This window comes from Thalassophryne amazonica, chromosome 1, assembly GCF_902500255.1.
Source record: "Thalassophryne amazonica chromosome 1, fThaAma1.1, whole genome shotgun sequence".
In the NCBI taxonomy this organism is placed as follows: Eukaryota; Metazoa; Chordata; class Actinopteri; order Batrachoidiformes; family Batrachoididae; genus Thalassophryne; species Thalassophryne amazonica.
In genome coordinates, this window is record NC_047103.1 from 113292107 (window position 1) to 113364195 (window position 72089).

The 72089-nt window shown below is 44.2% G+C and overlaps 1 long non-coding RNA gene across 1 annotated transcript; it reads left to right on the forward strand.

Moving 5' to 3' along the window:
• Nucleotides 1–28482: 28482 nt before the first annotated feature.
• On the forward strand, nt 28483–50558 carry LOC117520179. Its single transcript, XR_004563560.1, has 4 exons — nt 28483–28492; nt 35602–35606; nt 45520–45524; nt 50432–50558. It is a non-coding gene; the product is annotated as an uncharacterized LOC117520179 (long non-coding RNA).
• Nucleotides 50559–72089: the final 21531 nt, after the last annotated feature.

Consider the following 72089-nt stretch of genomic DNA (forward strand, 5'->3'; position numbering starts at 1 on the left):
GCAGACAGTTGACCAGAAACATGGGTGGGGGTGGGGGGTTTCAAAGCTGCTCTAAGTTTGACTGATTCTCAACTGAAATTTTATGGTAATGCAATTTTCCACAGGCTTAGTGTGCAAACCAGTAGGGTAGCCAGCTCTGCTTCTTCTTAAATTTGCAGTTTTACACAGTACATGCAAAGTGCACTCCTGTGTGCAGAATAAATAGCTACTGTAGTTAACTGGGAAAATTTAGTCACTCAGCTCTTCATCTATCTGACAAACTGCTGACTGTCTTCTTTTTAAACACAAGGTAGACTGCTTTAGCCCTCCATCCCTCCATTCATATATCCTGTTGTCCTTGGGGAAATTGAAAATAAAAGACCAGGTTGATCTTGAGAAGTGGCCAGACTCATCCAAACACATAAATAAATGTCTGACCCCACAAACAGTTTGCAACTGAAAACCCCATTTGGACACAGAAAGATGTATTTTGTCTCTGAGTCCCAGTGTTATTATGTTTGTCAGTGCGGTGACCTCAGAGTCATGTCAGTTTACTCTCTCTGAAGTATTATGAGGATGCCTGAGATGTGATGCCACATAAATCGCCTATGATGACTCTCCATAACCACATGACAGGAGCAAAATGACTGTGAAATGGAGTCATTTAGACAAAAGGAAAACATCCTGCTGTAGATTCAGAGAAACATTAGAGATACTGTAACATCACCATGGTCAGTTTGTACTCATACTGGTAAATTTGCATTTTGTCCTGGTCATTTTTCATTTGTACATACAACCCCAAATCCAATGAAGTTGGAAGTTGTGTGAAATGCAAATAAAATCAGAATACAATGATTTGCAAATCCTCAACGATATTCAATTTTATTATATGGTATGTGATTTTGCCAACTTCGGATTGGCCCATTCGCCACTTTCTGAGATGTACCACATGCCAAGTTGACCGCTGGTGGAGCCGAGTACACCTTGTGTGCAGCACTGCGCTATTCAATTGGGCGACGCCTTCCATCGATAACGACCAATCAGATAACACGATACAATGCCGACTTTGGCTGTCAGTTTGTTGACAAGATTCTACATGATGCCTGTGCATTATTTCACAAAGAATATTCCTTATTAAGCCCCTTTCACATGGGCCCGCTTCGAGTTGCGTCGTGCGTCATCATGATGATGCCGTGTACACAATGCAGTAAAAACTAAGAGCACAGAAAAAAAAAAAAAAAAAAAAACGCTGCTGGCCGCAGTTGCTGCAGCATCTCCTCGGTCTTCTCTCACAAATGTGTTTAAATACAGTCCATAAAAGTCCTGCTCACAGACTGATTGCCAGAGACAGGACATCTCCACGTTCAGTAAAAAGTCCAGACATCTCCAGTCCACTCACGGACGATTCATTTGTGTGCACACATGCGAACAATTAAAAGAAAAAAAAAAGGCTGCCTGCGCTCCTCGCTCTCCGCAAACTCTCTCATCATTGTGTTAAAGAAAGGACATAAATCCTGCTCACAGACTGATTGCCAGAGACAGGACATGTCCACATCAAGTATAACTCCAGACATCTCCACATTTACTCACAGACGGTTCATTTGCGTGCGCACACACGCATCTCGCGCACACATCTCGCGCACGCATCTCACGGTCAAAAGTAGGAAAGATAAACTATAACAGAACTCAGAGCACAGACCTGCAGCTCAGCACAAGAACAAATAGAAACTAGAAGATAAATCAGAGTGCGCAGTCTGTCTGCAGTGCGCACCTGACGCAGACATTCCTGCGTCGTCATGACACCACAGGAAGCTCGAGGCAGCCCCGGTGTGAAAGGGGTTTAGAGATAGTGCTCATTAAGTGTTTTGGACCTGTTGGTGCAGTATGACAGTAATAATAAAGAGTTGAAACTTGAGATTGATTCGTCAGTTTTAGTATGTTTGACAAATTCAAATTTTCTTGTTTACCATATAATAAAACAGTTATAGACTTTTGTTTTCGGTGTACCCGTGATTATGCGGACCTGTGCAGGATGAGGTTCACCTCATCAAAAGTCTATAATTGTATAGAATACACCACAAAGACAAGCTATTTTATGTTCAAAGTGATAAACTTCATTGTTTTTGTGCAAATATTTGCTTATTTTTAAATGGATGCCTGCAACACGTTTCAAAAAAGTTGGGACAGTGGTATGTTTACCACTGTGTTCCATCATCTTTCCTTCTAACAACACTCTAAGTGTTTGGGAACTGAGGACACTCATGATTAGGTATAAAAGGAGCATCCCCAAAAGTCTCAGCCATTCACAAGCAAAGATGGGATGTGGAACACGACTTTGTGAACAACTGCATGAAAAAAATAGTCATCCATTTCAAAATGAGCAAATATTTGCACAAAAACAAAAAAGTTTATCAGTTTGAACATTAAATATCTTGTCTTTGTGGTGTATTCACTTGAATATAGGTTGAAGAGGATTTACAAATCATTGTATTCAGTTTTTATTTGCATTTTACACAACGTCCCAACTTCATTGGAATTGGGGTCGTAATATTTTTGGAGAAATTATGGATATTACGTAAAAAACAGTGAACAATGGATATTGATAATTACATTCAGGACTCACACACCATTCCAAACCATTAGAGAAACTTTACGCAATTTATTACCATGCCTGAAAAATGTTAGCTTCCTATTTTTTAAGCACCACCCAATCTAGACCCCATGGATCCCCATGGGCAACATGCTAGTTTGTTGTATTTACACTGGCATTGATATTCTGGTCATAATCTGATTAAAACCATTTTCTGAATAAGACTGTGTCATTTGTGGCCATGCAAAAGAGGGGATGAACCTGCCTCACACCTGCTGGGATAGGCTACAGGCCCCTGTGACCCTAAATTGGATTGAGTGGTTGAAGATGAGTGAGTGAGTGACTGTGTCAGGTAAAAGCATTTTCTGATTTTCTTAATCCGAATAAGGTCATAATCAAAGTCATCAGTAATCCAATTACGACATGGATTATTCCATGCGGTATTGTATCACTTCCTGTTCCGGAGCACAGCGGTGTTTTTCTGTATCTGTTAGCCGTTTAATCTGCGCAGTTAGATTGATCTAGTTATCTAGATTACGATTTGTTTCCCACTGTAATCTTTACGTGCCTTAACTAAAGCACTCCTTCTGCTGAATCACCTCTAAATTATTTACACATTATTCACTTTGCGTGTTTTTAGGAATCCGCTAGCTTAGCATAGCTACTAGCTCTTAGCCGATTTAGCATGGCAGCTTCTCCTGTCTCTCCCGCACTTTTCTGCTCTGGGTGTGAAATGTTTAGTTATTCCTCGGCCTCCTTTAGCAGTAATGGTACTTGTAATAAGTGTAGCTTATTCGTAGCTTTGGAGGCCAGGCTGGGCGAATTGGAGACTCGGCTCCGCACCATGGAAAATTCTACAGCTAGCCAGGCCCCTGTAGTCGGTGCGGACCAAGGTAGCTTAGCCGCCGTTAGTTACCCCCTGGCAGATCCCGAGCAGCCGGGAAAGCAGGCCGACTGGGTGACTGTGAGGAGGAAGCGTAGCCCTAAACAGAAGCCCCGTGTACACCGCCAACCCATTCACATCTCTAACCGTTTTTCCCCACTCGACGACACACCCGCCGAGGATCAAACTCTGGTTATTGGCGACTCTGTTTTGCGAAATGTGAAGTTAGCGACACCAGCAACCATAGTCAATTGTCTTCCGGGGGCCAGAGCAGGCGACATTGAAGGAAATTTGAAACTGCTGGCTAAGGCTAAGCGTAAATTTGGTAAGATTGTAATTCACGTCGGCAGTAATGACACCCGGTTACGCCAATCGGAGGTCACTAAAATTAACATTAAATCGGTGTGTAACTTTGCAAAAACAATGTCGGACTCTGTAGTTTTCTCTGGGCCCCTCCCCAATCAGACCGGGAGTGACATGTTTAGCCGCATGTTCTCCTTGAATTGCTGGCTGTCTGAGTGGTGTCCAAAAAATGAGGTGGGCTTCATAGATAATTGGCAAAGCTTCTGGGGAAAACCTGGTCTTGTTAGGAGAGACGGCATCCATCCCACTTTGGATGGAGCAGCTCTCATTTCTAGAAATCTGGCCAATTTTCTTAAATCCTCCAAACCGTGACTATCCAGGGTTGGGACCAGGAAGCAGAGTTGTAGTCTTACACACCTCTCTGCAGCTTCTCTCCCCCTGCCATCCGCTCATTACCCCATCCCCGTAGAGACGGTGCCTGCTCCCAGACTACCAATAACCAGCAAAAATCTATTTAAGCATAAAAATTCAAAAAGAAAAAATAATATAGCACCTTCAACTGCACCACAGACTAAAACAGTTAAATGTGGTCTATTAAACATTAGGTCTCTCTCTTCTAAGTCCCTGTTGGTAAATTATATAATAATTGATCAACATATTGATTTATTCTGCCTTACAGAAACCTGGTTACAGCAGGATGAATATGTTAGTTTAAATGAGTCAACACCCCCGAGTCACACTAACTGTCAGAATGCTCGTAGCACGGGCCGGGGCGGAGGATTAGCAGCAATCTTCCATTCCAGCTTATTAATTAATCAAAAACCCAGACAGAGCTTTAATTCATTTGAAAGCTTGACTCTTAGTCTTGTCCATCCAAATTGGAAGTCCCAAAAACCAGTTTTATTTGTTATTATCTATCGTCCACCTGGTCGTTACTGTGAGTTTCTCTGTGAATTTTCAGACCTTTTGTCTGACTTAGTGCTTAGCTCAGATAAGATAATTATAGTGGGCGATTTTAACATCCACACAGATGCTGAGAATGACAGCCTCAACACTGCATTTAATCTATTATAGACTCTATTGGCTTTGCTCAAAAAGTAAATGAGTCCACCCACCACTTTAATCATATCTTAGATCTTGTTCTGACTTATGGTATGGAAATAGAAGACTTAACAGTATTCCCTGAAAACTCCCTTCTGTCTGATCATTTCTTAATAACATTTACATTTACTCTGATGGACTACCCAGCAGTGGGGAATAAGTTTCATTACACTAGAAGTCTTTCAGAAAGCTCTGTAACTAGGTTTAAGGATATGATTCCTTCTTTATGTTCTCTAATGCCATATACCAACACAGTGCAGAGTAGCTACCTAAACTCTGTAAGTGAGATAGAGTATCTCGTCAATAGTTTTACATCCTCATTGAAGACAACTTTGGATGCTGTAGCTCCTCTAAAAAAAGAGAGCTTTAAATCAGAAGTGCCTGACTCCGTGGTATAACTCACAAACTCGTAGCTTAAAGCAGATAACCCGTAAGTTGGAGAGGAAATGGCGTCTCACTAATTTAGAAGATCTTCACTTAGCCTGGAAAAAGAGTCTGTTGCTCTATAAAAAAGCCCTCCGTAAAGCTAGGACATCTTTCTACTCATCACTAATTGAAGAAAATAAGAACAACCCCAGGTTTCTTTTCAGCACTGTAGCCAGGCTGACAAAGAGTCAGAGCTCTATTGAGCTGAGTATTCCATTAACTTTAACTAGTAATGACTTCATGACTTTCTTTGCTAACAAAATTTTAACTATTAGAGAAAAAATTACTCATAACCATCCCAAAGACGTATCGTTATCTTTGGCTGCTTTCAGTGATGCCGGTATTTGGTTAGACTCTTTCTCTCCAATTGTTCTTTCTGAGTTATTTTCATTAGTTACTTCATCCAAACCATCAACATGTTTATTAGACCCCATTCCTACCAGGCTGCTCAAGGAAGCCCTACCATTATTTAATGTCCACAAGGTTCTGTGCTAGGACCAATTTTATTCACTTTATACATGCTTCCCTTAGGCAGTATTATTAGACGGTATTGCTTAAATTTTCATTGTTACGCAGATGATACCCAGCTTTATCTATCCATGAAGCCAGAGGATACACACCAATTAGCTAAACTGCAGGATTGTCTTACAGACATAAAGACATGGATGACCTCTAATTTCCTGCTTTTAAACTCAGATAAAACTGAAGTTATTGTACTTGGCCCCACAAATGCTAGAAACATGGTGTCTAACCAGATTCTTACTCTGGATGGCATTACCCTGACCTCTAGTAATACTGTGAGAAATCTTGGAGTCATTTTTGATCAGGATATGTCATTCAAAGCGCATATTAAACAAATATGTAGGACTGCTTTTTTGCATTTACGCATATCTCTAAAATCAGAAACGTCTTGTCTCAGAGTGATGCTGAAAAACTAATTCATGCATTTATTTCCTCTAGGCTGGACTATTGTAATTCATTATTATCAGGTTGTCCTAAAAGTTCCCTAAAAAGCCTTCAATTCATTCAAAATGCTGCAGCTAGAGTACTGACGGGGACTAGAAGGAGAGAGCATATCTCACCCATATTGGCCTCTCTTCATTGGCTTCCTGTTAATTCTAGAATAGAATTTAAAATTCTTCTTCTTACTTATAAGGTTTTGAATAATCAGGTCCCATCTTATCTTAGGGACCTCGTAGTACCATATCACCCCAATAGAGCGCTTCGCTCTCAGACTGCAGGCTTACTTGTAGTTCCTAGGGTTTGTAAGAGTAGAATGGGAGGCAGAGCCTTCAGCTTTCAGGCTCCTCTCCTGTGGAACCAGCTCCCAATTCAGATCAGGGAGACAGACACCCTCTCTCCTTTTAAGATTAGGCTTAAAACTTTCCTTTTTGCTAAAGCTTATAGTTAGGGCTGGATCAGGTGACCCTGAACCATCCCTTAGTTATGCTGCTATCGACGTAGACTGCTGGGGGGTTCCCATGATGCACTGTTTCTTTCTCTTTTTGCTTTGTATGCACCACTCTGCATTTAATCATTAGTGATCGATCTCTGCTCCCCTCCACAGCATGTCTTTTTCCTGGTTCTCTCCCTCAGCCCCAACCAGTCCCAGCAGAAGACTGCCCCTCCCTGAGCCTGGTTCAGCTGGAGGTTTCTTTCTGTTAAAAGGGAGTTTTTCCTTCCCACTGTAGCCAAGTGCTTGCTCACAGGGGGTCGTTTTGACCGTTGGGGTTTTACATAATTATTGTATGGCCTTGCCTTGCAATATAAAGCGCCTTGGGGCAACTGTTTGTTGTGATTTGGCGCTATATAAAAAAATTGATTGATTGATTCCAATTTGAATCTGATTATTGAAGTGTGTTGCAGGCATGTAAACACCTTATTCAGACTATGACCTCCTATTGGAAATTTAACCGGATTAGTAACACATTAAGGCTTGGTCACATGGCACTTAACGAAAGGCAAAGAAGCCCAAACGAAACAAGAAAGCTTGACTTTCGTTGGCATCATTTAACCTTTGTGCAGCTTCGTTACTGCAGCTGGCGCTTCATCAGGATTTTTAAACTGAAAAACCTCAATTCGTCTGTATTTTGTTTTGCTGTCGTTCTTGACGGTTTTTTATCGTTTGCTTAGTTTTTGGAACATTAGCGTATTTGACTTTGTTCAGCCAGCTGAATGTTTTCATACAGTACAGAAGCTATTTATGAGTGCTGCTGCTGCCGCTGCTACATGCACTGTCAGAAATTACAGGGCAAACTCAGCCTGTTTGCTTGGATTTTTTTTTTAACTGGGTGGGGGGTCAGCTGGGTGGGGGGTCAGCTTCACTGGGCTCAGGCACCTCATTTTGGCCAGCATTAATCTTTTGTGTGGATACAATTAATTATTTTGCCCTTATGTACATATGGCAATTCAAATGATTATACGAGGTCTGTTAGAAAAGTATCGGACCTTTTAATTTTTTGCAAAAACCTGATGGATTTGAATCACGTGTGCTTGCATGAGCAAACCTTGAACCTTCATGCGCATGCGTGACCTTTTTCACGCCTGTCGATTGCGTAGTTTCCTGGTAATCAGCCTTTGTGTGGGACGTGTGTTGTGCGCTCGGCGGATTTTCATTTCAAGGAAAAAGACGGAACGACTGGAGCAGCGGCGCATCAAATTTTGCCTGAAACTGGACGACAGCCAGGTGGAAACCATTCGGATGATTCAGATGGCTTTCGGTGACAATCCTGTGGGCATCACACAGATTAAGGAGTGGTACAACCGGTTTAAAGACGTCCACACAACGGTGGAGAGCGAGCCGCGCTCCGGTCGGTCATCAACATGCTGAAATGACCAGATCATTTCCAAAGTGAACGCTGTGGTGATGCAGGGCCATCGTGTGACTGTCCGAGAAATTGTGGAAGAGGTGGACATCAGCACTTTTTTGGTACATTCCACTGTAGAAGATTTCCACTGTAGAAGACACAAGATTTGGCCATGAAAAGAGTGGCTGTGAAATTCATGCTGCTTCTGACAGCGGAACAAAAGCGCCTCCGTGTTGAAGTCTCAAAGGACATGCTGTGACATGCCCACCTCTTCCACAATTTCTCGGATAGTCACACGACTGAAAAGTCACCGAAAGCTGTCTGAATCATCCGAATGGTTTCCACCTGGCTGTCGCCCAGTTTCTGGCAAAATTTGATGCGGTGCTACTCCAGTCGTTCCGTCTTTTTCCTTGAAATGACAATCCGCTGAGCGCACTGCACATGTCCTCACACAAAGGCTGCTTACCAGAAAATGATGCAATCGTCATGCGTTAAAAAGTTCATGCATGCACACGAAGGTTCAAGGTTTGCTCATGCAAGCACACATGATTCAAATCCATTAGGTTTTTGCAAAAAATAAAAAGGTCCGATTCTTTTCTAACAGACCTCGTATAAGCGCTGTTCTGGAAGGCAGAATTCACCTTGTGGATCAGCTGCTCAGTGATCAGCTGGTGTAAATAACTGCACATGGGGAGTCAATGCGCGGCATTCACAGGGATCATTTTACTTCTTCTTTGTCTTTCGGCTGTTCCCGTTAGGGGTCGCCACAGCAGATCAATCGTTTCCATCTCACCCTGTCCTCTGTATCTTCCTCTGTCACACCAACCACCTGCATGTCCTCTCTCAGCACATCCATGAACCTCCTCTTTGGTCTCCCTCTTCTCCTCCTGCCTGGTGGCTCCATCCTCAGCATCCTTCTCCCTATATACCCTGGGTCCCTCCTCTGCACATGTCCAAACCATCTCAATCTCGCCTCTCTGACTTTGTCTCCAAACCGTCTCACCTGAGCTGTCCCTCTGATATGTTCATTCCTAATCTTGTCCATTCTTGTCACTCCCAAAAAGAATCTCAACATCTTCAGCTCTGCCACCTCCAGCTCCGCCTCCTGTCTTTTTGTTAGTGCCACTGTCTCTAAACCATACAACATAGCTGGTCTCACTACTGTTTTGTAAACTTTCCCCTTCACTCTTGCTGATATTCTTCGGTCACAAATCACTCCTGCCACCTTTCTCCACCCACCCCACCCTGCCTGCACTCTCTTCTTTACCTCTCTACCACACTCTCCATTACTTTGAACAGTTGACCCCAAATATTTAAACTCATCTACTTTCACCACTTCTACTCCTTGTAACTGCACTATTCCACTGGGCTCCCTCTCATTCACACACATGTACTCAGTCTTGCTTCTACTGACTTTCATTCCCCTTCTCTCCAAAGCATATCTCCACTTCTCCAGACTAGACTCAACTTGCTCTCTACTCTCACTACAGATCACAATGTCATCTGCAAACATCATAGTCCATGGGGACTCCTGTCTGATCTCATCTGTCAACCTGTCCATCACCACTGCAAACAAGAAAGGACTCAGAGCTGATCCTTGGTGTAATCCCACCTCCACCTTGAATGAGTCTGTCATTCCGACTGCGCATCTCACCGCTGTCACACTATTCTTGTACATGTCCTGTACTACCCTAACATACTTCTCTGCCACTCCAGACTTCCTCATACAATGCCACAACTCTTCTCTTGGCACCCTATCATAAGCTTTTTCTAAGTCCACAAACACACAATGTAACTCTTTCTGTCCTTCTCTGTACTTTTCCAACAGTATTCTCAGAGCAAACATTGCATCTGTAGTGCTCTTTCTCGGCATGAAACCATATTGCTGCTCACAGATCTTCACCTGTTTTCTAAGCCTAGCTTCTACTACTCTTTCCCATAACTTCATGCTGTGGATGATCAGCTTTATGCCTCTGTAGTTACTGCAGCTCTGCACATCACCCTTGTTCTTGAAAATAGGAACCAGCACACTTCGTCTCCACTCCTCAGGCATCCTCTCACTTTCCAAGATTTTATTAAACAATCTGGTTAGAAACTCTACTGCCATCTCTCCTAGACATTTCCATGCCTCCATTGGAATGTCATCTGGACCAACTGCCTTTCCACTCTTCACCCTCTTCATAGCAGCCCTCACTTCTTCCTTGCTAATCTCTTTTACTTCCTGATTTACTCTCACCACATCATCCAGCCTTTTCTCTCGCTCATTTTCTTTATTCATCAACTCTTCGAAATATTCCCTCCACCTTCTCAGCACACACTCTTCACTTGTCAGCACATTACCATGTGCATCTCTTACCACCCTAACCTGCTGCACATCCTTTCCAGCTCTGTCCCTTTGTCTGGCCAATAGGTACAAGTCCTTTTCTCCTTCCTTACTATTCAACTTCTTGTATAGCTCGCAATGTGCCTTTTCCTTTGCTTTTGCCACTTCTCTTCTCGCCTTACGCTGCATCTCCTTGTACTCCTGTCTACTTTCTTCATCTCTCCGACTATCCCAAAACTTTTTCGCCAACCTCTTTCTCCTTATGCTTTCCTGGACCTCTTCATTCCACCACCAAGTCTCCTTGTCTTCCTTCCACTGTCCAGATGTCATACCCAGTACTGCCCTAGCTGTCTCCCTCACCACATCTGCAGTACTCTTCCAATTGTCCAAAATTGCTTCCCCTCCAACTAGTGCTTCTCTCACCTGCTCGCTAAATTTCACACACCAGTCTTCCTCCTTCAGCTTCCACCATCTGATCCTTTGTTGAGCTCTCACTCTCTTCTTCTTCTTTACCTCTAAAGTCATCCTACAAACAACCATCCTTTGCTGTCTAGTGACACTCTCTCCTGCTACCACCTTACAGTCTGTGATTTCTTTTAGCTTGCATCTCCTATAAAGAATGTAGTCCACCTGTGTGCACCTTCCTCCACTTTTATATGTTACCCTGTGCTCCTCCCTTTTCTTAAAGTAGGTATTCACCACAGCCATTTCCATCCTTTTTGCAAAATCAACTACCATCTGTCCTTCCCCATTCCTATCCTTGATACCATATCTACCCATTACTTCCTCATCACCTCTGTTCCCTTCACCAACATGCCCATTGAAGTCTGCTCCTATCACCACTCTTTCATGCTTGGGCACACTCTCCACCACCTCATCTAACACACTCCAGAAATCTTCTTTCTCCTTCATCTCACAACCTACCTGTGGGGCATATGCACTGATGATATTCATCATCACCCCTTCAATTTCCAACTTCACACTCATCACCCTGTCAGACACTCGCTTAACCTCCAACACACTTTTAACATACTCTTCCTTTAAAATGACCCCAACACCATTTCTCTTTCTGTCCTCACCATGGTACAACAACTTGTACCCACTGCCGATGCTCCTGCTCTTACTTCCCTTCCACTTGGTCTCTTGCACACACAATATGTCTACCTTTCTCCTCTCCATCATATCAGCCAGCTCTCTCCCTTTACCAGTCATACTACCAACATTCAAAGTCCCCACTCTCAATTCCACCCTTCTAGTTTTCTTCTTCTCCCGCTGTTCGTGGCAACGTTTTCCTCCTCTTCTTCATCGTCGTCTTCGCCCAGCAGTAGCCCAATTTCCACCGGCACCCTGTTGGGCAATAGCACCAGTGGCGGACGTTGTTAACCCGGGCCGATCCGGTATGGGAATTCGATTCTGAGTCTGCATAGTTGGGTTGGCTTGTTTTACGCCGGATGCCCTTCCTGACGCAACCCTCCTCATTTATCCGGGCTTGGGACCGGCACTCAGAATGTACTGGCTGCACACCCCATGTGGCTGAGTTACAGGGATCATTTTACTGCTCTGATATATTCAGTCATCTTTACACTTATATTTATTCCCCCTTTTGACAGTTTTCCATTATAAATCAATATATATGGCTTAGTAATGTAATGCAGTGATACAGCAGCCACCACAAGCACACCAGCATTTTTTTTTTTTAATTGGCGTAAGACGGAGCACGCAGCATGTTGTCAGACAGTGAGGATGAAGTAGATGATCCCTCTTTTGTTATGGACGAGGAACCAGAGCAGGTGGATCCACCAACGTGCACACAGATCTCCACAGTGGGTTGGATCACGTGCTTCTGTTTGCAGTTTCTCCAGGACTCAGGTGCTACAGAGCTCCATCCCAGTGCGGAGTCCTGGAACACAGAGCAGGATGCAGGCTCCAGGTGCATTTCGTTTAAAGCGTCGAGATCAATGTTAGCTTCGGTTTTGTTTTGTTCCTCTTTTGTCCCTTTTGCGCTCTTGATTCATAGGTTATTCTGTGATGGGAAAAGTCAAAAGCTCATTTGTCCACCTTTTCGCAACGATTTGTGACTTTTTTTCTTTTTTCCCTTTGTTCAGGAATTGTTGTATGCTGTGTGACTGGGCCATTAGGTAAAGGGGACACAATGTAGTTGTGAACCAAGCATCTTTAACATGTAAATTGGAATATGAAAGGAATATTCTTTTGAACAACTCATGTAAACCCAATAATATGAATATGGGCTTATTCAGAATAAGGTCAATAGTGAGATCATTGCTGTCCATGTAAACAAAGATCCCAGTGCGCTCCTTTCACCCGACTACTTCACCTTTTCCCTTCATTTTGTGTAAAATGAAGGCAAACTGTAAAGTAGTAGAGTGAAGGTAGAGTATTGGGTTTGGGCCATAGTAATTGGAGGATTGCCTTTTGTTTTGATGTGAGGTCCAAGGTGCAGTGGAGCAGGCTTTCACTGAGGATAATTGTGTGTCTTGTTGCATTCAGCTTTTCCTTCAGCCTAACAAATCTCCCAGTCCCTGCAGTTGAAAAACAATAGTCATTAGCAGGATGCTTTTTTGTTGCAGCAGTATTGTCTAGATGATAAGTACCTGGGTTCTTCTGGCAAGCATACTTAAAACTGATGGCAAACAGTTCAATTTTTCTTTCCCCTTCAAAACTCCAAATGATTCATGGTGACCACTCTTTCATTAAACCCAGACGGGTGCTAGGTGACAGTGATGGCGGTGCCGGGAGTTTCTCCCATGTCCACAATAGCTCTCTGAAGCTCACCCTCAGTGATCATCAGGTTCTTGATCATTGAGCTGGCAGGTGGCCAGCTTATGGAAAAGACATGGCTTTACTTAACTTCTTCCATTTAAGATTTATTGAGGACACTGTCCTTTTGAGAAATTTCAATGGTGCTAAAGATTTTGTAGCCTGCTTCCTCGGTGCTGTGCTTACACACAATCTTGTCTTTCAGTAATCCCTTTGATCTTATGGTTTGATTTTTGCCAGCTGTGGGACTTCATAGAAACAGGTGTGCAATGTAAAGTCTCTTTTTATTTAATGTGAAACAGGTGGACTCCAAACAAGAAACACCTACAGCAATTTTAATTGACTGTAGGTCCAGGTACCACTGCAAATGGTATGAGTGTGTGATGGTGTGAAGCTGATATCTCAACATCTTTAATTTGATAAGGCTTTGAATAAGTTCAAGGAACAAAAAACCCAGAAAGAACTGGTACGTCACTCCAAATAAAATCAAAAACAGAACATTGAGTAATAGCTTCTGCTTGCCAAGTTCACGTCATGTCTTCCTCTGAACATCATGCACAGTGGCCTTGACTTAAAGCCAAAAGCCATCCCTCAAATATTTCATTGATTTACTTCAACTCCCTTGTGGTTGTGTCCACAAATTCTCTCACTGTACATATGGCCCTGAATGTATTGACCCTCTGACTGCTTCCATTAATCCAAGATTGATCCTTTTAATTGCAGGGGAAAACTCAGGTTTCCTATCCTACACATTTTCCATTTTATCAAACAATATGGGCCCCATCTTGACAGATATATTACATCCACTGTTCAGGCTCTCACTGGATATTTTTTTTTTTTTTAATCACAAAAAACATAGACAGGTGCCAAATATTGGTAATGGAAGCCTGCCTTTCCTGTACTTCATTTCTGAAGTCTGACAGGATTAGGTGTACACTGTACAATTATAGACTTTTGATTTCGGTGTACCCGTGATTATGTGGACCTGGTCAGGATGGGGTTCACCGAGGCCTTCGTGAACCCCATCCTGACCAGGTCCGCATAATCATGGGTACACCGAAATCAAATGTCTATAACTGTTTTATTATATGGTAAACAAGAAAATTGGGAGTTTGTCAAACATACTAAAACTGAAAAATCAATCTGAAGTTTCAACTCTTTATTATTACTGTCATACTGCACCAACAGGTCCAAAATACTTCATGAGCACAATCTCTAAAGCCCCTTTCACACTGGGGCTGCCTTGAGCTTCCTGTGGTGTTATGACAACGCAGGAATGTCTGCATCAGGAGTTGCGCTGCAGGCAGACTGTGCACTCTGATTTATCTTCTAGTTTCTATTTGTTCTTGTGCTGAGCTGCAGGTCTGTGCTCTGAGTTCTGTTATAGTTTATCTTTCCTACTTTTGACCGTGAGATGCGTGCGCGAGATGCACGTGCGCACGCGCGAATGAACCGTCTGTGAGTAAATGTGGAGATGTCTGGAGTTATACTTGATGTGGACATGTCCTGTCTCTGGCAATCAGTCTGTGAGCAGGACTTATGTCCTTTCTTTAACACAGTGATAAGAGAGTTTGCAGAGAGCGAGGAGCGCAAGCAGCCTTTTTTCTTTTAATTGTTTACGTGTGCGCGCACGAACAAATCTTCCGTGAGTGGACTGGAGATGTCCGGACTTTTTACTAAATGTGTACATGTCCTGTCTCTGGCAATCAGTCTGTGAGCAGGACTTTTATGGACTGTATTTAAACACATTTGTGAGAGAAGACCGAGGAGCTGCTGCAGCAGCTGCAGCCAGCAGCGTTTTTTTTTTTTTTTTTCTGTGCTCTTAGTTTTTATTGCATTGTGTACACGGCCTCATCATGACAACGCACGACACAACTCGAAGTGGGCCCGTGTGAAAGGGGCTAAATAAGGAATAGTCTTTGTGAAATAATGCACAGGCATCATGTAGAATCTTGTCAATAAACTGACAGCCAAAGTACGGATTGGTCGTTATCGATAGAAGGCGCTGCTCGACTGGCTAGCGCTACGCTGCACTCGAGGTGTACTCGGCTCCACCAGCGGTCAACTCGGCTCCACCAGCAGTCAACTCGGCATGTGGTACAGCTCAGAAAGCGACGAATGGCCAATCAGAAGTTGGCAAAATCACATACCATAAAATAAAGTGTAGAGCAGGCTGCTATTACCAGAACAGGGAATAATCTGATAATCACCTCACTAGTTTTTAACTTCTTACTCCTCCCACTCCATTTATTTATGTTCATTAGCCATAATACACTGTCATACTGATAAGCTGTTGGAGCTGAAGATAGGTGCCATGATTGGCAACACATAATATCACTGGCAACAATATGTGCTGCTGCCAGTATGTGCAATGGATGTTGAGTGTGCATGCACCACGAACCCACTTAAAGCATAATGAATGCGTTAGATGCACTTATTACTATACACAGTGCGATGGAAAACTCACCAGTGAAAACATTTTAGGTAGTCAGTAGCTTACCCTCACTCTTCTACTCTGCATGTTGCTTGAGATCCTACAAACCTAAATTCAAATGCACTGAGCCCTTCCGTTGTCAAAGATCTTTTTTACTTTGGCCTTCTTGTGCACCAGAATGCAGACAATGCATTCTGGTGTGAACAAGATATTGTCTCCAAATTTGCTCCCGCCTTGATGTTGATAGCAGCTATTCTAGCTGAGAAGAATGCTGATTCAAGTTCATGGTGAATCTCTCATAGCATTCTCAATGATAGCCATGCTGTGGAGACATCTCACCTGATACCATGTTACATGTGGCTATCATCCTGTGTGGGGATTTGAAGGGTTCTGCCATTATTTTGCTCGTTATGGTTGGTAATTTTAATAGAATGTTTTGTCCATCCTACTAGGAAGCTAAAAGCTTGATTGACCAATTGGGAAAACCTGGTCCTCTCTCCCAAACCTGACTTCTGGGAACAAATCTGTAAATACATTTTCTCCATGACCACTAACACCAATCTTACATCTTATACAATATAAAGTCATCTGTTCACAATGTTCTTTAGGTAGCCCAGATAACTATCTTCATGCAATCTGGCTTTGTCACTGGTTCAGTCTCTATGGGCTATGGTCACTGATACACTCTCTACCATTTTGAGCTAGAGAGTCCCAGCATCTGCACCATTCTGCCTCTTTGGCGATATCTCCAAAGTTCACATTACATCTAAATTCAAAAATCCAATGCTCATCTCTCTAGCTGTTGCCAAGAATGTAGTCCTCCAGAAATGACAAACCTAGTGTAGCAAGATGGATGACTTTAATGATGTTCAGCTGGTGGATTGAGTGCAGCTAATTGGGGCAGGGGAGTGTTTGTATAAAGGAGGGTGGTGTGCGCACTTCTCTCTCTTTCTAGAGATTGACTGTAGGTGTCTGGACGTTCCCGTGAAGACAGGTAGGCACCGGCCACAGCTGCAGGCTTGTTGAGGTGTGTGTTGAGTGTTTAAAGAAATCTTTTTGTTGTTTAGAGACCCCTGTGTGGGCTGTCGTTGGTGTTGCACTGCTGAGTGTTTGTGGTGCTGTAGATGCTGTGGGGCGGTGTCGAATTACAGCTGATTGCTGTGGCGGACAGTTCGGATTTTGGACCGAGTTGTGGAAGGAGGCCCTGCTGCTTTGCTTTGGTGCTCTGCTGGAAGATTTCATCCTGTGAGACTGGTGGATATGCCCTGTTTGCTGCGGCCGCTTTATACACTCAGTGTGGACAACTGGAAAACTCTGACAGCTTCAGGCTGACAGCTGCGTGTGCTGCCGGGCTGCAAGGGCGCCCTCATGTGGATATGAACAGTGGTGTTTTAAATTAGTATTCATAAACTTGTCTTTTTAACTAGTAATATTATTGTTAATGAATTTTGTATTTTGGGAACCACTCCTCTCTCATTTGCAATGAACCTGTCTGTTGAAGTTGACGTTATTCAAATTGTCGAATTCCCTGGGTGAAACTCCCAGGGTGGTGACACAAGTCTGACATATCATGTTTGTTCATGATTTCGAATTGTTTTGATGATCAGGAGTAACTTGTCCGCTTTGCTACATTTGGTGTCAAGAAGTGGGATGCAAATTGAGACTAGAGAGGTGTGTTCTGTTTGTTTTTTGGTGAAGTACATTTTTTTTTTTTGTTCAATTTGTTTGTTTTTTTCTGTTTTCCAGAGCAAAGCAGCAGATGGCTTCTGTGGAAGTGATTTCCCCTATTTTGGTTGCATCCTTATTGTGAGAAAGTCTCAGGTGGTATGATGGCAGAGGAAATGCAGGACTCTCACTCAGCGTAAGATGGAGAATGAGAAGTTGAAGCAGGAACAGGCTGAGGCAGTGCCTGGCCTGAGTATAGAGCCCTCATCTAAAGTGCCCTCCAGTGGTAATGCTCCAGTAATGTAGAAGTTTTTTTTTACTCCGAGACGGAAAATGTCCCTTGTTTAGTGGCATGACAACCTTTGATTTGCCAGCGGTGGCAGAATGTCCTGAGTATGTCATGCAGGTGTTTCAGAAGTGCCACAAAGCTAGTGGTACTGTTGATCAAGGAGCAGGGAAGGTTAAGGTTCATGGGGGAGAGGCCTGTCAAATCCCTGGTGGTGTAATGAAGTTTGTTAGGGCTACATGCTCAGAGCGGTATTCTGGTGGGGCGGCCCTGTTTGAGCCTGCTGGACTGTTGGCATCTCCTGCATTGGTGCAGGTGGAACAGGATACAGCCTACATTCCAGTGGTGAATGTGGGATCTGTGGATGTGTGGCTATGCCACCGGGCTATGATTGGCACTTTAGAAGGAGGTGCAGCTTGTGAGTCTGCCTGCAGGGGTTGCTGAGGTGCCCCAGGTGGAGGCGGTAGTGGCCTCACAGTCCGTTTCTCCATCAGTGCAGGATGAGATTGCAGCCCTGGAGTTGGGTCACTTACCTTTGGAAGTACAAGGTGAGAGCATTGTTGGGTCAGTTTAGTTCTGTCTTTTCAGCCCAAGATGGGGATCTGGGTTGTACTGACCTAATATCACATGAGATTCCGCTCCTGGATGATGTTCCAGTGTGACAGCGGTACCGCAGAATTCCGCCATCTGAGTATAAGGTGGTCAAAGATCACATCAGCTGCTTAGAGCACAAGTTATTAGAGAGAGTAGAAGTCCTTATGCCTCTCCTATTGTGCTGATTAAGAAAAAGGATGGCAGTTTGCGTATGTGTGTTGACTACAGGTTCCTGAATGGAAAAACCAGGAAGGATGCCTTCCCTTTGCCTTGGATTGATGAGTCCTTGGATGTCTTCACTAGGGCTCATTAGTTCTCTACCATGGATCTGGTGAGTGGGTATAACCAGGTTCCTGTGGCGGAGGCTGATCGTCACAAGACGGCCTTTTGCACCTTTTGGTTTGTTTGAGTGGAACAATATGCCCTTTGGACTTTGCAACACTCCTGATACTTTTCAGAGATTGATGCAGAGGATTTTTGGTGACCAGCAGTGTCTGTCCTTGTTGTATTTGGATGACATTGTGTTTTTTCTCCTCTACTATTGAGCAACATCTGGATAGGTTGAGGGTAGTGCTGGAGTGTTTGCAGTATGAGGGGTTAAAGGTGAAACTCAAAGTGTGCCGTTTTTCAGCTGAAAGTGCATTATCAGGGGCATGTCATCTCTGATAAGGGTGTTGCTACCGACCCTGGTAAGGTGGAGGTGGTTGCTCATTGGCCACCTCCGGTCACACTCTCGGAACTGCGCTCTTTTCTGGGCTTTGCCAGCTACTACCACCAGTTTGTAGGTGGTTTTGCAAGGTTGGCAGCACCCCTACATAAGTTGGTAGTGGAGTTGGCTTGGGTGAAGCTCAGTCGGGTAGATCAGCCATTTTTGGGTTATTGGACAGAGGAATGTGGCGGTAGCTTTGAGACTCTAAAAGCTAAACTTACCTCCATACCTGTGCTGGCATATGCTGATTTTAATCTTCCATTTATTTTGGAGGTGGATGCTAGCTATGGGGGCTGGGAGCAGTGTTGTCTCAGGAACAGGATGGCAAAGTTAGGCCGATTGCTTATGCAAGCAATGGGTTACCCCTCACTGAGCGTAACATGGTGAACTACAGCTCTATGAAGTTGGAATTTTTGGCGCTCAAGTGGGCAATGACTGACAAGTTCAGGGAGTACCTGTTGGGCCATAAGTGTATTGTGTACACTGACAACAATCCATTCAGTCATTTGTCATCTGCAAAACTCAGTGCAACTGAGTAACGTTGGGCAGCACAGTTGGCCTCATTTGATTTTGAGATTAAGTATAGTTCGGGTTATAGCAATAAGAACGCTGATGTCCTTTCTCATTTGCATTCTCCTGGGATGCAGGATTTCCAGGTCCTGGTTAGTGGTGCACAGCTTCCGGAGCCACTGCAGCAGGTTTGTCAGGGGAATAAGGTGGATGTAAGGCAGGCTGTGGTTGCAGTCTTGCCCCACCGTCTTCCATCTGACCTGGCTGCACTGCAGCGGGCTGATCCAGTGATTCCGGGGTTTTGGGCATTTTGGGAATGTCCTGATAAGGAGGAGCGCAAACAGGTGTCGCAGTCAGCCCGGGTGCTGCTTCAGCAGTGGGACCGGTTGGTGGACAGGGATGGAGTTTTGAACTGTCAGGTGTTTAAGTCCAATGGAGCTGGGGCTGTGTTGCAGTTGGTGTTGCCTGCAGCTTTAAAAGCTTATGTGTTGACTGAGGTTCATCAAGGGCATGTATATCAAGGGGTCAAGAGGACCCTAGAGCCTTTACGTCAGCGGTGGAGACATCTCACCTGATACCATGTTACATGTGGCTATCATCCTGTGTGGGGATTTGAAGGGTTCTGCCATGATTGGCCAGGGATGTCCATGGAAGTGGCAGATTTGTGCCAGGCATGTGAGAGGTGTCAGGTGACCAAGGTGAATCAACCAGCAGTTTGTGGCCCTATGGGACACCTGTTGGCATCCCGGCCTAATGAGATTCTTGCCATTGATTTTACTATTCTAGAACCTAGTCATGGTGGAGTAGAAGATGTTTTGATAATGACTGACATCTTTAGTAAGTACACATGGGCGGTCCCTACCCGTAGCCAGCGAGTTGCTATGGTAGCTCAAGTTCTGGTTACGGAGTGGTTTTCGAGGTTTGGGGTTCCAGCTCGGATACATTCTGATCAGGGACGGAGTTTTGAGAGTGTATTGATCCAGCAGTTGTGTGACTTTTATGGCATAGAGAAGTCTTGTACTACACCATAATATCCATCTGGGAATGGGCAGTGTGAGTGTTTTAATACAACACTTCATGATCCCATATCTCGAAAGCATCACTGGGGTTCCTGTTTGCTCCAGGTTTTGTATGCTTACAACACTACGCCACATCAGGCAACTGGTGAGTCTCCTTTTCTGTTGATGTTTGGTCAGGAGCCAAGACTCCCAGTTGATTTTCTGTTGGATCGCGTTCAGGAGCCTGTAGGTGGTTTTGTTCATGAGTGGGTCTGGGAGCGCCAGACCCTCTTGCAGATGGCTTTTGATGGAGCTCGGGATCGGCTGAAGGCCGCTGCAGAGTGTCGTAAGAAGGATCATGATCAGCATGTCCATGATGTTCCCTTGAAGGAGGGCCAGTTAGTTTGGTTGCGAGTTTTTGGGGTACAGGGCCATCATAAGATCCAGGATCAGTGGTCCTCTGTGATGTATCGTGTCCTGAGGGCACCACAGGAAGAAGGGACAATTTATACAATCGCCCCTAAAGATGATTTAACCAGAGCCAAGCAGGTTCATCGCTCTTTGTTGAAGGCAGTTGTAGGGGCTGGGTCCCCTGATGAGGCTGTGGTCCATTTTCTGCCCTCAGTGGAGCTTTTTCCACCCTCGGCAGAGCCATTAGAGGACAGATGGTGGCGTAATGGCGGCTGGTTGGTGTCAGGGTCTGAGGACCCTGTGTCTACCTCAATTGTGCGGGAAGTGGTAACTCAGCCTGCCCCTCAGGTGGAGGTTGTGGAAGAGGTGACACAGGTTGCCCCTCAGGTGGAGGGGGCAGAGATTGTGAGTTTACCTGCTTCTCTGCAGTTGAGTCCACCGGCGGATCCTGCGGTTGTTGTGCCATCTTTGCCAGTGGAACCTAGTACGTCTTCCCTCCCCCCATTGAAGGAGCTGCACTTCGGCGGACAACTACAGTCACTGCGGGTCATCATTCTAATGTTCATCATCTTCCATGGTCTGCAGTGCAAGTGGGTCCTTCTGGCCCTATGTAATGTAGGTGGCATGAATAAGGTTATGGAATGGGGGTTATTTCATCGTGGGGGCGACGATTCAATTTGTCGGTGTCGATTGTAGCAAGGTGGATGACCTTAATGATGTTCAGCTGGTGGATTGAGTGCAGCTAATTGGGGCACAGCAGATTCAGAATGTACAACAGTCAATTAATAAAGGTGTCGTGTGGGCAGGCTCGACGATAGGAGACGCCCGTCTGGAAACGAACCGGAACCACACGATTTCCACCGCCACCTGAACCCGAGGAATACTGGAGCTGCCAAGTCCCGGAGTCCCCAGGTGGCCACCTTCCCGGCGTGTCGGATCTGGTACTGCTGGCAGAAAGCAAAAGACAGTCAAAGGGTGGGTGTGTGAACACCCAGTAACAATGGTGGGAATTCCACCTCCACCTCTCACTCAACACGTTGCAGCGGTCTCAGATGAAAAGGAGCGCCGTCTTGCACAGCCTCCGCAAAAACGACCGGTTCTCCTGCAAACACTCACAATAACAGATTTATAAATCACAAAAGGCTGAGAGTATTACCTCCAGATGAAGATGATATCTCGGCAGTTTGGTGGAGGTGTCTTCCTGCTTTTATACCAATGTGATGATTAGTGACAGCTGTCACGGATGATGGGTGACAGCTGTCACCACGGCTTGTTCCTGAGGCGGCAGCGCCCTCTCGTGCCTGAAGTCCGCACTTCAGGCAGGGCGCCTTCTGGTGGTGGGCCAGCAGTACCTCCTCTTCAGCGGCCCACACAACAGGACCCCCCCCCTCAACGGGCGCCTCCTGGCGCCCGACCAGGCTTGTCCGGGTGGCGACGATAGAAATTGGCCAGGAGGGCTGGGTCCAGGATGAAGCTCCTCTTCACCCAGGAGCGTTCTTCGGGTCCATACCCCTCCCAGTCCACCAAATACTGGAAACCCCGGCCCATTCGACGGACGTCCAAGAGCCGGCGAACTGTCCAAGCCGGCTCCCCGTCGATAATACGGGCAGGAGGCGGCGCTGGACCGGGTGCACAGAGGGGCAAGGTGTGATGTGGTTTTATCCTGGAGACATGAAAGACCGGGAGTTGGAGCCTCACTGCGGTAGGACTGAGGACCTTGAGAATGGGGAAGGGTCCAATGAATCGGTCTTTCAACTTGGGGGACTCGACCTGGAGTGGAATGTCCTTGGTGGAAAGCCACACCTCCTGCCCGGGCTGGTATGTGGGGGCCGGGGACCGTCGACGGTCTGCATGGGCTTTAGCCCTCGTCCGGGCCCTCAACAAGGCCGAACGGGCGGTGCGCCACACCCGACGGCATCTCCGCAGGTGGGCCTGGACCGAGGGCACACCGACCTCTCCCTCCACCAAAGGAAACAAAGGGGGTTGGTACCCCAGACACACCTCGAACGGGGAGAGGCCGGTGGCAGAGGACACCTGGCTGTTATGAGCGTACTCGATCCAGGCCAGATGTTCACTCCAAGCCGTCAGGTGTGTGGAGGTCGTGCACCTGAGGGCCTGCTCCAACTCCTGGTTGGCCTGTTCGACCTGTCCGTTAGTCTGCGGGTGATACCCAGACGAGAGGCTTACAGTGGCCCCCAGTTCCCGGCAGAAACTTCTCCACACCTGCGAGGAGAACTGGGGACCGCGATCCGAAATGTCTGTTGGTATCCCATGCAGCCGGACAACATGGTGGACGAGGAGATCCGCCGTCTCCTGGGCCGACGGGAGCTTCGGGAGGGCCACGAAGTGGGCCGCCTTGGAGAAACGGTCCACTATCGTGAGTATGGTGGTGTGTCCCCGGGACGGCAGGAGGCCCGTGACAAAATCCAGACCGATGTGGGACCAGGGGCGGTGAGGCACAGGAAGTGGCTGTAGAAGTCCCTGTGCCTTCTGGTGGTCAGCCTTGCCCCTGGCGCAGGTGGTGCAGGCCTGGATGTAAGCCCGGACATCAGTCTCCAGGGACGCCCACCAGAAGCGCTGCCGGACTACTGCCACGGTCCTACGCACCCCTGGGAGGCAGGAGAGCTTGGACCCGTGACAGAAGTCCAGAACGGCAGCTCTGGCTTCTGGTGGGACATATAGTCTGTTCTTCGGCCCTGTTCCGGGATCCGGGCTATGTGCCAGGGCCTCCCGGACGGTCTTCTCCACGTCCCAGGTCAGAGCAGCCACGATAGTGGACTCCGGGAGAATGGGTTCCGGTGGATCCGACAGCTCGGTCTTGACTTCCGATCTTTGGTTTTTGGTCCCGGGGCGGTAGGTGATCCGGAAGTCAAAACGGCCGAAAAACAGTGACCAGCGGGCTTGCCTGGGGTTCAGTCACTTGGCGGTCCTGATACTCCAGGTTCCGGTGGTCAGTAAAAACCGTGAAAGGCACTGACGCTCCCTCCAGCAGGTGTCTCCACTCCTCAAGAGCCTCTTTCACCGCAAGGAGCTCTCGATTGCCCACGTCATAGTTCCGCTCTGCTGGGGTCAACCTGCGGGAAAAATAGGCACACGGGTGAAGAACCTTATCGGTTTCTCCGCTCTGGGATAGCACGGCTCCTATCCCTGAGTCAGAGGCGTCCACTTCAACCACAAACTGGCGACCAGGATCGGGCTGCACCAAGACCGGTGCAGTCGAGAACCGGCGTTTCAACTCCCTAAACGCGGCTTCGCACCGATCCGACCAGGTGAAGGGAACTTTTGGTGAGGTCAGGGCCGTCAGGGGGCTAACTACCTGACTATACCCCTTAATGAACCTCCTGTAGAAATTTGCGAAGCCGAGGAACTGTTGCAGCTTCCTACGGCTTGTAGGTTGGGGCCAGTCTCTCACCGCTGCGACCTTGGCCGGATCCGGGGCGACGGAGTTGGAGGAGATGATAAACCCCAGGAAGGACAAAGAAGTGCGGTGAAACTCACACTTCTCACCCTTCACAAACAACCAGTTCTCCAACAACCGCTGCAGGACCTGACGTACATGGCGTACATGGGTCTCAGGGTGCGGAGACAAGATGAGTATATCATCCAGATATACGAAGACGAATCAGTGCAGGAAGTCCCGCAAGACGTCATTAACCAAAGCTTGGAACGTCGCGGGGGCATTAGTGAGGCCGAACGGCATGACCAGGTATTCAAAATGACCTAACGGGGTGTTAAATGCCTTCTTCCATTCGTCTCCCTTCCGGATCCGAACTAGGTGGTATGCGTTCCTAAGATCCAACTTTGTGAAGATTTTGGCTCCATGCAGGGGGGCGAACACTGAATCCAACAAAGGCAACGGGTATCGGTTGCGAACCGTGATCTCGTTCAGCCCCCGATAATCAATGCATGGACGAAGACCGCCATCTTTTTTTCCCACAAAAAAGAAACCTGCTCCCATCGGAGAGGTGGAGTTACGGATCAGCCCGGCAGCTAAGGAGTCCCGGATGTAGGTCTCCATTGATTCGCGCTCAGGTCAGGAGAGGTTGTACAGCCTGCTGGACGGGAACTCCACGCCTGGCAACAAATCGATGGCACAATCATATGGACGGTGCGGGGGAAGAGTGAGTGCCCGATCCTTGCTAAAAACGTCAGCAAGATCGTGGTACTCAACCGGCACCGCCGACAGATTGGGGGGAACTTGGACCTGGTCCTTAGCCTGGGAACCGGGAGGAACCGAGGATCCCAAACACATCCGATGGCAGGTTTCGCTCCACTGTACCACCACCCCGGACGGCCAATCAATCCGGGGATTGTGTTTCATCATCCAGGGGAACCCCAGAATCACACGGGAGGTAGAAGGAGTCACAAAAACTCAATCTCCTCCCTATGATTCCCTGACACTACCAGAGTTACTGGTGGTGTCTTGTGTGTGATTAAAGGGAGTAGGGTGCCATCTAGTGCTCGCACCTGCAATGGTGTAGGTAGCGCCACCAGAGGGAGCCCTACCTCCCTGGCCCATCTGCTGTCTAACAGATTCCCTTCTGACCCTGTGTCTACCAGTGCTGGGGCCTGAAGGGTTAAATCCCCACTAAGGATTGTAACTGGGAGTCGTGCGGCAATATGTGTGTGTCCCACGTGAATTTTTTGGCCCACCCTAAGCCCAGTCTCTAGGGGCGGGCGTTGGTGTTTAACCGTTCGGGGCAATCGCTCAATTGATGCTCCATTGAGCCACAAACAAAACACGCCCCGCGTGGAAACCTCCTCTGTCTATTAGGTGGTCTAAATGTGGCCCTGCTCGTGTCCATAGCTACGTCAGCAGGGGGAGCTGTCGCCCCACGGGATGTAGAGGCCAGGGAGCGTGGGAAGGGCGGACCTTTCTCGGACCCGGAAGGAAGAGGGACGGCGCGCGCCCGGCCACGTCCTTCGTCTCGTTCCCGACGGCGTTCCTCCAACCGATTGTCTAACCGTATAACGAGATCAATAAGCCCATCTAATTCCCGCGGTTCATCCTTGGGCACTAGGTGCTCCTTTAGGACTGACGACAGTCCATTTACAAAGGCGGCGCGGAGCGCAGCGTTATTCCAGCTGGACCTCGCAGCTGCGATGCGGAAGTCGACTGCATAAGTGGCTGCGCTCCGGCATCCCTGTCTCATCAACAGCAGCACGGTTGAAGCGGTCTCTCCCCTGTTAGGGTGATCAAACACAGTTCTGAACTCCCTCACAAACCCAGTGTATGTGTGAAGGAGCCGTGAATTTTGCTCCCAAAGCGCCGTAGCCCAAGCGCGTGCCTCTCCCCGAAGCAGAGTGATCACATAAGCTATTTTGCTTGCGTCTGACACGTACATGACGAGACGTTGTGCGAAGACGAGCGAACACTGCATAAGAAAGTCAGCGCACGTCTCCACACAACCTCCGTATGGCTCAGGAGGGCTTATGTATGCTTCAGGGGATGGTGGGAGGGGTTGTTGAACCACCACTGGAACATTAATATCTAGCACAGGATCGACAGGAGGAGGAGCTGCAGCAGCTCAAAAATGTTACTTTAATAACTGTAATCAACTTAAATACACGTACTTCAATTAATATTCATTTAAATGTGTCATGGAGGAGGACTTTCGGTCAGCACTAAGGTGCTTTTGGCAGGCCGCGAGTTACCTCAGGAGAGGACAACAGAGAACCATCCAAGCTGTCTACAGTAAGGGAGCTACTGCATCAGACTGGAGCACCCTCTATAGTAGGGGCAGAGCCGGAAGGTAATGGGGAATCATCATCACTTTCCCTGGTAGAAGTCACTGAGGTAGTCAAACAACTGCGCTGTGGCAAATCCCCAGCGGTTGATAAGTTCTGTCCAGAAATGCTGAAGGCTCTGTGTGTGAATGGACTGTCTTGGATGAGACATCTCTTCAACATTGTGTAGAGGTCTGGGACAGTGCCTAAGGAGTCACAAAGGAGTCACCCTTTTTAAATATGGGGTGGTGGTCCCCATATTTAAAAATGGGGACCAGAGAGTGTGTGCCAATTACAGGGGCACCACACTACTCAGCCTCCCTTGTCTACTCCAGGGTGCTGGAAAGGAAAGTTCAGCTGATCGTCGATCCTCGGATTGAAGAAGAACAATGCAGGTTCCGTCCTAGCTGTGGAACAACCAACCAGCTGTTCACTCTCACAAGGATGTTGGAGGGGGCCTGGGAGTATGCCCATCCAGTCTACATGTGTTTAGTGGACTTGGAGAAGGCTTTTGATCAGGAGATACTGTGGGAGGTGCTGCGGGAGTATGGAGTGAGGAGGTCCCTTCTCAGGGCCATCCAGTCCTGTTGGCTTCATCAGCCTGTGATATCTAGCACTCACTGGATCACTTGGGATCAGCAACTCTAAATCTGAGGCCATGGTTCTCAGTTGGAGACTGATGGATTGCCTATTCTGGATAGGGAATGAGGTCTTCCCCCAAGTGAAGGAGTTCAAATACTTCGGGGTCTTGTTCATGAGTGAGGAAACAACAGGGTGCAAGATTGGTTGGAGAATCAGCGCAAGATGGATGGTGTTGCATTTGCTCTACTGTACTGTTGTGACGAAAAGGGAGCTGAGTCAAAAGGCAAAGCACTGAATCTGCTGGTCAATCTTTGTTCCTACTCTCACCTATGGTCATGAGGGTTGGGTCATGACCGAAAGAACTAGATTGCAGGTACAAGAAATGACTTTCCTCAGGAAGGTGGCTGGTGTCTCCTTTAGAGATAAGGTGAGAATCTTGGTCATCTGTGAGGAGCTCGGAATAGAGCCACTGCTCCTTTGCATTGACTGGAGCTAGCTGAGGTGGTTCAGGTATCTGTTAAGGAGTTTGACTGCCCCATACTTGTCTGACTTCAGTCCAGTTACATGAAGAATACAAACAGGAGACTCCTCCTTTTCATTCACAGAGTTGTCCCGTCTATGTTTTCTGAAGGGGTTAATGCAGTTGACAGTGGTTGATTCAATTCTACCACCATCAGACATGTCTCAGGTAAGCATCAGGTCCTACATTCTACCTGGAAATAGAAGTTAAACTGATAAAAATCTGACATGCCATTGGTGAACCAGGGTTCTTGCTTATGGCATCCTGACACAATATGCATGTTCTGCATATTCAAAGCGTTCAAAAATAAATTTTTAAAATAATGTCTGGATTTTGTTTGTTTCTTCTCAGTACTATGAACTCAGTTGCCAAAATTTCAGTAAGTCTCTGTTGTCCCTCTCTTTTGCTTTCTGTAGACGGGATCAGTCTACTCTGTGTGAGCACAGACTGTGTAAGGGGCGCACAGTCAATTTCAATTTGTCAATTTTAATTAATAATTGTTATTAATTTTTGCAGTGGAGAGCATACAACAGTGAACTAGGCTGCAACACTCTACAAGAAAAAGTTTGCATGAAAAAATGGAACAGGGTAACTTTTTTCTTCCAAAACTAGGAACCTAAAAGCCAGAGTGTGCTGATCCACATTTATGTTGAATCACTGTCCCCGTATGCAATCAGACCACATTGCATGCATGTTTAAGAAGACAACACCACGTACTTATTACATTGCTTGAAAATAATTTGACACTTTATATAAATTGGTGTAAGATTTCATGAAGGGGTGTTTGCCAAATAGTGACACTGCGTACAATGATTTTTAATCTGTACTGAGTGAAGAAACAAGAAACACAGCGATTGTGTTTTTAAGTAGGCTACACATGTTTTGCAACTGTGTGGTTAAGTTTTAATGGCACATTGTTGGCACTTGTTTCTTTTATAACATATGTACATATGTACATTGTCTTTATTTCTGTACAGTTTTGCAAATATTTCTGCATCGACGTCTCGTGGTTTTACTTATACTGATTTTGGTCTGATTTCTGCACTGAAAAGAGATTTGTGACATTTTAGGGTTTTATCTACCTTAAAAAATAAAACATAAATAGAATTTATAAAACATAAATAGTCTTCACTTTCATAGTGTTAACAAAAAAGTAGTTGTAATTGTCTGAATTAGTAATGCATTGCAGAAGTGAGTTGTGTTTAATGTATCACAACGTCTAAACAGACTGTCATGACACCATTATGACAATGTAATGAAGTTATTCTTTGACCCCAAGTAAAGTGGTAGCTTTTGAATTATTATTAACATATCATGACATATAAACTGACTGTCATGACACCATTATGACAGTGCAATGAAGATATTATTTGACCTCAAGTAAAATGGTAGCTTTTTGATTTGTCATTAACATATCATGACATATAAACTGACTGTCATGACACCATTATGACAATGTAATGACGATACAAGGCAGACCTATTACTCTGATTTGATCAACAAAAACAAGCATAACTTAAAGTTCTTGTTTGACATGGTGGAAACACTTATTCATGGACAATCACCTGTAGTTCGCTCTCATATTAGGTTCAAAACATCCCAGGGTGCCTCAACCTGAATTTGGGGTTCCACAGGGGTCCATCTTAGGCCCCCTACTTTTCTCGCTTTATATAGCACCCCTTGGGCACATATTGTGATGCTTTGGGAGATTATCTTTCACTGCTATGCTGATGATACTCAGTTTATGTGACCGTCCCATCAAACCTTGGGGAGAGGAGAAAAGAAAAAGAAACAAAAAACAACCCAAACTTAACCCTGCAAAAAAAAAGGAATCTAACACCCCCCCGGACGACATGTAGGGACCAACACCCCCTAGAGGACATCTCCGCCAGCTCCAGGAGTAGTAACCACAGCCGAGGTCCCTCTGAGATCCAAAGTCATTTATGGGGGTTTTCAGCGCCTCCCAGAGGACCGTCCATCAAACCCCAGGAGACACCCCCATGACTAAAAACAGACCCAGCCCCGGCCGTCTACGGCTAGATGGTCCCACAGTCATTTCCCCCCCAGAGGACATCAGTCACACCCTGAGGGCGGAAACTGGGGGAAAACAAACAAAATAACAAAAACCCCAAGCCCCCCAGTGGACACACACAAACAACCCCGGGGGCAAATAAAACAAACGGGAACCCTGTTGCCCCCCCAGCACCCCGAAAGACCCTGGAACACCACCAGAGCCAATCGTCAGTACACGTTTTGGCAAACGGCACAAAACTACCAAGCCGGGGGAAAAAACAGGAAAAAACTAATCCAGTCCCACCCCAGATCAGCCCACCGCTCCGACTGAGGTATGATCCCACTGCACTACACCTCGGTTACGCCGATGGCGAACGGTCAAAGGCTCACCGAGGCTGGAGTGGAACCGGGAATTAACTAAACCTAACTGACGCCCCTGAACCCCCCCCCCCCCCAAAAAAAAAAAAAAAACAAACCCCAGAGGACATTCATAATCAAACCCTGGGAGGTGAAACCAAAAAAAAAAAAAGAAAAACTAACAGACAATAAATCATAAAGGTACCTGAGTCCAAGCTATGCTCCAGACAGCCTGCATGTCCACTCCACCAGACCACTGACAGTGCTGTAACCCACACAAAGACAACAAATTAACCCCTGATACAAAAACACCCCATACTAAAAAAAAAGAAACAGATAATAGACCAACAAAAAACTAACGATTGGTCTACATTGTCAAGTGCAGAGAATGGAAAAAAAAAAAAAAAAAAATGTATTTTCCATCCTTTGGACCTAGATGGTAATGTGGCTCTGTCACCAACAGAGGGAGCCAAAGTGCCAAATAAGAGAATCCCCGTGGTGACCGAGTAAAAACTAATACACACTGCTTTACGTGACAGCAGGTTTTGACATGCAACTTAATGTGATAAATAAATACCTCCGGAGGTAATACAACAGGTGTTGGAGCCACCTGCACGGGAGGAGATGGGGCTACAGCCGTAACAGTGGGACACAACGCGACCCGAGCTGTAAACTCCGCCATGCACGCACCAATGCGCACAACCCGGGCGGAAAGCACCCGCAACTGATCCTGGATTAACTCCAACATCTGCTGCAGCCTTCCCGGCAAAAATACCGTCTCTGCTACAGCTGGTCCATTTTTAAATGGCCAGAGACTACTGTTATGTGTCGGACGCGGGCAGAGAACTGACCCAGCGTTTGACAGGACCCAGCATAAAAGAAGCAGAGCACGGTTCAAAGGAAAACAAGTTTTAATTAACATAGTGTATTAAGTGATAATAACCCAAAAGTCAATGGTCTGGCGAGGTGGAAAAACGGCGTGCTCCCAGCAGCGCAAAAGGACCGGAGCCACAGCAATCCTGGACCCAAGGACCCCACCGACACCCCCCAGGTAGCCGCGACAAACCAAGTCTCAGGAAGTGTGCTGAAGAGCGTGAGACCTCACCCAGTCCTCTTTCACAGACCGTGGCGTCAAACCTGGAGCGGTCTCTGCGTCCGTAGTGGTGAGATTGTTCTCCCAATGTCGATCTCACACGTCTGGTCACAAAGTCAAGTCTCTGGCAAATACACACTGTGTATTCCAGGTTTAAATGCAACATGCCCTGATCAAGACAGATGCACCACAGCTGTGAGTCCTGATGAACTGCACATGACAACAAACCACAGGTGATCAGGGTGAGGTCCTCAAACTCAGCCCCACGTCAGCCACTCAGTCCTGAATGCATACCACCTGGTGGGAGAAACAGAAAACAAAAACAAAGCTAGCCAAACACCCCAGCCCACAACACAGTTATCATGATGAGATGACCAGCAGATAACTGTTGGTCATCTCATCCACATAAAATCCTTAGATTGCCTTGCCTCAGTGAGAAGCTGGATGTCTAGAAATGTCCTACTTTTAAACTCTGATAAGACTGAAATGATGGTTCTTAGTCCAGTGAGACATCGGCATCAATTTGACCAGTTAACGCTTAGCCTAGGCCCGTGTGTCATACATCACAGGGACAATGTGAGGAACCTTGGGGTCATTTTTGATCCTACGTTGTCCTTTGGCCTCCACATTAGAAATATTACAAGGACTGCTTTCTTACTCTTACACAAGATTCGTCCCATCCTGTCTATGGCTGATGCTGAGACCCTGATCCATGTGTTTATCTCTTCTAGATTGGACTACTGCAACTACTTTAGAACTACTTTCTTCCTGTTAAAAGGGAGTTTTTCCTTCCCACTGTTGCCAAGTGCTTGCTCACAGGGGGTCATTTTGACCATTGGGGTTTTTCCGTAATTATTGTATGGCCTTGCCTTACAATATAAAGCGCCTTGGGGCAACTGTTTGTTGTGATTTGGCGCTATATAAATAAAATTGATTTGATTTGATTTTCTGGTTTACCGCAGTCCAGCATTAGGGGTCTCCAATTGGTTCAAAATGATGCTGCCAGACTTTTGACATGAAGTAGAAAGTTCGACCACATTACACCCATTTTGGCATCCCTTCACTGGCTTCCTGTCCAGTGAGATCAGATTTTAAGGTTCTGCTACTAGTCTATAAAATTGTTAACTGACTGGCACCTCCCTACCTAGCTGACCTAATTAAACCTTATGTACGGGCCCGGGCTTTGCGTTCTCAGGGTGCAGGACTACTTTGTGTCCCTAGGGTGAATAAGAAGTCTGCGGGTCACAGAGCTTTCTCTTATCATGCCCCTGTTCTGTGCATCAATAAAACAGTCAGATTCTGTGGAGATTTTCAAGTCCAGACTTAAGACACACTTATTTTCCCTTTTCGTATGGCTAGCATACTGGCATAGTATAGTTCTACACTTTTCACTTTTTTAAATCATTTTATTAGGAAGCGGATCATGCCGCAGCCTCAACTTTACCTAAATTCTAGTTCTTTTAGTGAAGCTTAGGGCTAGTGGCCAGCAATCACCTTAGTATTTCCTGTTTTTTTGTTGTTTAATGCTGACAAATTATACTATATTTCTTGACTTTCTGATGCCTAATTCTGTTTGTTCTCTCTGTTTAAGGTGTGGCTCCATCCAGAGATGGGTGTGGTATTTGTGCCCGAGACCCTCCTGACCTGTGCACCAACAGCTCATTTTCTTTTCACTCTTTTTCTCTGCTTCTTTTGCCCAACTTCGTGATATGTGGAAGGGGCCCTTAGATTGTTCTAGTACTTCAAGAATGGTAAGACCTTCTCATTCTCCTAAACCTATAAAGGAGTATATGGATGACGTAGGTCTTGTCGATAGTTGGAGAATCTAAAACACATTAACAACGGAATACATCTTTTTCTCTCCAGTACATCAGTCATTCTCTACAATAGACTTGTTTCCCACTGGCAGTTCTATAACTGCAAAAATTAATACCAAAATGCATTCTATCACTGTCAGTGATCATGCTCGTGTGTCACTTTCCGTGAAAAAAGAATCCACTGTTATACTATGTCTGTCATGGCGCTTTAACCCTGTGGTGTGGAATGGCCTAATTAAGCGGACATAGCACACAATCGGCTCCACTCTAAGTGTCTGTTTGAAGGCATATTGAACATGGAGACTTCAACCGCCACAGCACTTTTTAAATTATGTTAATAGGCCAAGTATTACTATGACTAATATTATGATTAATAATTTATGCAAGTGTTTTGGGGGGATGATATTTTCATATTCACGTTTGCAGACAGCGGCAGCAAAATGACTCATTTCCTCCTTTCAGCTGAAGGAGCCAGAAGGCTGGGAAGAAACATGATTCCCTCAACTGCAGCAGGAGAAAAGGAGTGTTACCATTGGTGGAAAAAAACAGAAGCTAACCAATCACATTCACCAACTCCATGTGGGTTTGTTGACAACACAGAGACCCATGTGGGTGTTTGTGTGTGTGTGTGTGTGTGCACGCGTGTTTTACAAACGGGACTTTTCTTCTGTGTCTCTCTGTCTGCCACAGCAAACAAATAAAAAATACACACATTTTTCTTTATCACTGGTGTAAAATATATTAACAAATAAACAGTGATCCCCAATCCACGTAATTTGGTTGCTGAGTGAAGGGAAATTGTGGTTTCATGCTGAGTGAAAAGGAAAAAGCGATCAGTTTTGAAAGATGTGTTATTTTCCGTGCTTGGGGTGTGTTTTAGTGTGTGTGGTGGAGTGTTTTAGCATGTGTACTTAGTGTGTGGTGTAACTTTTTTATTTACTTAGTGTGTCAAATAATCAGGCATCTGGAACAGCGCGTCAAGTCTCTTTTTTTTTTTTTTTTTGAACTGCATGACGATGATCGAAATGCAGAGCGCATCATGGTGAAGTGGACTTTATTGCTCTGGTCTGGATGCACCAGAGCAGGTGGATTCACCCATCTGTGTGCACAGATTTGCACAGTGGATCGAACCACACACTTCTCTGGCATGTCTCCAGGACTCATGTGCTTCAGAGTAGGGTGGAGACACACACTGACCCAGCAGTGAGCAGGCTCCAGGTGCAAATAACACAGGAGTTCAGGTAGAGACCTGCATTGGTAATTGGCACAAGTTTTATGCCGGATGCCCTTCCTGACGCAACTCCAGTTTTACCTGGAGAAACACACACACAGCTGCTGGTGTTCCAAAGAGGTCTCCCATCCATATACTAACCAGATCCTGCCCTGCTTAGCGTCTGAGATCTGACAGGATCAGGCTGACACAGAGCAGGCTGGCTGCTGGAGTTTTTTTAAAGTAACTAACGAAGGTAAAACCGAAAGTTTTCAAAAACGCCCAAAAATAGCCAAGAATCCAGAGCATTAACACATCACTTTAAAAGGACTCTGAATTTGAAAAAATCATTAGGAGAGAATGGTCAGACTTTGCAGAAAGAAATGATTCTCCTTCTGTTCTTTAGGACACAGGAAAAGCCATAATTAGATGAAAAATTATTTCATATACCTCTTACAAATAAATGGAGCAGAAACTGGAAAATGACCTCGAAAAAAAAAATCATTTAAAAAACAAATATGATGCAGGTGTAAGTCATTGAACTTTGACTGAGTTTCAACTTGACAGTTATTATATTGAGAAAAAAAAATGTTCCTCGTTCAACAACTTAGATATCCTCTTGACTAACAGGTATATCCTCCTGACTACAAATAATTTCAAAGACAATAAATCAGGTCAATTCTGTCAAATCAATTACATTGTAATAAGGAAAAATCATGAATAACATCTATCATGGATTCAGCCGAAAAATGTAAGCAGTCACCACAGGAAATTAATCAAATATTTAAGAACTACTGTAGTAATCCATGAGGTCTGTTAGAAAAGTATCGGACCTTTTTATTTTTTGCAAAAACCATATGGATTTGAATCACGTGTGATTGCATAAGCCAAGCTTGAACCTTCGTACGCATGCGTGAGTTTTTTCACGCCTGTCGGTTGCGTCATTCGCCTGTGAGCAGGCTTTGTGTGAGCAGTGGTCCACCCCTCTCGTCGGATTTTTATTGCGAATAAATGTCTGAACGATTTGGAGCTTTGCTGCATCAAATTTTTCCAGAAACTGTGAGAGACCTCCAGGTGGACACCATTCGGAAAATTCAGATGGCTTTCAGCGACGATTTTATGGGGATTACACAGATTAAGGAGTGCTCCAGCCAGTTTAAAGACCGCCCACAGCGTCTGAGAGCGTGGCGCACTCCAAGTGCCGATCGACAGGCTGAATCAACCAGATCATTTCCAACGTGAAGGCTTTGTTGATCTGGGACGTCGTCTGACTTCCACAAAAAAAGGCAGAAGGCGTGGACATCAGCACTTTTTCGGCACATTCCACTGTTACAGGAGTTTTTTTTCATGGAAAGAGGAGCAGAGGGATGCGCCACCATGCTGCTCATGGCGAGGTACAAAACCACCTCCGTGTTGGTCTCACAGGATGGCTTTCAGATGGCTCAGATGGCTTTCGGTGGCGTTTCAGTCATGTGACTATCCGAGAAATTGTGCATGAGCTGGACATGCCCCAACATGTCCTGTGAGGCTTCATCACAGCGTTGCTTTGAGCCATGCGGAAACGTCCCGACGCGCGGAATTCCTCCGCACGTCTGTCTCAATGTGCCGAAAAAGTGCTGATGTCCACATCTTCCGCAATTTCTGTGCTAGTCAGACGACGTCCCGGATCAACACAGCATCCAGTTTAGAAATGAACGGCACATTCCACTGTTACAGGAGTTTTTGTCATGGAAAGAGGAGCGGAGGAATTCCGCGCGTCGCGGCGGAGCCGCATGGCGCAAAGCAACGCCATGATGAAGCCTTACAGGACATGTTGGGGCATGTCCAGCTCATGCACAATTTCTCGGATACTCACACGACTGAAACGCCACCGAAAGCCATCTGAGCCATCCGAAAGATGTCCTGTGAGACCAACACGGAGGTGGTTTTGTGCCGCGCCATGAGCGGCACGGTGGCGCATCCCTCCACTTCTCTTTCCATGAAAAAAAAACTCCTGTAACAGTGGAATGTGCCGAAAAAGTGCTGATGTCCACGCCTTCTGCCTTTTTTGTGGAAGTCAGACGACGTCCCGGATCAACAAAGCTTTCACGTTGTAAATGATATGGTTGTTTCAGCGGGGTGTCAGCCTGTCGATCTCTCACAGTTTCTGGAAAAATCTGATGCAGCAAAGCTCCAAATCGTTCAGACATTTATTCGCAATAAAAATCCGACAAGAGGGGTGGACCACTGCTCACACAAATCCTGCTCACAGGCGAATGACGCAACCGACAGGCGTGAAAAAACTCACCCATGCGTACGAAGGTTCAAGCTTGGCTGATGCAATCACATGTGATTCAAATCCATATGGTTTTAGCAAAAAATAAAAAGGTCCGATACTTTTCTAACAGACCTCGTATGTTCATCAGAAAATATACCTAATCTAGCAGATGTCCAATCATTCCTCAGTAAACTAAATTTATAGCCCCTTCACACATAACACAAAGTTGGGCAAATGAGGACAAATTCCAGCCAGTGTTGGGAGGGATCATCGAACAGCTGTGTACAGATGCTGTACGATGCTGCAGCAATGGTTTTGTGCATGTACACTAACACAGTGCGACCACGTGAGACGTCTGATATCACATCATGCTGACACAGCAGCGGAAGCAATTAAATGTTGTACAAATGTACATAATCAAAGAAAATGTGTAAGGACCAAATAATGAGAGCACAGAACATTATCAAATCAAATCAATTTTATTTATATAGCGCCAAATCACAACAAACAGTTGCCCCAAGGCACTTTATATTGTAAGGCAAAGCCATACAATAATTACAGAAAAACCCTAACGGTCAAAACGACCCCCTGTGAGCAAGCACTTGGCGACAGTGGGAAGGAAAAACTCCCTTTTAACAGGAAGAAACCTCCAGCAGAACCAGGCTCAGGGAGGGGCAGTCTTCTGCTGGGACTGGTTGGGGCTGAGGGAGAGAATCAGGAAAAAGACATGCTGTGGAGGGGAGCAGAGATCAATCACTAATGATTAAATGCAGAGTGGTGCATACAGAGCAAAAACAGAAAGAAACACTCAGTGCATCATGGGAACCCCCCAGCAGTCTAAGTCTATAGCAGCATAACTAAGGGATGGTTCAGGGTCACCTGATCCAGCCCTAACTATAAGCTTTAGCAAAAATGAAAGTTTTAAGCCTAATCTTAAAAGTAGAGAGGGTGTCTGTCTCCCTGATCCGAATTGGGAGCTGGTTCCAGAGGAGAGGAGCCTGAAAGCTGAAGGCTCTGCCTCCCATTCTACTCTTAAAAACCCTAGGAACTACAAGTAAGCCTGCAGTCTGAGAGCGAAGCGCTCTATTGGGGTGATATGGTACTATGAGGTCCCTAAGATAAGATGGGACCTGATTATTCAAAACCTTATAAGTAAGAAGAAGAATTTTAAATTCTATTCTAGAATTAACAGGAAGCCAATGAAGAGAAGACAATATGGGTGAAATATGGTCTCTCCTTCTAGTCCCTGTCAGTACTCTAGCTGCAGCATTTTGAATTAACTGAAGGCTTTTCAGGGAACTTTTAGGACAACCTGATAATAATGAATTACAATAGTCCAGCCTAGAGGAAATAAATGCATGAATTAGTTTTTCAGCATCACTCTGAGACAAGACCTTTCTAATTTTAGAGATATTGCGCAAATGCAAAAAAGCAGTCCTACATATTTGTTTAATATGCGCATTGAGTGACATATCCTGATCAAAAATGACTCCAAGATTTCTCACAGTATTACTAGAGGTCAGGGTAATGCCATCCAGAGTAAGGATCTGGTTAGACACCATGTTTCTAAGATTTGTGGGGCCAAGTACAATAACTTCAGTTTTATCTGAGTTTAAAAGCAGGAAATTAGAGGTCATCCATGTCTTTATGTCTGTAAGACAATCCTGCAGTTTAGCTAATTGGTGTGTGTCCTCTGGCTTCATGGATAGATAAAGCTGGGTATCATCTGCGTAACAATGAAAATTTAAGCAATGCTGTCTAATACTGCCTAAGGGAAGCATGTATAAAGTGAATAAAATTGGTCCTAGCACAGAACCTTGTGGAACTCCATAATTAACCTTAGTCTGTGAAGAAGATTCCCCATTTACATGAACAAATTGTAATCTATTAGATAAATATGATTCAAACCACTGCAGCACAGTGCCTTTAATACCTATGGCATGCTCTAATCTCTGTAATAAAATTTTATGGTCAACAGTATCAAAAGAACATTATAAGAACAATGAATGTACCGTTTAAATGTAAGATAGTCATGCTGCTGGTAATGATGCTCAATTGATGCTTGATGACTTGACGGTCTGTGTTGAAATTCAGGACACAAATGGATGTTGTTTTGTCTGTTAAAATATTTCATTCTGTTGTAAAGAGCAGACAATACAAGAATTATCATCCCGCTGTTCCTTGACTGACATGAATGAATTCATATGCTCACACCATGAACACATCAGCCAGCCACATGCAGTCTGCATGCGTCCAGCTGTCAATCGGCGCATGATGCACCGAAGGACATCGTGTCATGTGGAGTATTAGTCACATGGTGAATGTGACATTTTCCTTTGCCAGCTGGCCATTCACAAGATTAGATTTTCACATGCGGCAACCTTGCTGATGTTGTCTGCAGTGCGCACTGAGGCACAACTGAACGCGTTCCAAAGGTGACATACATTTTTATTTTTCTCCATATCGTGAGAGCCTGCCCACACATGTGCATTGCAGTGGCATTTTGAGAGGTGATGTTCTTCACGGCACAATATGTGTTCTCAGCTGTAAGTAGTGATGACACATTGGTCAGGTACAGTTCTGACTGTATGGGCATCGCCGTGTGCGAAAAGATGTGGCTGGGGGTGATCCAAAGGTGTTCTTGTTTGTTTTTTTTTTTTGTTTGTTTTTTGTTTTTTCCCTATGTTGTCATCGTTTGCAGATACGTGTGCGCCACTGTGCAACCACCCTTTGAATCCACTTCAGTTCAGTACAACTCAAAGCCATGTTGGACAAAGGAGGGGGGTGGTCGGGGCCATTTTTCTGGACCTGAGAAAAGCCTTCGACACAGTGATCCTGTTAACAAAATTATCATCTCACAATATTTCTGAAAGCACAATACAATGGTTTAAATCTTATTTACAGAACAGAAAACACTTAAACAGTTATGTCCTCTGTTTTAGACAGCTCAGTAGGGGTGCCACAAGGATCCATTTTGGGCCCACTCCTGTTCAGTGTTTATATAAACGACCTTCCATCCATTTGTCCCGAAGTTCACACCCAACTCTATGCAGACGACGCTGTGATATATGTTCATGCAAATTCAAGTCAAAAAGCAGCTGCTGTGCTCCAGGATGCAAAGGAAAAGAGTTTAGATTGGATGGTGCACACATGTTTAACATTTATTTTTTTTAAATATGTTAGCATGTTTTTCTTTAAAAGAAACAATCCTCACCTTGCACTGTAAATTATTGTAAAAGGAGAAAAACATAGCAAAGTGAAATCTGTCAAATATTTAGGTGTGGTATTAGGCCGGACACTGTCCTTTAAAAAGCACATTTGTAATTAATCAAAACTGGAAAATTCAATTTACATCAGTTTAGATATATTCGCAATGAGATGAGCACAGATGCAGCCGAGCTTTATATGCATGCAATATTTAAAAAAAAATATTATTGCATCACAATCTGGTCTTTGTTGACCAACACAGCATTACAGCCACTAAAAAGTCTCTATAAACAGGCTCTTAAAATATTGGGAAAAAAACTTTTCCATACCACTATTGTAATATTGTGAAAAAATATAAATTATTAATTTGAAAATTTTATTCTCTTCTCCAATGTCAGTTTAGTGTATAAAAGTGTTCATTATCTGGCACCACAGCCTCTGAAACTGTTTGTAAAATCATGTGATGAGCAGGACGGAGAACAACACGTTCGTCATCCAGAGGAGACTGTTTTGTGAACTTTAGGTCCTCAACATTTGGACAAAACTGCTTCTCTGTCAAAGCTGCAGGGATGTGGAACTCTACCTTTGACTGTTCGAGAAAGAGACACTCTGCAACAGTTTAAATATTACACAAAGAAATGGTTGAAAGATGGTCAGACTTGTGAACACTAATTGATTATTGACAGTGTCTTGGAAAACTATATATTAATTATGAGTAATACGTTGCTGGTGTTTCTTGTTGGTGCTTGTGGTGGTTTGTGTTAAAGATTTTGTATATATGTTATCACTGTTAAACATTTGTACCTTTGTCTTCTTTCTCATGAGAACGGTGTTGTGCTGTTTTGCACCTAACCCTGAGACTGTACGTGTTATTCAACCTTGTTTTAGCATGCTGGGGTCAATCTGAACTGGGAATAAAGAGCTGGATGTACTTATTATTATTATACAACTTGTTTTTGTAGCCGCTAACGACTGGGAGTGAAGCATGACGGGGTCAGGCTGAACTGGGAGTAAAATAACTGAAGGTTGTTTTGACTGTTGTGATGTGATGCTTAGTGTTCCAGGCAGATGCAGAACAGCTGATAACTGCAACAGACGAACGAGATGTGCTGACCTTCGACGATAAGAGTAAAAGAAAGAAACTGTTTTTCCTTACAGCTGCACTTATTGACGTATGTGTTTATGTTACGGGAAGAAACTTGTCTCGCGTTGTCCCCCCCCCCCCCCCCCCCTTAGGACAAGTTTTGTGATGTAATGAGGGCTTCTCTAATAAAAAGAGCGGGAGCACAGGCCAGACTTTAGTGTAGCCTTGGTGTACAGCCTGGCGGCACTCCGCGCGTGATTAATTTGACTTTCTGTCTCACTGGTGTTTCTTGACTCTGTTTGTCTTATCAAGGTTTTAAGAATGTTTGGAGGAGAAAATACCCAACATTGACTGGGGGCTCGTCCGGGATCTCAACAACACCGGAGGTGTCCGGCGGAGGTCGTCAAGTCCAGACGTAAATCCTTGGCCAAGGTCCGATCGATTGATCGTGTCTGCAATTGTCGACCACCGTTGGCATCGTCTGGTTGACGAGATTTTCCCGAAGGAGACAGACAGGAGGTCGAGTCAGTGAGTAGAATTTCTTTGTAACAGTACTGAGTGAGTGGTGATCAGATCACATAAAACAGTTAAACTCTGTAAGCGATGATACAGAATCATCTGTTAATGAAACACAGTTAAACTCTGTAAGGAGGGCGGACTCCTCTACGGTTGCGAGGGACGCACGTAGTTAAATTCCGGAAGGAGGGTACGGATTCCTCTGTTTTAATACGTAAAGGAAATCCCGGGTAGAAATACGTGCACTGTAAAAAGGCAGTTAAATCTAGCAGGGACGGCGGAGTCCCCTAATGCAGGACATTAGTTAAATTTCACGGGAGGGCGAGCTCCCCTGGCCTAAGAATATGCGTACGGTTATTAAAGGTGTTTCTATGTGTAAATAGTGTTTTGTGTAAGTGTAAATAGAATAACTGTGTGAAAGTGTAATACTTTGGACAACGTTAGTGACAACCGTGTGTGGATGCGGAGGCAAGTGATTCCGCTTCCTACGGGGAGGTGAAAGGAATCAACCACACGACGGCAAATTAATTGTCACGTCCAAAGAAAGTGTGAAAACTTCAGATTTAGAACACCCTAGGTGTGCCCCCGTCTGAAGTCCAAATTATAACAAGGGATAATAAAAATGGGGGGTAAGACGTCTAAAAATAAGGAAAATTTATCAACTGACGACTGGAAATTTATGGAAGCAAAAAATCCAAAAGCAACAAAGAAATTGGAGACCTGGATAAATAAACATGACTTTGACGGACGACTGAACCTGATCAGCATACAGAAGCTAAAGAAGGAGTTAGAACAGGAACATAAAGGTGATGAGAAAAAGATGCAGAAAGTAGGGGCAGATTTAGTGGCATTTTGGGAGGAGGAAGCAGAGAACAGACGGAAGGGAGCAGAGAAGCGACGATTAGAGAAAGCAAGGAAAAAGAAAGCTGTAGGTAAGGCAGAAGAAGATGTGATAATTCAGCACAGAGAATCAGAACAGCCTCAGCAACCACCGCCGGCTGGATCGTCGGTGACAACGGAACCTTTATATCCCTCTCTACCAGAGGATGACGATGTACCGCCACCACAGTATGATTTGGCAGTAAAACCTAAGGTAAAAAGTGAAAAACCAGAAAAACCAGAAAAACCACAAACACGCAGTCAAGCGAGAGTGCCTACAGCCCCTCCCATGGTGGAACACAGTGACCAGGGAGGTGCCTATCCTATGATAGAAGTACCAAATCCTCGTGCAGGAACAGCAGGACATCGATCAACCATGCTCGTATATCGAACATGGAATGCTGATGATATCAAAGCAGCAGTCGACATGATACCATCGCCACATGTCGATATTGAGGGATTTATGCAGGATATAGAAAACATTAGAAGTTCTTACCACCTTAGTGGACCTGAAGTCCAACAGGTGTGGATGAAAGCATGTGGCCCTAAATGGAGTCAGGTACGCGGAGACTGGAATCCTGCAGACCAGGATGGCGTACCGTTGCCACATGATGATCCAGTCTTGCAAACACGAGTGAAAGCTATGATTACACGAGCAAAAGGTGTGTTAGGACCAAAAATAAATTACACTGAAATTACCAGGACAACACAGAAAGCAGGAGAACCATGGACAGAGTTTAGATGCAGATTTGAGAGTGTATTTAGGGTCCACAGTGGCATATTGCCAGGAACACCTGTGTATGAACAACAATTGAAAAACGCTCTGATCCAACATTCCAACAAGGATATAAAAGCTTGGATACAGAAACATTGGATTGGACTGCCAACAGGCACATTGGAAAAAACACACACCCACTGTTGTCATGCAGAAGTCTTAAAGCAGAAAAAGACAGGAAACAGCGACAAAGGAGTGTATGTGGCACACGGAGATGGTGAAATATATTACCAACAGGGTAACTTAAGACAGCAGAAGCAGTGCAAACGCCCCCAAAAGCCATGGCAAAACAGACAAGGTGGACAGCCACAACGTCAAGGACCATGGCAACCGCGGCAGCAGCACAGGCAGGGAGGGCCACCATGTGGTCCCCTGATTTGTTGGAACTGTGGGAGAGAGGGACATATGTATAGAAACTGTCCGAATCCACCTACTGATGGAGCAGCAGGAGGAATTCCACAACGGAATAATCCTCCGCAGCCACAGTATCCACAATGACTAGAATCCATAATCTATGATTCCACATCAGATAGGCAGTCTGATTGTGATATGGATCTGTGTGCCTTACTGGGAAATCCGGTACCAAAACCAGAAGTGACTTTGTTGGTAAATGGACGACCAGTGACATTCCTTTGTGATACAGGAGCATGTAGAACCACATGTAATGACAACATACCTGTCCATCAATTGAGCAACAAAATTTTTAGGGTTCGCTCTGCAAATGGACAAACATCAGACGTCCCTATCACTAAACCCATAACGTTGACAGATCCATTTGGCCTGACATGTACTATGTCAGTGTTGAACATGCCACAATGTCCAGTTAACCTCTTAGGACGAGACGGATTGACTGCATTGGGCTTGTCCATAATTGTGGAACAAGGGAAATTAGTTGTTGAACGCACAGGAGGCGTTAACATGGTGAGAGAAGAAGGCGATGACCCCACATTCCACTATTACTATACATTTGACATTTCAGAAGAAGATGCTGCAGGATGGGGTAAAGATGTCGTCTTGCAAGCGACAGCCCTACTGAAACATCCTGAACAAAAGATGTCACCACCTGACCTGCATGTCACAATGTGGCATAAAGATCCTCCAGGTCCGGATGGTGACTATGAAAACAAATTGAAAAACGTTTCACCTGTGAAGCTGACAATGACCGATTTGATTCATGATGGCAACTCAACAGCTGTCATAACAGTGACAGGTGCCACTGAAGATGTTTTAAAATTGAGATTCACAGGTATGCCATTACATGTGTCACTTTGTAAGCCATATTTGACAGAATGGCAAGAATTGGGACTGACAGTCATAACAGCTTTGTCAGCCACTGATTGGAGCAGAGTTGGACCACGAACGGAGTTCAGTCCATCAACTAAATTGTATAAAGTGCCAGTTGATGTCTCATTGGTGCTGACAGCTGGAACACATATTGATGTGTCCACTTCACAATCCTGAGTGTATCAGTTGAGTCCTGAAGAAGATGATCTTCTCTCTTCGGTACCATCAGGATTGTGGACAACAGGTCCTTCAGACGTAGGACTGATTAAAAATGCACAACCTGTAGTTATAAGACCAAAAACAGAATACAGACCATGTGTAAGACAGTATCCATTGAAACCTGATGCAATTGAAGGAATCAGGCCAGTAATAGAGGATTTATTAGCAGCAGGAGTAATAGTGCCATGTCCAGATTCACCATGTAACACACCCATATTTCCTGTGAAAAAGGCTCCGCCCTCAGTGGGGTGGAGAATGATTCAAGATCTGCAGGCAGTAAATGCTGCTGTGATTAAAAGAGCACCATGTGTCCCAGATCCACACACCTTGTTAAATTCGCTGAGACCAAATTCTAATAGTTTCTCAGTAATTGACATAAGTAATGCATTTTTCTCTGTGCCAGTACACCCAGATAGTCAATTCTGGTTTGCTTTTACCTTTAAGGGACAATGATATACATTTACCAGATTACCGCAGGGTTACGCAGAGTCCAACTATTTATTCTCAAGTCATGTCAGCATGTTTAGCCAATTTCGTTCCACCGGCAGATAGCCAACTATTAGTGTATGTTGATGACATTTTGATTGCCTCTGACACACGAGAAAACTGCATAACTGACACAGTAGCATTATTATGTTTCTTATTTGATAATGGCCACAAAGTGAGTAAAAACAAAGTTCAGTTGTGTAGGGATAAAGTAAAATATTTAGGACATGAATTATCAGCCACTGGGCGCACGATCCTGTCTGACAGGAAGGAAGCAATTTTGCACGCTCCAAAACCACAAACCAAAAAGCAGATGATGTCATTTCTTGGACTGACTAATTACTGCAGGGCATGGATTCCCTGCTATGCAGAGTTAACTAGTCCACTTTCTGATTTGATGTACAAAGATGATATTTCAATGTCAACCATGTTGGAATGGAACAGAGATGCTGAGGAAGCTTTTGTAAAAGTAAAACAAACATTAGTGTCATCCACAGTTTTGGCACTACCAGATTATAGTAAACCATTCATTCAAACAGTTGATTGTAAGAATAAGTTCATGACTAGTGTTTTGGTTCAAGTGTATGGCTCAAAATTAAGGCCAGTTGCCTACTACTCATCTAAATTGGATGCAGTGGCAAGTGCTCTACCACCATGCGTACAGGCTGTTGTTGCAGCCTCTATGGCTGTTCAAAGTAGCAGTAATGTTGTTCTATTCCATCAGTTGACACTGAAAGTTCCACATGCAGTCTCTGCACTTTTGTTGCAGACGAACATGAGCCTCTTGTCCCCAGCAAGACATCTTTCGTGCATGTCCTTGCTATTATCACAACCACACCTTACGGTAGAGCGCTGTACAACATTGAATCCCTCCACATTGATACCTTTACCTGAGGATGGTGAGCCGCACAATTGTCTTGATGTAGCAACAGTCTGTACGAAAGCACGCCCGGACCTCCGGGACACACCCATCCCAAACAGTACAATTGTGTATGTGGATGGTTCTTCCACTAAAAATGCTTATGGACAAACGCAATCTGGATATGCTGTTGTCACAAATTCAGAAGTATTGGACTCTGCTTCATTGCCATCGTCATTTTCAGCACAAGCAGCTGAATTAGTTGCTTTAACTGCAGCTTGCTATCTGTTTAAAGGTACGGCTGTATCAATTTATACAGACAGCCAGTACGCTTTCAGCACAGTGCATGTGTTTGCAAAACTGTGGGAAGAGCGTGGAATGGTGACATCATCTGGAAAGCCGGTGACTCATGCCACTCTCCTAACTGCACTACTGCAAGCTGTGAAATTGCCTCAACAAATTGCTATATGCAAATGTGCGGCTCACACCAAAGGCTCTGACAGTGTTTCAAAAGGAAATGATTTTGCTGACAGAGCAGCAAAAGAGGCAGCAGCAGCTTCTTCTATTTTTGTTGTACAGGAAACCACTCCAGATTTGCATTTAGGTCGCACACTGCTTGCTGACATGCAACAGCAGGCAACTGACAGAGAAAAACAAATGTGGATAACTAAAGGAGCTACATATGCAAATGATTTGTACGTGTGACCACAAAGGAAACCCATATTGCCAAAAAATATGTTTAAATGGGCGGCTATTATGAGCCATGGCGTGACGCATGTCTCATCAGGGGGTATGATATCGCAATTGCAATCTATTTTTTGTCTTTATGGGTTCGATGCATATGCAAAACAGCATTGTAGAGCATGCATGACGTGCAAAACACAATTCACAAGGCAATTTGAGACCCCAAAGAGGCAAATTTCCAACACCACAATATCCCTTTCAAGTGATTCATATGGATTATATACAGCTGAGTAAACATGAAGGGAAGGAATTTTGTTTAGTCATAATTGATGCCTTCTCAAAATGGGTAGAATTGTTCCCTACAAAACATGCAGATGCACTTACAGTGGCTAAGGCATTGTGCAAAGACATCATTCCACGATTTGGAATACCAGAAACAGTTTATTCAGATAATGGAGTGCATTTTGTTAATACAATAGTGCAATACGTAGGAGAAGCGCTACAGGTCAATCTCAAAAATCATTGTGCTTATCATCCACAAAGTGCCGGATTGGTGGAAAGGATGAATGGAACAGTAAAAAACAGACTTAGAAAGACAATGGAGGAAACAGGCAGACCATGGACACATTGTGTAGATTTGGTAAAAATGTATATAAACATAACTAGTACCATGGGGTTGACACCGTATGAAACATTGTTTGGCAGAAAATATCGATTGCCATATTATGGGCAAATTTGGGATGTACCTGAGGAAGCCAATTTGGCGGATTACATGAGAAAAATGTTAGAAGGACAACGAGGGAGAGTTCCAAACACTGATGATCCCATTTCTCCACAGGAGGACCCTAAAGTGGTACCTGGAGACTGGGTGTTGATAAGAAGCATCAAGAGAAAACACTGGCATTCACCTAAATGGGAAGGGCCCCATCAAGTACTACTCACAACACCCACAGCCTTGAAAATTGGGGAAAGAAGTACATGGATTCATTTAACTCACTGTAAGAAAGTCATTTCTGCAGACACAGACAAACAGTAAGAACAGTAGGACAAGACTAGTAATAGTGTGTGAGCTTGGTGTTAAGATCCAGGTTAGACACGAAAGCTAGCAGAAGACATTAAGAAGCCACTGTTCTGAACATAGGTGTGCTGTAGTGTGCAGAAATGGTGAAAGGAAAAAACAAAAAGAACGAGGGTTTCTGGACCCCATGGACAGTCCTTGTTATGCTACTTTTCCTTTTTGGATTGGGCTTATTATTAAAAGCCATAAGCACGGGACATGATAATAAGGATCACCTCCGCAGATTGCAGAGACCAAAAAGAAGTAACGAAGACCCCAGTCCAATGATAAATGCCACAGTACATAGCTGTGATAGGAACAATGCGTACCGATTTGGTGTACAAGCCTGCATTCCTAAAAATGCTTCTGTGGTCATCTCTGTACCATATAGTGCTCTTACCCATGGAATATGGGATGGTGGGGATGGTGACAGAGGGACTAATTACGGAAATAGTTTCTCATGGTATATGACCAATGATCAACAAGATAAGAGATGGGAAACGTTGGTAGCCGATGAATGGAGTAGATGGACACCAAGATGGGCACAAACCGAGTGGGCTAGGTACCAGAGTCAAATTCTCAAAATGCATCAAACAGATGATAAGCTGTTTATAGTGGTGAATACCACAGAAAAAGGAACCATATTCCCACCTGATATAGAGGGAGACTGTTGGTTGTTCCTCCTTTGGGTATACAAACCAGGAAAAGATCCGTATTTCCATTTTTTCCTCTGTGAAACAGATAGAGTACAGCAACCAATATTGACCGAATTAAGTACGTCAAAGGGGGTGTCCATACAAGCAAAGGGGGTGTCCATACAAGCAAAGGGGATGTCCGTACAAGGCACAAAAGACATGAAGGCAGATGACTGGTTCCTAGTAAGTACAGGAATTAGTGGACAAAATAACAATTGGCTTTTAATGGCAGAACAAGCAGGACTAGCAGCAAAGAAGGACTGTGTTGTATGTATGGGACCCAGACCTATATTACAGGTAATACCGGCAGCATTACCCAAAGAATGTCTGCTGACTGTTATGACACAGACATACATTGCAGCAAACAACAATTGTTCTAAGTGGGACAAGATCTACCCATTGACCAAATGGACTAAGACCAAACCGTTATTTTCAAGCAAAGTTGGGCATGCTAACCATACATGTGTACACTTGACAGGGACAATTAAGACTTTGGGTAGCTTAAACCACACTGCCTGGTGTAAGAATGTGGTCCATAGTACTCCCACATTCAAACCTGTCGGTAGGAGTGACGTATGGTGGTGGTGTGGTGATAACAGAATCTTTGACAGACTGCCACGAAATGTGTCAGGTTATTGTGCATTAATATCATTATTGTTACCAGTTAAAGCTATACCCATGACCCCTGAAGACGTTACGACATATGCAGCCTCTCTTATTCCTGAAGATTGGCAGAAAGGCATAGCCAGACATAGAGTAAAAAGAGATTGGAAAGGAGTGGGAAATCCAACATATATTGATGCAATAGGAGTCCCCAGAGGAGTGCCTGACGAGTATAAACTGGTTGATCAAATAGCAGCTGGATTCGAATCTTCCATCTGTTGGTGGTGTTCAATTAATAAAAACGTGGGCAGAATAAACTACATCCACTACAATGTACAGAAATTAGGAAATTGGACTGAGGAAGGATTTAAGGCTGTCCATTCACAGTTAGAAGCCACGTCCCTTATGGCCTTCCAGAACCGTATTGCTCTGGATATGTTGTTGGCAGAGAAAGGAGGTGTTTGTGCCATGTTCGGAGAACAATGCTGCACATTCATTCCCAACAACACGGCTGCAGACGGCAGTCTCACTCAAGCCATCGACGGGCTGAGGACGTTGAACAGGAAGATGAAAGAGCACAGTGGAGTAAACACCGAAGGCTGGGATTGGTGGCTGGAAGGGATGGGAAAATGGAGGTCTTTGATTTCTTCACTATTAGTGTCTATAGCAGTATTTGCTGCAATTCTAACATTGTGTGGATGTTGTTGTATTCCATGTCTCCGAGGCCTTGTAAATAGAATGATAACCACAGCAATAAGTCCAGGACCAGGAGGGGGACCAGCATCATATCCACTCCTGGGGCAAGACGACACCGAGGAGGACGATGACTCCCATGACCTGTACCCAGACCAATGGAAGTATGATGACCCAGACACCGATGATGGTGACAATGATGACATCACCTCTGGGGTGTAAGCCTATAGAACATACCATGATGAACCTCTTAGTGAAAATCTCAAAAAAGAAGTGCTAAGCTAGGTGATGCCTACTGTATGTTTAACAGGCGATAAACAGGAGGGGAATGTTAAAGATTTTGTATATATGTTATCACTGTTAAACATTTGTACCTTTGTCTTCTTTCTCATGAGAACGGTGTTGTGCTGTTTTGCACCTAACCCTGAGACTGTACGTGTTATTCAACCTTGTTTTAGCATGCTGGGGTCAATCTGAACTGGGAATGAAGAGCTGGATGTACTTATTATTATTATACAACTTGTTTTTGTAGCCGCTAACGACTGGGAGTGAAGCATGACGGGGTCAGGCTGAACTGGGAGTAAAAGAACTGAAGGTTGTTTTGACTGTTGTGATGTGATGCTTAGTGTTCCAGGCAGATGCAGAACAGCTGATAACTGCAACAGACGAACGAGATGTGCTGACCTTCGACGATAAGAGTAAAAGAAAGAAACTGTTTTTCCTTACAGCTGCACTTATTGACGTATGTGTTTATGTTACGGGAAGAAACTTGTCTCGCGTTGTCCCCCCCCCCCCTTAGGACAAGTTTTATGATGTAATGAGGGCTTCTCTAATAAAAAGCGGGAGCACAGGCCAGACTTTAGTGTAGCCTTGGTGTACAGCCTGGCTGCACTCCGCACGTGATTAATTTGACTTTCTGTCTCACTGGTGTTTCTTGACTCTGTTTGTCTTATCAAGGTTTTAAGAATGTTTGGAGGAGAAAATACCCAACAGTTTGTATCTGTTCTTATTTTGTAGTATTTTGTATAATTTGACCTGCTGTTTCTTGCTTCTGCCCCAGGACAACAGATGAAAATTAGCTTGCAGCTAAATCTGGTCTGTGCAACACATTTGTTTCACAATGTCCCTGTCAAATAAATAAATAAATGTGTTCTGCAGCTTTGTGTTGTGCAGACGTGATGGCTGTGATGTGGAGGGACACAAGGCACACAAATGCAATCACTGGCTGTGGGTCGTGGTCAGCTCTGTCCCTACTTGATTTCAAATGACATCCCACCAGTGATGCGATTACATGTCAGCCATGGTCCCCCGACAAACGCACAACTGTAGTGGATGTGAGCACCTGTGATCATGTCACTGCTGACATCACATCACTGACCAGTGACATGCCCCTGCTGTCCAATCAGCGAGGCGCCCACATGAATGGGATCAGGATGGGGAGCAAATGAGCTGCCCACACTGTCTGTCAGTCAGGCTGGCACATGACAGATGGACCATGTGAACGTTGCGACCACGTGTTGCGTGATGTGCCTGTCCAATTCAGATGGTTGTGGTGCTGTGACATGCAGCTGGGTTTTTATTTTTATCTCTCTTGTGTCCGTGTGGGCATGCTGCTGGCTGGTGATTCCACCTCCAGCGGGACATGCTGGATATGTCATGATGGGTGTTCCACAGCTGTCATCTGTTTCTTCATGGACATGACAGCCATGTGCTGCACTGGACAACAATCACATTTCACTCCGGCCACCGTTGAAGCCTTCTCCACCTCAGCTGCACCTCGATAATGTAGGATCATGGTGTGGGGTGGGCATGACACACTCACATGCCATTCATGTTGCTGAGGGAGTGAGACACACTCGCATGCCATATGTGTTGCTCTGGGGGGACACAACACAATGACCGCCCTTTGTGCTTTCGACCACCTGGACTGCAGCTTGAAAGTGGTGTCCTGCACTCTACATTCATGCTGGCCACACAAATGGCCCTGCATTTTCTAAGTGCCCTGCAAGTGGTGTTGGATGTTCGTGGGTGGCACCTGGACTCTGGCCAAGAGTGGGTCATATGGGTACTCGCCTGCCATTCATCATTCGGCCACTGGTGTGAAGGCTGGCTTAATCACGCCATTCGGCCAGGGTTCAACGTGTCCGATGATTTTGTGCAACCCTCGACCAAAACCAGATTTGTCCGACCTGCATATGACATGCCATGCAAATGTTGTGATCACCATCAGATGACATTCCAACTTCATCTTGGCCACTGTTTGAATGGGTTTCCGGTGCAAGTGATGTGCAAATGTAGAGTGCATGTGCTGTGGCTGAAGGGATGTAATGACTGCTGTACTAGGCATTTGAGGCGGATCTGAATTTTCACGAGTGCCATTTGAATTTCAATGAATGGCACATCAAGAAGGTGCAGGTGTGTGAAGGGGCCATTACCTCAGTTGTTTAAAGAACACACAAATACATTAGACACACCTGTAACTATATGCGGCTTTAAATAAAATGCCTAATGGCAGGGCTCCGGGTCCAGATGGTTTTCCTCCTGAATTCCTGAAGCATTTTTGGCAAATCCTGGTTTCACTTTACTTTTGGACTGTAATAGAACTCTGGACCAAAGGTCAGATCCATCTCATATGAATACAGCATCAGTAAAACGTCTGCTGAAACCAGAGAAAGACCCTACTCTGACCTATAGGTACAGACCTTTATCATTAATAAATACTAATGTCAAAATTATTGCCAAGGCATTGGCATCCCATCTAGAAAAAATACTGCCATCAATAATACATAATGGCCAAACTGGGTTTATAAGGGGTAGACATTCAAACAATAATGTCACAAGACTTCTTAATCACATTACCAAATTACAACATAGCAAAACAAAGGCAATAGAGGTTTCACTGGATGCAGGAAAAAAAAAAAAACATTGACAAAGTCAGCTGGAACTTTTTTACAGTTGATACTTGATATTTTCAGTCCCTGGCAGGCACTGTCATTTTTCAGATTTGAAATGTATGAACCTGTTTCTAAGAAGAAAAAAAAAAACATTAAAAAAATCCATACTTACTCATCATTTTTTTTTTCTGATGTCAAGGATGGTAAAACAAACTTTTTTTTAAATGAGTTGATTACGACCAAAGAGCTGGAAAAAAAAAAAAAAAAATTGTCATGTGTTGTCCGAAAACAGCTCAACCTCTGCCGTGTTTACAATTGATTTGAACTTGAGTCCGCACGTCCTGTTCTCCCAATGACGTCAGAACAATATGGCCACGGCTGATGGCTGCAATAGAGTGCAGGCTTCAGACAACTGTTCTTTGCCCTTCACCTGTGCACTTATCATCAACTTTTATTGTTCAGAAATTTTTAAAATATCAACATTTAATCATTTTTAGTGATTATTTGTGCACATTTTTTTTTTGGTGTCACCTATGCTTTAAGATCCTTTGATGGTTTCATAAGTATGTTTTATATAATGCTTGAAGAGATCCTTATTATTTGATTGGAATTAACACAATTTCTCATGCAATTTGGTTCAATTTATTGTTCAGTTTGGTCCCATATGTTTCACTCCACCTTTCAGTCTTCAAACACAGTGGTTTTCAATTGTAATACTCAAGTACCATCTAAGCTACTGAAAGAATATATACTAAATGTGCTTAAATATGCATTAACCATTTGTGCTCTTTTTCCCCCCATTCAGAATCATCCTATTATTCTTTATCTTTTATTGAGCCAAGAATATATTGTCACATTTATGAGTGTGTTCTATTGTTTGGAAGTGATCATTTATTTATAATGTCGGGTCACTAGTTCTTGGGATAATTCAGGGGTCTCCAATGACCTCGCACTCCCACGTCTCTCTTATACTGTGCATCCGTTGATTTGAAAGAACGTTTTGATGAGTTATTTAAGTTTGAACATAATTACTCTGAGGGATAGAGCACCACTCAGAGATTTATTAAACAGAATTTAAATGTCACAGAATTTAACAGAATGCAAGTTTTACAGAAAGAGTGAGATCATACCCAGAAGCTCTGAGGGTCCCAGGAGCTGACAGCTTCCAACCAGGCATCTGGTGTTCCTGCAAGCTCTCAGCAAAAAGGAACCCCGAACAGTGGGCTGGGCTCTGTGTTTATACTCCTCTGTCTTCCTATGCTAGTACAATGATTCAAGCTAATCTTAGGCATTGTCCTTCATCTGAGTGGTCTACATCCCTCTTCTTCGTGGCATTGGTCCTGCCCACACACACCGTGGAGTGTTCTTGCTTCCTCTTTCTCCTAAAGTGACACTTGTACCTAAACTGATAGGAAATTGTTTTGGGCCAGAAAACTGCAAACTGCATGAAAGACTGTCAGCAAGTCGCCATCACGTGGTTATACCACAAGAATATTAGCATATCTCAAAATTGCACAATATTCTAACAAACAAGTCTAATCATACCCATATATCAAGTTTAGTCTCCTTATCTGACTGTTTGTGGTCAGTACTGGCATCCTGTTCCATATGCTGTTTGCAACATGTGGATGTTTGTCAATGTATATTTCTGGGCCTCACTGAAAAAGGGACACATCACATTTATAACACTTTGAAAATGATTATATAAGTAAATGATCTTCATAACAGCTAAACTAATACTTGAAGCATAAGCAAATCTAAAAAAAAAAAGCAAATGTAATCATAAATATAACATAGCTTTAATTTGGTACACACAATACACAATTCAAAAGCATTCAAACATATATTTCAAAAGATATTTAAACATTTAGATATTGTGTAATTAACCTTACCCTTACCAAAAAGTAGTATATGCAAGTATATTTCAAGTATACTTCTAGTTTACTTTTTATATACTTATCAGTACTATTTTTTGGTAAGGGTAGCTATTGATTACGTGTTTAATAAGCATTGATAAATATTGATCACTGTGAACTTATGAATAATATATTCTTCAACAGCAACAGGCTCTATTAATATATAAATGATCACTTTCAAACAATAGAACACACTCATAAATGTGACAATATATTCTTGGTTCAATAAAAGATAAAGAATAATAGGATGATTCTGAATGGGGGAAAAAAGCACAAATGGTTAATGCATATTGAAGCACATTTAGGATACGAGGGCTGTCCATAAAGTATAGGTCCTTTTTATTTTTTTCAAAAACTATATGGATTTCATTCATATGTTTTTACGTCAGACATGCTTGAACCCTCGTGTGCATGCGTGAGTTTTTCCACGCCTGTCGGTGACGTCATTCACCTGTGAGCACTCCTTGTGGGAGGAGTCGTCCAGCCCCTCGTCGGAATTCCTTTGTCTGAGAACTTGCTGAGAGACTGGTGCTTTGTTTGATCAAAATTTTTTCTAAACCTGTGAGGCACATCGAAGTGGACACGGGTCGAAAAATTAAGCTGGTTTTCGGTTAAAATTTTAACGGCTGATGAGAGATTTTGAGGTGATACTGTCACTTTAAGGACTTCCCACGGAGCGAGACATGCAGCGCTCCCAGGCGCCGTCGTCAGCCTGTTTCAAGCTGAAAACCTCCACATTTCAGGCTCTATTGATCCAGGACGTCGTGAGAGAACAGAGAAGTTTCAGAAGAAGTCAGTTTCAGCATTTTATCCGGATATTCCACTGTTAAAGGAGATTTTTTTAATGAAAGACGTGCAGACGGATTGCAGCGTCGGCTTGCAGCCGCTACGATGCTCCGCCACAGGAAAAACACCTCCGTTGGAAGCCTTAAGGACAAGTTGGAACATGTCCAGCTGTTAAACAATTTCTCATATACTCACTCCACTGAAAGCCATCAAAAGCCGCCTGGATTTTAACAAATGGTTATCAACACGGAGGTGTTTTTCCTGTGCCGCCGCACCGCGCTGGCTGCGTCCCGACACACGGACCCGTCCGCATGTCTTTCATAAAAAAAAATCTCCTTTAACAGTGGAATATCCGGATAAAATGCTGAAACCGACTTCTTCTGAAACTTCTCTGTTCTCTCACAATGTCCTGGATCAATAGAGCTTTTCAGCTTGAAACAGGCTGAAGACAGCGCCTGAGAGCGCTGCGCGACGTCTCGCTCCGTGGGAAGTCCTTAAAGCGACAGTATCACCTCAAAATCTCTCATCAGTCGTTAAAATTTTCACCGAAACCCAGCTTAATTTTTCGAACCGTGTCCACTTCGATGTGCATCACAGGTTTAGAAAAAATTTTGATCAAACAAAGCGCCAGTCTCTCAGCAACTTCTCAGACAAAGGAATTCCGACGAGGGGCTGGACGACTCCTCCCACAAGGAGTGCTCACAGGCGAATGACGTCACCGACAGGCGTGGAAAAACTCACGCATGCGCACGAGGGTTCAAGCATGTCTGATGTAAAAACATATGAATGAAATCCATATAGTTTTTGAAAAAAATAAAAAGGACCTATACTTTATTGACAGCCCTCGTATATTCCTTCACTACACATTTTCCATCTCTCCCGACAGATCAGCTCATTCAGATGTACAGCCAATCAAGTACTAACAGATGCCAAAATGAGTTAATCAGCTTGTGACAGAACAGAGAGATGAATAATGTGCAGGTTATTTGATACTGGCTGACTGATTTGAGTGCCACTGTTCAAACTCAAAGAAATCCAGCACTCTGTAAGCCAATTAGAATCTACTCCATGTTCTCAGGGCAGGTATCTCTTGTGCTGTGGAATTGCTGTCAGATGAATAATGAGACAATTTCTTTGGGCAATTTTTCACTGGATTGACAAAAGCAGATAGACGTCAATGCAAGGCATCAGCTATGGACAACACTGTCACTTTAGAATCATGATAGATGTTGGTACAACCAAATCAGATAAAGTTGTTAGGAGGAGTGTGTCATAAAAAGCAATGGTAGTGAAACTGAAGAAGGCAGGTATGTCATCCATTCAGGACAAGAATATTCATTGCGGAAGATATGGCAAACATTTTTGCTTCAGATGCATTGGATATTACAACAGAATCAGAATGTTTTCATAGATGTTATATTTCACCAAGAGAGGACATGAAAATCAGAGGGATATGAAAGCTGACAAGTTCATAATCCTAACAAATGAGCAGAATCGTTGCTGCACTTAACATGACACATGCTTAAACCTCCTTTCCATAGGATGGGTTCTGTCCAGCAGTCCTTATGTGGTCAAGAACCACATGACACCAAAGAGGTGCTCAGCTGCCACCACAAGCTTACAAGGCCCTCTGTGTATCCTCTCACAAATTGCCATGATTGCAATAGTCACTGTGAAGTATCACACTGTACCTGATTTCTGCATAAGAGTACTGTAGCGAGAAGCCTGCATCCACCATTCAACCTCCTAAGTTTGCAGAAAGCAGAAGTCATAAAATCATTCTTCAAAGAGAAACCCATTCCAACCAAGACATGGGGAATATCAAGTTTTCAAAATCAACCCCTACCACTAACAGGATTTAAGATTCTCTAAAGTGCATTCCTCACGGAGCTGTGAATCCCCTTATCAGCCCCGAAACCAGATGTGGCCAACTTCTTTCTCATCTAAAAAACACAGACCCCAGGAAGACCTACATTTTCCAAAGTCTAAAAACTATGTCTTTACAGCAAGATTACAGTAAAATCACACCACAGACAAACTGCCCTCAACTTGGAAATCACACTGTAGTTTGTCTGGTTCAAATCGATCCAGTATTAACAGATTTAATATTTTAGGATGAAATCCAAAACCCAGTCCCTTCCAGTCTGTGAACCAAGAGTGACCCCTGTTGGACAAATTGGGGAAGGGCATGCAACTAACTTGTACAGTATTATAAAGTTTAACTTTCTTTAAAAAGTTGTACTTTGTTGTTGTAACCAGAAGAAAAAAAAAAGGAAAAGTAAAGAAAAGGAAACAAACGTGATTGTTTAACCTCACCCATGAAATTGATATATCTGGTATTTTGTGCTCTGATCATAGATTGTACAAAGTTTATCCAATGTGCTTTTTCATATATAATCGTGTGCGTGATAGTTCTAAGGACATTGTTTACTAGAGTTTTGCAATACAGGACTTTCTTGGTATGTAAGCGGGCATTTTAAGAATAACAGATGCTGATTTATTATAAAACTAGACAAAGGAATGAAGAAGAAAACAACAATATCCAGAATTCTTGGGGGTGGAGCTTTTAACCCTTTAAAAGCATGTGCCCTGGGGAATCGCTCTCTTGCTCTTCTCTCTTCTTCTCATCCGCCGACTCTTCATCTTTCTCTTGTGTCTCGAGACACTGCCTAGCCATCCAAATTTTTATGACCCTTTGTCTGCAACCACGTGTTGTGTAAACTTATTTCTTGTTTGTGCGTGCCAACAATTGCGAATAGAGAATAAAGACAGTCAAACCTTTATTCTGACGATCCCAGACTACAAGCGCTGCAGAGATAAAAACATCCAGGTCAGCCGAGCCGCAACAGCGATCCCAAGCGCCACCACAAGTCACAGCCTAACAACTGAAAGAGCCCCTGGTACCCAACAAAACTGGGTGTGGTGACCGGCAGAGTCTCTCTGCCAAGGAACCGGAGACAGCTGCGCAGACGGATGGTTCATCAACTGAAAGCGAGACAACTCCCCGCCTCTGACCTCATGGAAGACCATCTGCACAGTGCCTCCAAAGTAAGACTGGGCTACAGTGTCAAGTAAAACAGAGTGGCTTTATTTAACTCGATTCACCAGCACTAACCATCTCTCACGTTAATAAATACCAAAGTAAATTCCCTGCTGATTAGGATGAATTCATTCTTAAATTACCGCAACTAAACCAAACTACATAAACGTCATATAATCATTGCTCATTGAACTTCGTCATCATCAAATTGCTTACTGTGATATGTCCTGTTATTTAACTCCTGACTGAGTTAAATAAATGTTTTAAATGCAGGAAGTTGTCTGTGATTTTGTATGGTTTTACAAAGGGGGTAGGACTTGACCTGTGGAACTTACTACTGAAGATTAGAGACTGATTTTAATATTTCCTATTGACTGACCCAAAAATCAGTGATATTATAAGCTAAGACAGGAGAACCACACAGGGAAGTAAGAGAAAAAAAGAAAAAAAAAAACAACTTCATTTTAACAGTTCACTGTAGGAACAGTCCAAGGATGAGGCACAGTCCAAAACAGTTAGGTGAAAAGAGGTGAATAGATATGTACAGGAGTGTCGAGAGGGAATGCAGCGAGAGTGCAGAACACAGTGGGCAATAATGAAACACAAGGAAAGTAAGGGGAAATAACCCTGCAATGCCACAAAGCAGTGAAGAACTTAAATAATGACAAAGAGGCGACTAGGTGGTGTGACTGGAATGTGGAACAGCTGTGAGGCAGAACAGGTGACAAGGTCACACCTATAAATGCACAGTAGACAGGGCAACAAAGTGTAGACAGGGAGCCACAACAAAACCTGGGTGAGTGCAATAAAACAAAAAATAACTACCAAATAAAACTGTGAAGTGAGAACTAAAGGTGAATTTGAAAAAAAAAAAATAGTGAAAGCATACAGGAACCTGCAACAAAACCTAGGTGTGTGCAATATGACAAACATTAAATAATGACAACATAAAACTTTGAGGTGAAAACTGAATGAGCACTCAGAAACGACTAAAGTCAAAACAGTGACCAACAACATTTAACAGACAGGATGCCAGACAAGGAAAAGGGATGGAACACCACAGTTACATGAATGCTGTTACAAACAAATTGACATGTACATACAGGTACGTGTCCAGAGGTACGTGCCAGGAGTGTCACCTTACATTGAAGTCATGTTTCAGTTCACACCTCAGTTTAGAACTAACGGTTAAGTACACATTTGGTGTTTGTCTGTCTATATGTAGCCCTGCTACAGACTGACGTCCTGTCCAGGGTGTAGCCCGCCTCACACCCTATGACTGCTGGAATAGGCTCAAGCTCTCCGCAACCCTTAATTGGAGTAAGCGGTTGAAGATGAGTGAGTGAGTGAGTGAGTGAGTGAGTGAGTGAGTGAGTGAGTGAGTGAGTGAGTGAGTGAGTGAGTGAGTGAGTGAGAAATTTCATTTTAAATTTTAAATTACTTCTCTGTAATTTGAATGTGACTACTCAAGCATTCACCACAAAGAATACCAACACAATGACACAGACAGAACACAATGACAATTTAACACAAGGACAAACAACAGACCACAGACACCGACAGGGAGCTAGACACAAAGAATACTAACCTAGGACAAAGATATGAATGGAGAACACACCACAACACTTTGGTATGATTACAGCCAAAACATTTGGCTATAAAATCATTAGTTTATCCTGAAAACAGTTATTGGAAAATACTGAGAAACATGTTCCAAGGTCCTTCTAAATTATATAATGTAGCTAGCACATGCACGTGCACACGCAAGGTGTTGTTCAGACGTAAGTCACCAAGTCAGTGGCCCAATCTAGGTTAAACCTGTTCGCACATAAATGTCAGCCACTTACAATTACGTTATGTTTCCTGCCTTACACATGTTGATGAATGAAACCTGCATATGTTAAACATGTTCTCACGTAAATGTCTACTGCTCAAGATTACACTGTGCTCCTCGCCTGGCATGTTAATGAGCCAAGGCGCAGATCTGTTTCCCTTGCAAGTCCCTGCCGGGTGAAGTGCAATTGATTGTTTCCAAAAATGTCTCAATAATGTCTATCCAAATGTTGATCACTCACGTCTTCTTCTGCTGTTTATGTAATCAGCCGACCCAGCCCCTTGTGTTCCGCTACCAAGCCCCTGCAGGGTATGAAGCTTGGCTGAGCCTTATATAAGTTTGTGTGTATGGAAAGTGCAGCAATTTTTATTTTATTTTTTTTAACTTTTGTGTGAATAAAGGACACACCATGCTTGTTAGACTTTAGAAATCATCTCTCTTCATTTCATCTGACTCTATTTCTACACTGGTGACCCCAATGACTGCTTTCATTTTAGAAGAGCATCCCAACATGACCATGATGGCGAATGCAGTGTCGTTGAAACTCCCTGAGTTTTGAGAGTCCTCTGTCATGGCCTTGTTTGCCCAAACTGAGGTGCAGTTTGCACTGTGGGACATCACTACAGATGATACAAGGTACTATTTCTTAAAAACATTCAAACTGTCCAATGGGCCAGCAGGCTCTTTTCCCTGCAAAGGCTGGGGGACAGCAAACCCTCCGAGCTCATGGACAGAATGCTAGACCTCCTGAGCGATCACAGGCCAGATTTAATTTTCATCCACCTATTCCTGCAGCAACTCCCTCCTCAGGTGCATGCAACTCTGGCCAACACCACCATCACAGACTGCCATGTACTAGCAGAGGAGGTGGATAAATTCTTCCTGGCCAGCCAACAACACAGCATAAATGTGTTGGCACTCACCCTTGCCCACATGCCTGTGGTGGCCCCGGTCCACACACTACTGCCACTCCAGAGGAAGCAGCACTCATGTTGACAGCAGTTATTCAACACTTGTGGTGTACCCGAAGTGTACCACAGGATTTAGTAGCATTTTCTTTTAACGTGTTAAACTGTGTTAGTTTGGAGAGAGTTTCTTTTTGATCTCTGCTGATTTTAAATTGATCCACGTCCGTGGAGATTTTTGTCACACACCAGGTGAGATCCAGCCCTACGGGGAAGGAATGTGCAGGTCGGTCTACTGGTGTTTTGGTCAGGTGGTCTAGGTGCGTAGCACCTCAAGTTGACAGTCGGTTGTAGCGGTTTCAGGGGATGTGGTTGCTGCATCTGAACCCAAAATTTCAACCGCTTGAAGTCGATGAGAGGTTCAATTCGGTCAAAGAAGTCTTTGCCGAGAAGAAATGGAAAAGTATCCAGTGGTGATATGCAGATTGGGTGGACAAAACTCATGGGCCCCACCATCAGGTGGATGTGGGCCATGGATGACATCGTTGTGTCTCTCTCAGTGTAAGATTGTATCTTAACTGAGCAAGGTGAGTGTATAAAGCCCCTTTCACACCGGGGCTGCTCCCAGTTGCTTCCTGTGGTGTCATTACGACGCAGGAATATCTGCGTCAGGTGTGCGCAGCAGGGGGCAGAGAGGAGGTGAGAACGCAGCCTGCAGGTTCTCTGCACAGGGAAGTCAGAGTGCACAGTTTGACTTTTTGAGTGAAAAGGAAGGTTGGAGATTGGCCTATAATTAGCTAACATAGCTGGGTCAAGTGATGGCTTTTTAAGTAATGTTTTAATTACTGCCACCTTAAAAGCCTGTGGTACATAGCCAACTAATAAAGATAGAATGATCATATTTAAGATTGAAGCATTAATTAATGGTAGGGCTTCCTTGAGCAGCCTGGTAGGAATGGAGTCTAATAGACATGTTGATGGTTTGGAGGAAGTGACTAATGAAAATAACTCAGAACAATCAGAGAGAAAGAGTCTAACCAAATACCAGCATTACTGAAAGCAGCCAAAGATAACGATATGTCTTTGGGATGGCTATGAGTAATTTTTTCTCTAACAGTTAAAATTTTATTAGCAAAGAAAGTCATGAAGTCATTACTAGTTAAAGTTAAAGGAATAATCAGCTCAATAGAGCTCTAACTCTTTGTCAGCCTGGCTACAGTGCTGAAAAGAAACCTGGGGTTGTTCTTATTTTCTTCAATTAGTGATGAGTAGTAAGATGTCCTAGCTTTACGGAGGGCTTTTTTTTTATAAAGCAACAGACTCTTTTTCCAGGCTAAGTGAAGATCTTCTAAATTAGTGAGATGCCATTTCATCTCCAACTTATGGGTTATCTGCTTTAAGCTGCGAGTTATACCACGGAGTCAGGCACTTCTAATTTAAAGCTCTCTTTTTCAGAGGAGCTACAGCATCCAAAGTTGTCTTCAATGAGGATGTAAAACTATTGACGAGATACTCTAGCTCACTCACAGAGTTTAGGTAGCTACTCTGCACTGTGTTGGTATATGGCATTAGAGAACATAAAGAAGGAATCATATCCTTAAACCTAGTTACAGTGCTTTCTGAAAGACTTCTAGTGTAATGAAACTTATTCCCCACTGCTGGGTAGTCCATCAGAGTAAATGTAAATGTTATTAAGAAATGATCAGACAGAAGGGAGTTTTCAGGGAATACTGTTAAGTCTTCAATTTCAATACCATAAGTCAGAACAAGATCTAAGATATGATTAAAGTGGTGGGTGGACTCATTTACATTTTGAGCAAAGCCAATTGAGTCTAATAATAGATTAAATGCAGTGTTGAGGCTGTTATTCTCAGCATCTGTGTGGATGTTAAAATCACCCACTATAATTATCTTATCTGAGCTAAGCACTAAGTCAGACAAAAGGTCTGAAAATTCACAGAGAAACTCACAGTAACGACCAGGAGGATGATAGATAACAACAAATAAAACTGGTTTTTGGGACTTCCAATTTGGATGGACAAGACTAAGAGTCAAGCTTTCAAATGAATTAAAGCTCTGTCTGGGTTTTTGATTAATTAATAAGCTGGAGTGGAAGATTGCTGCTAATCCTCCGCCTCGGCCCGTGCTACGAGCATTCTGGCAGTTAGTGTGACTCGGGGGTGTTGACTCATTTAAAATAACATATTCATCCTGCTGTAACCAGGTTTCTGTAAGGCAGAATAAATCAATATGTTGATCAATTATTATATCATTTACTAACAGGGACATAGAAGAGAGAGACCTAATGTTTAATAGACCACATTTAACTGTTTTAGTCTGTGGTGCAGTTGAAGGTGCTATATTATTTTTTCTTTTTGAATTTTATGCTTAATAGATTTTTACTGGTTATTGGTGGTCTGGGAGCAGGCACCGTCTCTACGGGGATGGGGTAATGAGGGGATGGCAGGGGGAGAGAAGCTGCAGAGAGGTGTGTAAGACTACAACTCTGCTTCCTGGTCCCAACCCTGGATCGTCACGGTTTGGAGGATTTAAGAAAATTGGCCAGATTTCTAGAAATGAGAGCTGCTCCATCCAAAGTGGGATGGATGCCGTCTCTCCTAACAAGACCAGGTTTTCCCCAGAAGCTTTGCCAATTATCTATCAAGCCCACCTCATTTTTTGGACACCACTCAGACAGCCAGCAATTCAAGGAGAACATGCGGCTAAACATGTCACTCCCGGTCCGATTGGGGAGGGGCCCAGAGAAAACTACAGAGTCCGACATTGTTTTTGCAAAGTTACACACCGATTCAATGTTAATTTTAGTGACCTCCGATTGGCGTAACTGGGTGTCATTACTGCCGACATCAATCAATCAATCAATTTTTTTATATAGCGCCAAATCACAACAAACAGTTGCCCCAAGGCGCTTTATATTGTAAGGCAAGGCCATACAATAATTATGTAAAACCCCAACGGTCAAAACGACCCCCTGTGAGCAAGCACTTGGCTACAGTGGGAAGGAAAAACTCCCTTTTAACAGGAAGAAACCTCCAGCAGAACCAGGCTCAGGGAGGGGCAGTCTTCTGCTGGGACTGGTTGGGGCTGAGGGAGAGAACCAGGAAAAAGACATGCTAGGGGAGCAGAGATCGATCACTAATGATTAAATGCAGAGTGGTGCATACAGAGCAAAAAGAGAAAGAAACAGTGCATCATGGGAACCCCCCAGCAGTCTACGTCTATAGCAGCATAACTAAGGGATGGTTCAGGGTCACCTGATCCAGCCCTAACTATAAGCTTTAGCAAAAAGGAAAGTTTTAAGCCTAATCTTAAAAGTAGAGAGGGTGTCTGTCTCCCTGATCTGAATTGGGAGCTGGTTCCACAGGAGAGGAGCCTGAAAGCTGAAGGCTCTGCCTCCCATTCTACTCTTACAAACCCTAGGAACTACAAGTAAGCCTGCAGTCTGAGAGCGAAGTGCTCTATTGGGGTCATATGGTACTACGAGGTCCCTAAGATAAGATGGGACCTGATTATTCAAAACCTTATAAGTAAGAAGAAGAATTTTAAATTCTATTCTAGAATTAACAGGAAGCCAATGAAGAGAGGCCAATATGGGTGAGATATGCTCTCTCCTTCTAGTCCCCGTCAGTACTCTAGCTGCAGCATTTTGAATTAACTGAAGGCTTTTTAGGGAACTTTTAGGACAACCTGATAATAATGAATTACAATAGTCCAGCCTAGAGGAAATAAATGCATGAATTAGTTTTTCAGCATCACTCTGAGACAAGACCTTTCTGATTTTACAGATATTGCGTAAATGCAAAAAAGCAGTCCTACATATTTGTTTAATATGCGCTTTGAATGACATATCCTGATCAAAAATGACTCCAAGATTTCTCACAGTATTACTAGAGGTCAGGGTAATGCCATCCAGAGTAAGGATCTGGTTAGACACCATGTTTCTAAGATTTGTGGGGCCAAGTACAATAACTTCAGTTTTATCTGAGTTTAAAAGCAGGAAATTAGAGGTCATCCATGTCTTTATGTCTGTAAGACAATCCTGCAGTTTAGCGAATTGGTGTGTGTCCTCTGGCTTCAAGGATAGATAAAGCTGGGTATCATCTGCGTAACAATGAAAATTTAAGCAATACCGTCTAATAATACTGCCTAAGGGAAGCATGTATAAAGTGAATAAAATTGGTCCTAGCACAGAACCTTGTGGAACTCCATAATTAACTTTAGTCTGTGAAGAAGATTCCCCATTTACATGAACAAATTGTAATCTATTAGACAAATATGATTCAAACCACTGCAGCGCAGTGCCTTTAATACCTATGGCATGCTCTAATCTCTGTAATAAAATGTTATGGTCAACAGTATCAAAAGCAGCACTGAGGTCTAACAGAACAAGCACAGAGATGAGTCCACTGTCCGAGGCCATAAGAAGATCATTTGTAACCTTCACTAATGCTGTTTCTGTACTATGATGAATTCTAAAACCTGACTGAAACTCTTCAAATAGACCATTCCTCTGCAGATGATCAGTTAGCTGTTTTACAACTACCCTTTCAAGAATTTTTGAGAGAAAAGGAAGGTTGGAGATTGGCCTATAATTAGCTAAGATAGCTGAGTCAAGTGATGGCTTTTTAAGTAATGGTTTAATTACTGCCACCTTAAAAGCCTGTGGTACATAGCCAACTAACAAAGATAGATTGATCATATTTAAGATCGAAGCATTAAATAATGGTAGGGCTTCCTTGAGCAGCCTGGTAGGAATGGGGTCTAATAAACATGTTGATGGATTGGATGAAGTAACTAATGAAAATAACTCAGACAGAACAATCGGAGAGAAAGAGTCTAACCAAATACCGGCATCACTGAAAGCAGCCAAAGATAACGATACGTCTTTGGGATGGTTATGAGTAATTTTTTCTCTAATAGTTAAAATTTTGTTAGCAAAGAAAGTCATGAAGTCATTACTAGTTAAAGTTAATGGAATACTCAGCTCAATAGAGCTCTGACTCTTTGTCAGCCTGGCTACAGTGCTGAAAAGAAACCTGGGGTTGTTCTTATTTTCTTCAATTAGTGATGAGTAGAAAGATGTCCTAGCTTTACGGAGGGCTTTTTTATAGAGCAACAGACTCTTTTTCCAGGCTAAGTGAAGATCTTCTAAATTAGTGAGACGCCATTTCCTCTCCAACTTACAGGTTATCTGCTTTAAGCTACGAGTTTGTGAGTTATACCACGGAGTCAGGCACTTCTGATTTAAAGCTCTCTTTTTTAGAGGAGCTACAGCATCCAAAGTTGTCTTCAATGAGGATGTAAAACTATTGACGAGATACTCTATCTCACTTACAGAGTTTAGGTAGCTACTCTGCACTGTGTTGGTATATGGCATTAGAGAACATAAAGAAGGAATCATATCCTTAAACCTAGTTACAGCGCTTTCTGAAAGACTTCTAGTGTAATGAAACTTATTCCCCACTGCTGGGTAGTCCATCAGAGTAAATGTAAATGTTATTAAGAAATGATCAGACAGAAGGGAGTTTTCAGGGAATACTGTTAAGTCTTCTATTTCCATACCATAAGTCAGAACAAGATCTAAGATATGATTAAAGTGGTGGGTGGACTCATTTACTTTTTGAGCAAAGCCAATAGAGTCTAATAATAGATTAAATGCAGTGTTGAGGCTGTCATTCTCAGCATCTGTGTGGATGTTAAAATCGCCCAATATAATTATCTTATCTGAGCTAAGCACTAAGTCAGACAAAAGGTCTGAAAATTCACAGAGAAACTCACAGTAACGACCAGGTGGACGATAGATAATAACAAATAAAACTGGTTTTTGGGACTTCCAATTTGGATGGACAAGACTAAGAGACAAGCTTTCAAATGAATTAAAGCTCTGTCTGGGTTTTTGATTAATTAATAAGCTGGAATGGAAGATTGCTGCTAATCCTCTGCCCCGACCCGTGCTATGAGCATTCTGACAGTTAGTGTGACTCGGGGGTGTTGACTCATTTAAACTAACATATTTATCCTGCTGTAACCAGGTTTCTGTTAGGCAGAATAAATCAATATGTTGATCAATTATTATATCATTTACCAACAGGGACTTAGAAGAGAGAGACCTAATGTTTAATAGACCACATTTAACTGTTTTAGTCTGTGGTGCAGTTGAAGGTGCTATATTATTTTTTCTTTTTGAATTTTTATGCTTAAATAGATTTTTGCTGGTTATTGGTAGTCTGGGAGCAGGCACCGTCTCTACGGGGATGGGGTAATGAGGGGATGGCAGGGGGAGAGAAGCTGCAGAGAGGTGTGTAAGACTACAACTCTGCTTCCTGGTCCCAACCCTGGATAGTCACGGTTTGGAGGATTTAAGAAAATTGGCCAGATTTCTAGAAATGAGAGCTGCTCCATCCAAAGTGGGATGGATGCCGTCTCTCCTAACAAGACCAGGTTTTCCCCAGAAGCTTTGCCAATTATCTATGAAGCCCACCTCATTTTTTGGACACCACTCAGACAGCCAGCAATTCAAGGAGAACATGCGGCTAAACATGTCACTCCCGGTCCGATTGGGGAGGGGCCCAGAGAAAACTACAGAGTCCGACATTGTTTTTGCAAAGTTACACACCGATTCAATGTTAATTTTAGTGACCTCCGATTGGCGTAACCGGGTGTCATTACTGCCGACGTGAATTACAATCTTACCAAATTTATGCTTAGCCTTAGCCAGCAGTTTCAAATTTCCTTCAATGTCGCCTGCTCTGGCCCCCGGAAGACAATTGACTATGGTTGCTGGTGTCACTAACTTCACATTTCTCAAAACAGAGTCGCCAATAACCAGAGTTTGATACTCGGCGGGTGTGTCGTCGAGTGGGGAAAAACGGTTAGAGATGTGAACGGGTTGGCGGTGTACACGGGGCTTCTGTTTAGGGCTACGCTTCCTCCTCACAGTCACCCAGTCGGCCTGCTTTCCCGGCTGCTCGGGATCTGCCAGGGGGGAACTAACGGCGGCTAAGCTACCTTGGTCCGCACCGACTACAGGGGCCTGGCTAACTGTAGAATTTTCCACAGTGTGGAGCCGAGTCTCCAATTCGCCCAGCCTGGCCTCCAAAGCTATGAATAAGCTACACTTATTACAAGTACCGTTACTGCTAAAGGAGGCCGAGGAATAACTAAACATTTCACACCCAGAGCAGAAAAGTGCGGGAGAGACAGGAGAAGCCGCCATGCTAAATCGGCTAAGAGCTAGTAGCTACGCTAAGCTAGGGGATTCCTAAAAACACGCAAAGTGAATAATGTGTAAATAATTTAGAGGTGATTCAGCAGAGGGAGTGCTTTAGTTAAGGCACGTAAAGATTACACTGGGAAACAAATCGTAATCTAGATAACTAGATCAATCTAACTGCGCAGATTAAACAGCTAACAGATACAGAAAAACACCGCTGTGCTCCGGAACAGGAAGTCATACAATACCGCAGTGAGAGCCAACCACCAGTAGAGGCAAGCCAATCTTACCAAATTTACCCTTAGCCTTAGCCAGCAGTTTCAAATTTCCTTCAGTGTCGCCTGCTCTGGCCCCCGGAAGACAATTGACTATGGTTGCTGGTGTTGCTAACTTCACATTTCTCAAAACAGAGTCGCCAATAACCAGAGTTTGATCCTTGGCGGGTGTGTCGCCGAGTGGGGAAAAACAGTTAGAGATGTGAACCGGTTGGTGGTGTACAGGGGGCTTCTGTTTAGGACTATGCTTCCTCCTCACAGTCACTCAGCCGGCCTGCTTTCCCGGCTGCTCGGGATCTGCTGGGGGACAGCTAACGGCGGCTAAGCTACCTTGGTCCGCAACAACTACAGGGGCCTGGCTAGCTGTAGGATTTTCCAAGGTGCGGAGCCGAATCTCCAATTCACTCAGCCTGGCCTCCAAAGCTACGAAAAAGCTAAACTTATTACAAATACCATTACTGCTAAAGGAGGCCGAGGAATAACTAAACATTTCACACCCAGAGCAGAAAAGTGCGGGAGAGACAGGAGAAGCCGCCATGCTAAACTGGCTAAGAGCTAGTAGCTGCGCTAAGCTAGCGGATTCCTAAAAACACACAAAGTGAATAATGTGTAAATAATTTAGAGGTGATTCAGTAGAGGGAGTACTTTAGTTAAGGCACGTGAAGATTACACTGTGAAACAAATCGTTATCTAGTTATCTAGATCAATCTAACTACACAGATTAAACAGCTAACAGATACAGCAAAACACTGCTGTGCTCCGGAACAGGAAGTGATACAATACCGCAGTGATAGCCAACCAACCAGTCCATTATAAAAAGGCAGCAGGAGTTAAACTGACAGCACAACTCCTCCGTATCAGCCACGGGTGAAACGGGGAGCACACAAGCAGCAGAGAAGGCAGCAGAAAAACGTTCGGCAGTGAGGGGGTTAAAAGCCCAACCGAGTCTGACAGATGCCCAGCACTTCTCAGGTACACAAGAGAGTTCAACACTAAAAAAGACTGGTGCATGATCAGAAAAAACAAAGTCACCGATTTGTAAGTTTGACACAAGCAGACCATGGGAAAAAAACAAGTCTAATGTATGTCCATGTTGGTGTGTGGGGCCAGACACCCACTGCTTCAAATTAAAAGAGTCCACTAAGTTTAAAAAATCTTCCACTATGGGCTTGTCAGGGCAGCAGACATGGATATTAAAATCGCCAACAAGCAGAAGACGATCATAGAAGGGCAACAGTCCTGCAAGGAAGTTTGAAAACTCATTTATAAACTCCTTGTTGTATTTTGGAAGCGGTAGATGACGGCGCAGAGCACCGGGTCTTTGCAACCAACCTCAAAAACAGTCAGTTCAAAACTGGAGAAGGAAGCAGGACACTGTTTGCAGGTAAAATAACTTTTAAAAACAGTCAACATTCCTCCACCCCGGCCCAGTGTCCGTGGAGAGTTAAAAAAGGAGCAATTGGCCGGTAAAAGTTACACGACAGGGCTGCACTCACCAGCTTTCATCCATGTCTCCGTAACGTAAAGGAAATCCAGATCACGGGTAACAAGTCCCTGAGAATAAAACTTTTGTTTGCCAGGGATCTGGGGTTCAGAAGGCAAATTCTGGTAGGAACTGGAGCTTGTAGCGCAGCAGATTGCTGAACACGGAGCGGCGTCTTCAGGTTACGGAGATTTCTCACAAGCCGGCGGAGCCGCGGGGACACCAAATTGCGTAACATGAGATTGACGTCATCCACACCGGCAACAGCTACCAGACAGCTATCAACAGGGTCGAGGAAATGCCAGGGCACCGTAAAGGAGCACCACGAACCCTGCGCAGGATGTAATCCACGAGATGAGTGTGCCAGAAGAATCCTTAGCTTTACCATCCGGCCGCTGCGTTTACCACGGCGCCGATGATGCCTCCGCCAGGAAGACGGAGCTGGGGCACGGAGAAGGTGAGATGGTATATCCGATAGGAGCGGGGGTAGAGGTTTCTATCCATAGTGGTTAAAAACACTTAAAACTCCAACATTTTGTTGTAGATCCAAGAGGGACTGGTGGTCATATACCAGCAGAGACTCGATTTGTGAAGTGTTAAAACTGAGAAACACCAAAAACACACAAAAAAGCGAGAGAAACAGACGGCATGCCGTGCACACTGGCGCCATCTTCAGCAGAACTCTAGTGTCTTGGATCAAATGATAAAAATAGGGTAAAAATGTTTGTTGGCTAAATCAAATAGAAAATGAAACCTGATTACTCTTAGTACATGAAATAATATATGACCTCAATGAAATTAACTGCAAGATGAATAATGTTGCAGGGGCAGTGGTGGCAGATTACAGCTGAAATAATACTTTTGCACTCAAGCTCAATCAGACATGACAGAGGAATGTGGCCTTGTTGTTTCTTTGGAATGTGCCCAGATAGGTTCACTTGAGGTGCATGTTAATTCCTGTCCAAATGTTAGCATATGGACAGGAATTAACATGTTTTGCAAAGAGGAGGGGGCAGGCAGCAGAAACAAAAATCTTTGGGCCTGCCAGTGTTAATTACCACAGTTTGCTGCCCAGGGTTTTGTGTTTCTTCCATCTTGCTCGGGCATTGTGTGCTATGTTTTTGGGGAGGTTTGGTCCCTCAACCATGTCCTGTCCCATCTGTGATCGGAGCCCCCCCTCAATTCCCGTCCATCCCTCAGGTAGACCTCCTGTCTCTCCCATGGGCCGCAATTGGCCCCCAGACCTGTCCCCTGGCATTCACTTGTCCCTCAGTGTACCGTACAGGTGCCCGACTGGTGGGCTTTCTACTACATGTCTTCTTCACGCTAGCGGGAGACAGGCACAGGGTCTGGTCATGGGAAGGGGGTGGGGTCTTCTGTGGCTGTATGGTGTTCTGTGCTTCAAAGTGTGCAAAGAAGCAGTTCAGGTTGTTGAACAGAGAGGTGTTGCTCTTGCAGCTCTGTGGTGCTGGCTTGTAGTCAGTGATGGCCTGAATGCCTCACCATAGGCTCTGTGCATTCTTGCTGTCTCTGAAGTGGGATGTTATCTTTTGTGTGTAGTCCTTTTTTGCCTTCTTGATGCCACGGGACAAGTTGTCTCTCGCTGTTTTCAAACCAGATTCATCCTGAAGACATTGTCTCTGGCCCTCAGCAGCTTGTGGACATCACCTGTCAGCCATGGTTTCCGCTTAACCTGGATGGTGATGGTTTTTGTGTGAGTCACATCATCAGTGCACTTTGTCATGTAGGAGGTCACAGTGTCAGTGTACTCCTCAATGTCAGTGTTGCTGCTGTAGGTTGCTGCATGTTTGAACATTTCCCAATCTGTTGTGTCAAAGCAGTCCTGGAGAGCAGAGGTGGCCCCCTCTGGCCACACTGTTACCTGCTTCTTAGCAGATATGACTTTCACAGTTTGTCTGTATGCTGGCATTAGCATAACAGTGATGTGGCCAGATAGTCCAATGTTGGGGAAGGGGTGGCCAAGTCCAAGTCCAAAGAATTTTTTCCTGTTGTTGGGAGATCAACATGCTGGTGAAATTTTGGAAGGACCGTTTTTGAGATCAGCATGATTAAAATCTCCAGCGAAGATGATAAAACCGTCTGGGTGTGCAGTTTGTTGTTCACTGATAGCCTGGTACAGTTCATTGAGTGCTGCATTCCTATCACTGCTGCTGTTGGTGGGTGGCATGTAGACTGTGACCAGCAAAATTGCAGTAAACTCCCTGGGCAGATAGAAGGGATGGCACTTAATGATCATAAACTCCGCTAGTGATGTGCAGTGTTTGCACACCACCACAGCGTCCAGGCG